Below are 72,089 nucleotides of genomic sequence, written 5' to 3'. Positions count from 1 at the left end.
TCGTCAAATCCAAAGCATGCAACAGCCATGCAAGCGACTTAGAGGAATGTTTCGAAGTCGTCCGGAGATACGGCATGAAGCTCAATCCGAAAAAATGCACCTTCGGGGTCAAGTCGGGAAAATTCCTGGGCTTCATAGTCAGCCAAAGGGGGATCGAGGCGAACCCGGAGAAAATCCAAGCTCTCCTGGATATGCCATCCCCAAGAAACATAAGGACGTGCGAGTTTGACGGAAGGTAGCCGCACTGAGTCGCTTTATCTCACGATCCACGGACAAGTGCATACCTTTCTTCAACATACTGAAGAAATGCCAAAAGTTCGAATGGACAGATGAATGCGAGGAGGCATTCAAAAGGTTAAAAGACCACATGGCCAAACCTCCTATCCTATCAAAACCCGTCCTTGGAGAAGACTTGTTCCTTTACTTGGCCGTCTCCGAGCATGCGGTCGATCTTTGCCTTTGGTCAGGGAGGAAGGAAAAATTCAGCACCCCGTGTACTATGTTAGTAAGCGCATGGTAGGGGCCGAGACAAGGTACCCGGTTATTGAAAAATTAGTATTCTGCCTCCTGATGGCATCGAGGAAGTTGAGACCATACTTCCAAGCCCATCCGATCAGAATCTTGACTAATCATCCACTCCGGCAAGTTCTCCAAAAGCCTAAAGCATCCGGAAGGCTCCTCAAGTGGGCAATGGAGCTGAGTCAGTTCGACTTACATTACGTGCCCCGGATTTCCATTAAAGGCCAAGCCTTGGCGGACTTCATCACCGAATGTAATGAAGCCGAGGCGACAGCCAATACACCGGGGCCACCAATCCCCACTTGGAGAGTATTTGTGGACGGAGCTTCTAATGAGAACGGTTCAGGCGCTGGAGTGGCTATGATATCACCTACTGGATTGCGGCTCCAGGCAGCACTCCGATTCAACTTCACAGCTTCGAATAATGAAGCCGAATATGAGGCCCTGATAGCAGGGCTAAAATTGGCTAAAGCTGTAGGAGCCAAGAGGGTGGAAGTCTACAGTGATTCTCAGCTGGTCGTAAACCAAGTTTCCGGAGAATACCAAACTCGCGGCGAAAGGATGGCCGCGTACGTAACAATAGTCTGAGAACTACTCCACGAATTCACGGACTATAAAATAGAAGGAATCCCCCGAGAAAAGAACGTTCACGCGGACTGTCTGGCTAAGTTAGCCTCGGACAGCGAAATCGAAGAGCTGGGGGTAGTACCAGTGGAGCGCTTGGCAGAGCCAAGCATCAAAATAAAAGAGACCACACAAACGGTTGGGCAGGAACCCAGCTGGATGGTCCCCATCATAAAGTACATAACCACAGGTGAGTTGCCCCAAGAGAGGGCACTATCTCGAAAGATTCAGTATCAGGCTCATTGTTATGTAATGATGGATCAAATTCTCTACCGGAGAGGACTCAGCATGCCTTATTTAAGGTGTGTATCGGACCCTGAAGCTAGACAAATCATGCTGGAGGCCCATGAAGGATTCTGCGGAGATCATACGGGAGGACCCAGCCTCTCAAATAAAATATTGAGGCAAGGGTACTTCTGGCCAACAATGAAAAAAGATTGTATAGACTATGTCCAAAAGTGTGACTCGTGCCAAAGGTACGCGAACATACCGAGAGCCCCTCCAAATGAGATCACTTTGATGACCAGCCCCTGGCCCTTCGCGGTCTGGGGAATAGATCTCATCGAGTCTTTGCCTACGGGAAAAGGAGGAGTACAGTATGCAATAGTAGCGGTGGACTACTTCACCAAGTGGACAGAGGCTGAGCCTATGAAGACAATAACTGCTAAGAAGGCATTGGACTTTGTTATTAAAAACATAGTGTGTCGATACGGCTTGCCTCATAAAATAGTCTCAGACAATGGAAAGCAATTTGATTGCGAGGAATTTACTGACTTCTGCAACCAACACGGAGTGGTAAAAAGCTTCTCCGCGGTAGCCCGGCCTCAAACAAACGGCCAGGCGGAAGCAGTCAATAAAATCCTAAAGGTCACCTTGAAAAAGAAGCTGCTGGCCTGTAAAAATAACTGGCCTGAAGAATTGCCAAGGGTATTGTGGGCCTACCGGACGACCCCCAGAACAACAACCGGTCACTCGCCGTTCTCAATGGCGTACGGTTGTGAAGCAATGGTCCCGGTGGAAACATTATTCCCATCCCACAGGAGGACGACTTATGATCCGGCCACCAATCAGGCCCTGCTCCAAGAGGCTCTGGATCATGTCGAAGAACTCCGGGATGAGTCTCAAATACGGATGGCTGCTTATCAAAAGAAGGTGACCAAGTATTTTAACTCCAAGGTTAAAAACAGAAAATTCGCTATTGGGGATATGGTCCTAAGAAGGGTTTTTCCAGCCACCCAAGAACCCGGAGTGGGGGTACTTGGACCAAATTGGGAAGGACCATATGAAATCGAGGACGAAATCGGTTCTGGCACTTACAAACTGAAAAGAATGGACGAAACTACTGTCCCAAGAGCCTGGAATGCCGATCACCTCAGAAAATATTACCAGTAGCGAATTAAACTTAGATTTTGTTCAAAGGGTTTGTACCGTCCAAATGTATGCCTCATCTATATTAAAAAAAACTGAGTGCCTTGAAAACAAAGTTTCTATGCCACTCAGGGGGGTACTAGGGTATACCGCACGGACAAACAAAAACAAGCTAAGTAAAATATCCTGACCCATAGGGCAGGTCAATCCAAGTAAAATATCCTGACCCAAAGGGCAGGTCAAAAAATATATTCGCAAAAATAAAAAGCATAAGTATAAAAACCCTGAGCCAAAGGACAGGTTAAAATATCTAAGCGTGACAAATAAAGATCGCATAGATAACAAAAAAAAATATCCTAGCCCGAAGGGTAGGTCATATACATATGAATGGCCCGGGGACAGGCCTTAAAATATAACTGTCTCCCCTTCAAATAAAAGCTGCCGCCTATATGTAAAGTGTTCTAAGGCAGCAGCAAATATGTACAAACAAAAAAAAAAAAAGAGTTATAAGAAGAAAGGCTAGAATCTGGGTCAATAATACGGCAGCTCAGTCAGCCCGCGGAGGAAGACGAGGTCCAATCCGTGCCTCAAGCGCAGCATCAAGCTTCTTCTTCTTTTCCCGGAATCTGGCAATCATGTCCTCGGGTTTGGGATAAAAAGTAAGCTTGATACTCTGATCATTGGTGGCCCAAGCCATGTAGACACCATCATCAAAGCGCTTCGGGCACCGGGCGCAGGAAACAGGAGAAAGGAGCTCGGCCCTCTTGGCCTTCCTGGTGGACTGTTCTTTGAAATCCCTAAGCTCCTTCAACTCCGCAGCTAGAGCGGCCTTGGATTCGATATCCGACTGGTGAGTCTCCTCTAGAGACCTCACCTTGGCAGCCATTTCATCCAAAGCCTCCCTGGCCTCCCGGAGATCTCGCCTGGCCTTCTCGGTAGCCTCGGTTTGAGCCCTTAGTTCCTCCTGATGATGGGCCTCCACCCTGTCTCTCCGCTGAGCCTCATCCCGGATCATGGCCTCCACCTGAGCCTCCCTCCGTTTGGCCTCCTCCTCCTTGGCCTTGGCCGCTGGCTCCTGGCACTCGGCAGCCTTCTGGTAGATCTGCCTCTCCGCTGTGAGGTCTTGGAGGACCTTCTTGACGTCGTTCATGTCCCCAAAGTCGGACAGAGCGAAGCCATGGTTTATGATGTTCCTGGAGAGGCGGCCAGCCTCAGCAGCAAGCTGAACCATAACGAAGTATAAGAAAAAATTTCTCAAAGGAAGAAAACAAAATACAAATAACAAAAAGAAAACGCAAAAAATTGCAAAGTACTTACCACTGTGAGAGAATGGCTAAGGTCCTGGACCTGGAAGATGGAGTTCAGGGAAGCACAAGTGGCAAACCGCTTGGGCGCACAACGTGTAAGCTGAGAAGCGAACTCGCCGGTCATCTCCGCGGCAAAGGGAGCCAAAGTAGGCCCTAGGAGGGGACGGAACCAGTCCGTTAAGGGGTCCAGATTGAGGTTCCACGGATCATGGTAGTCAGGGTGGTTGATGCTCGCCTCAACCTCAGCTCGCAGAATCCTCCTAAGGGCCTCCACTTCAGCATACCCCCGGGAGTACTCGTCCATAGCATAGTTGTGTTTGGCTATGCGAAGCTCCTGCCTCACCTCATCCCGGAATCGGGGTAAGATCAATGTGGGGAGGAGCGGGATTTTCCTCCATCGGGGAGACCCCGCCGTCTAGGCCATGGGCGGGGAGTGTCGGCCCTGCGAGGCCTCTTCGGCTCGTCTGGGCAATCATCTTGCCCTTACGCTTACGAATCGAGCCACTTCGGGCTCCTCCTCGTCCTCCTCTGCTACCTCCCGGAGGGGCTTGAGGCTCCCAGGTACCCTCGACGGCTTCCTCCGAGAAGTCCCACCCTTTCCCTTGGCCTTCTCCGGAAGCACCTCCTCGTCATCCACTAAGTCAATGGTTTCGGGGGAGCGCGGAAGGGACCTTCAAGGAAGGGGCCGGGGGAGAGGGGTGAAAGCCGGAGGAGCCACGGGAGTATGAACCCGACAATTTGTTCCAGGATGGCATCCATGGAGGTACCTGTTCCAAAAAATAAACAAGTGTTAGAAGTTCGTGAGGAACCGCTTATAAAAAATGCAGCAAATAAGCTACTCCTACCCGAACTTCCTAATTCGGCCCTAGCAAAGTCCTGAACTTTAATGCTGGCAGCATCATCTCCAAGATAACTGTCCGAGGGCCGAAACCAGCTGGACGCTATGTAAGCCGATGGACCTAAGGGAATAGGTTCCGGAGGGCCGGAGCCCATCCCGGACCGACCTAGGTAATGTCCTAAGTTCGTAAAATAAAATTCCTTCAAATGATCCCCCCACCGGGTCGACGGCATCTTAAACCTACGGAGACGCTCGTCGAACCCTACGGGCCTACGACTGGTATATTCATCAACGGAAGGAACATAGCGAATTATCAAGGGAGACTTACCGCCGGCACCGGAAGTGCTAGCACCGGGAGCACCCGAGTTTGGTTCGGGGGCTGAAGGCTGAGGCCGGGAAGTCTAATTCTCAGAAGAACCTTCAAGACGAAGGGGTCTCCCGGTGGAAGGACCCCCAATCTCTTCTTGAAGTATCTTGTCAAAAAATTTTGCCTCGGACTTCCCGCCAATGGCTTGGCTCCTTCGCACCACCGGACTCCCCACGCGAAGCCCTCTCCCGGAGGCAGCTTGGGCCTTAGAGTACGCTTTCTCCTGGGCCTTCCGGTAGAGATAATCTTGGTACTTCTTCTCTGCCGTAGCAATGAGCTCATCCCGGAAGGCCTTCTCCGCAACCGGCGCCCTCACATTGGGGCAGATGACCCGTGAGAGGTTGGAGTCATCCACGGATTGATGAGAAAGGATAAGTTTGGCCTTCCTACAATTCTCCGTGGTGACCAGGCCCCCGACATCAAGATCGGCGTGATCGTAGGAGGCGAAGGCTTGGGCCCTTCGAAGGAAAGCCTGAGTGGGAAGCGTCCGCTGGTAAGGTGGGATCCGCACCCACTCCGTGAGAAGCTCCGGATGGTCCACGACCCTGAACCCGGACGAGAAGAAAAAGCGATGGCGGTACTCCTTAACATGAGTCTGCCTATTGTATGGAACCAACCCCTCGTTAGCAGGGTGGACCCGGAACCCATAAAAACCGTCCTTAAGTTTGTCCCCTTTTTTGGGGACGGATACAAATTCATAAAAAAATAAAATTTCCGCCGGGCTGGGAGACCCCCAGCCACGGGCGGTGTAAAAAATGAATAAGCCTGAGAGCAGGCGGTAAGCTTGAGGAATAAGTTGGTATGGCGCAAGGCCGACAAATGCAAGAAAATTCACGAAGTAATCTTGGAGCGGGAGCATGGCACCGGCCATCAAATGGGTCTGACTCCAAGCCCCGAAACCGTCATAGTTGTGATTGGGCGTCTCCGAGTCACGAGGAGGCCGGTGGAAGGTCCCTGAGGTAGAGGGTTTGATCCCAGCCACATTAATAATGTTCTCCAGCTGGTGAGGACAAGTCAGGGTCGACCGAAGCTCGGCCGCTTCCCAACCAGTTGCACGGGACTTGTACCCCTCCTGGGCGACGGGTCCCAGAGAAACCTCCTCCAGCGTGGCCATACTTTTCCCTTTCTTCTTAGAAGATTTTGAGCCAGAAGCAGACATTTTGTGTTCTGAGAAAAACAAAAGGGAAAAAGAAAAGCCCAGCAGTTAGGTCCCATACCAAACCCTAAATCAAGAAAAAGGGAGTGGGGGTCCCCTAACCGCTGGAAAGAGGCCCCCTCTGGACACGTGTCACCTGGGAAACTCTGGAGAGAATCCCTCAACAAGTGTCGGGTGCAATGAAATCGTAGAAAGTGGTTTCGCAAAAAGAAAAAAAAAAGAGAAAAGCCATCTTATGCCCTAATCAACTGTTAAACGAAGAACACATGGCCCTCTTCAAACAGAACTGTAAAACTACAGCAGGGGCATGATAAATGGCGATTCTACAACTAATGCAGTAAACATAAAAAAGAACTCGAAGAACTTAAACACTCACGCACCCAGAAGCCTCTAAGTGCGAACCCAGAAAACGAGCGAAGTAAATATAAGCATGTTATCTAAGGATGCAAGAAACTTATAGTCGACCGTTGAACTGGAGGTACTGAAGGTGGTTGAGTGAGAGTTGAGAAGCACTGGCAAAATCAAACACTGGAAAATTGAATGAAGTGTCTGAGTATTAAGACAGCTCGTGCTACTTCGAGAAATTTTTTCTCTAGGAAGTTCGAGCAGAAATGGCAAGGAATGGAAAGTAACCGAAATGAAGGAAAGGTGGTGGCTTTTATAGGCAAAAGTGCATGAGGAACAGGCGTCTTCACCTACCAATCGCACGGTGGGGGAGACGCACGATTCGAATTCCCAAAGATCAACGGACCAGATCAATCTACCATTAAGGCGGTGGAAACGTTTGAGTATCTGTCTGACACCATCAATGCGCCGCATCAATCATGGGGCGTGAAACGAATCGTGGATCAGATAACTTGGAAAGATTTGCTAAGTCTTTGTGCGCCACCAGGAAGCGCTGTTAGCATGGGTCCCGGAGGAGACACCCGGAGTACAAGGTACTCCAGGAGACTAGTATAGCGTGAAGGCTCTCCGGGATATGTCAGGTCATTCCCGAGCAATCAAGTCGCATTTAATGCTGCATGGGAGGAGGCGTGTTGGGACTGTAACACGCAATAAAGTCTGACGGCACAACCCCCGAACAGCAGCGCTACAGTAATGATCATTTAAGTCTAGCGACGGCTACTCTGCGAAGAGTCACGTCAATCACAAGGCAAAAAGGACATTCTTCATAAAAACCCTACAGCACCTAGGGATTTGACCATGCATCACCCATGGTATATTCATCGGAAATGCCCAACTTTATGGATACTTACAGACACATGTGTAAGAATAATTCTAGGGATTACCCCACCAAAACACTATAAATACCCCCTCAAAGCTCATTTAATGGGGTCGAGAATCTTGGTAGCAAAAGAGCAAGAAGAGAAGAAAAACTCACCAAGAACATTCTCTGTATTTAAGAGAAAAACATTCTCTCAAGTGTAGAATCCGTATTAAATACATCCATTAATAGCAGTGGCTCGTGGACTAAGGCTCATTAACGCCCCAACCACGTAAAAAATCTTCATCTCACTTTCTTACAGCTCCTTATTATAATTATATTTTAATAGTTGCCGAAAACCTCGGTCAACACAAACATATAGGCTCACACAGGTCAAATGATTTGGATGAGCCCTATCATGTTACTAGGTTTACACAGATGAAACAAGTATAAAATTTACCTGTTACAAATTATTTATAAGATCTGTTGACAATTGGACTATAATTAAAATCAGATCATTGGATCTATCAACAAGTTAATCATAGAAATTTAGATCAAATAAATAGTAGGTTTGTTAAAAAAATTTTTGAATAAACAATATAAATAAATAAACAAACATTGTCCATGTAACAGATGTGAAATAAGATATTAATATAATTAAATTATTATTCTTAAACTAACCCATTAAATTTTGAAAATTTAGGATTGTTAAAAACAAACCTCAAAATCTCAAAATGAAGAAACTAATTTTAAAATATCTAGGTTTATTTGAATCAAATTAAATTAAATAGCAAATAAGATCAATGATTTGAAAGAAAGAATCTTTAATATCACTTTCAAATCTTATAATTTAATTAAAATAAACCAATTTGAAAATAGATTTGGTTAGATAATTATTATTTTAGGAATAAAATAATAAACAAATAATAATTACCATAACTATATGTCAAAATATCTCGAATTAAGCAAAATTGAAATTTCTACAAAATATCTAAGTTATTTAAATATTTCAGATATGATTTATAAATTTTCAATAAGAAAAAAAAATGATATATATAGAAAAAATATCATTTTTAAACTTATAATTTATAAATAATTAAATATTTAACAAAATAACAAATTTTGAATTTGAGAATATTATGGTAAGTATATCTATAAAAATATATATGTTAATTTCAAATTTATTAATTATTTAATTTGTCATATAAGATAATTTTAATAGAATATTTTAAATAAAAAGACAAGGTTATCTTTTAATTTAAAATATGTTAAATATCAAAATATCTAATCTTATAATTAAATAATATATAAATATTAAAGAAGCTAACAAATTTTTAAATCTTACCATAATTGGAAATATTTAAAATTGGAAATATTTCAAAAAAAAAAGGAAATATTTCAAATTGGAAAAATTTAAAATTGAAAAATTTTAAAATTAGAAAAATCGAATTTTGGGAAACAATCCCATGAACCAACATGAAACCATCCAAATCAACACAAAACATCGTTTTAATTCATACTTCATGAAGGTAAATCATTACCATGGCTCTGGTGCCAGTTGTTGGAAATATTTTACCAGGATCTAGATTTACTACCAAGTATGTTTTATTAATGTTATCCCAAATTTGGCACTCTGACGTGGCATCACGAGAATGGTGACACGTGGACTCTACTTTGAGAATATATTCGGATCAATATGCCGAGCAGGATGCCTCGCTGGTATGTCCATAATGGAATACTCAACGAGCCGTGCAGAATGAGCAACACTTAGGAATTCAACTAAACGCATCATGTGTCTCCAGCTCAATCTCTATAACTCAGGGATCAACTTACGTGGCTGTGGCATACACACGATCCCACTATCAGTGTATTCAGCCTCAATCCCACGATCCTTGCATTCAGCATTGATCACACGATCTTTCTGTTTATGCGCATTGTAACGAGAGAGGAAACTCTTCCTCCTCAAGTTTCCAGCCCTATAAATAGTGAGGAATGTTCACTGGGCAAGGGATCTGAGAAATTGTACGTCGAAACGCTATAAGTTAAGGCTATCTAAGAATTATATATTCAGAGATATTATGGTAAGAGCTATAAGAAAAGGAAACTTCTTCCTTATTCTTAAGTCAATACAACTAACGAGGATTAGGCTATTACCGAACTTCTCGGGGTTGAACCTCTATAAAATTTCTGTGTCTTATTATTGCTTTACTACATATTCTTGTTACGACATATCGTTTATCGCGTATCATAAAGACTCATTGTCGTTGGCTAAAAGCGAAGTCAACGTTTTGGTGCTTTCATTGAGAGCAGAATCACAAATCGCTCTTTTCAATACTCGACACGATGGTACAAACTTGTAGAGGCCTGTCCGACCCAGCAAACTCACAGACGATGGATCCGATATTGCAGGACCCAGGGAGTTTACGGGTTCCACCCATTGTCAATCCTAGACAGACGGGAAGCGCGGTGAATGGTGAGACGACTCCTGTTACTGAAATTGTGCCTGGTGTGCAGAGACCGGAAACAACGGTTCCGCACACAGCCAGGACGTTCATAACACGACTGTTCCACTAGGAATCAACGCCCAAACGACCATCGGAGACGCAACTGAATTGCAAAACATCCGTGATGCGCTCAAACTCATGCAGGGTCAAAACAATACCCTGCATCACGATCAGGAGGAATTACGTGTCGCAGTAAACCTCGCGTTTGACGAACAGAGGCGTATGTTCGCAGAGTGGAGGGACAAAGAGATGGAGGCATTAAGCTCACCATGAAGAAATCGAAGATCTTATTCGGCAAGCCACCGTGCTGATACGAAGAGCCCATCAGACTGTAGGCCAGCAAACGCTAAGCGTCATTCCGCTGGGAGAAACCGAGGATGACCCGACGGTGAATGCTTCCCAGACAACCAACAGTCAGCCGTCCAATCCCCGGTCACGAGTTCCACTCGTGGGCCAAGAGGTATGTAGACAGACCTTGTTCGGGAATTCATCTGGAGGGGTCATGCTCGACGGATCCACGCAAAATAATGGAGCCATTCCACCTGCCAACCAAGCGAACAAATCGCTAAGGCAGCTAGGTTCTTCTGTGTTCGATAGGTTGGGAACAACCTGAAAGTGCAACTAGTAGATTTTCATGATTCAAGTTACCAAGTTGTATATTTTTAGATTGATTGATTTCAAGATATGAATTATGAACATGAATTAAAAGTCAAGCTGTAAATCACACATCAATTTACAAGCTTCATCTGCACTGAGAACACATCTCAGCCGACTAGTGCTTGGGTTCCCCGAACCAGGGTAAATTCATCCACTAATTATCAAAGGTTCATATTACAATTTCCAATTCTCTCTAAGGGAATCAAATACAACCTTTACAGCAATTAGTAATGAATTACAAACGATAATCAAGAACACTGATTGTTAATGCACAATCCCTTGTGCAGCAACTGAGCTCGTCTTCAACATGTCTTCAATCTGAAATCCCTTCAGATCTGATGATGAAGATGACACTGAAATCCCTTCAATTTGAACTCAACAATTCCAGATTCAGATCATTCCGCCATTGATGAACACTCTCAAGCTCCAAGATCTAACCTGTAATCACAACAACAAGAAACAAGATACGACTATCTCTCCACAAACAACCGAAATAACTGTCTGAACGATTTAATGGATAACCACTTTACTAACAGAAACCAACTATATATATATATAAATCCACAAAATAAGTCCAGCTGGCACTAACTAACACTTAAATGAGACTCTCGTAAACAAACGTTAGTGCAGATATAACAGACTAAAAATCTAGATACGACTAGACATTGAACAGAACAAACACTGTCACAAAATAATAACACTAACATTCTCCCCCTTGACAGGTTATGTTCAATGACAAACACACAAAACTAAAGACCAAAAAATATTAATAAACCAGATATAAAAGTCTTTAGGAATATAAACAAAGCCACTAGAAAAGCGAAACGAATTACATATATCTCCCCCTTCATTGAATATGATCTGTGGGTTCCTGTGCTGTGCCAGACTCCCCCTGGGAAGGTGGTCTTGTCGACACAAAGGGTGTTGCAGTGACAGCTGGAGGATCTAGATCAGGTTGTGCTGAACTAGTGACAGGATCAAAGGCTGAAGGCTCCCCCTGCATATGTGCATTATTCCCAGATGTGTCTAATGATGCGCCAAACGAATCACGATGAAACTCAGGCAGAGAGATGTCAGGCAGAGAATCCCCAGGAAAATGGTGCAAAAGAGTGGACTTGATAGAGCAAACCATTTGATACCTTGAGGCCTCAAAGGCAAGCTGACGCTTTTGATCCTTCTTATAGCGTTTGGAAAAAGATTGAAACTCAGTAAACATTTGTACCTGCCAGCTGGAATCCGAAAGTCCTTTGAACATAGGAGACTTGCCTTTACTCACTGTGGTTCTTGAGGGAGTGGTTGAAGAAGGCTTCCTGTTGACCACCAAGAGAAAGCTCTTACTGAGAACCGGATTCTGAACTTGATAATCATGTGTTGTGAGTGGAGGGTGAGCATCCATAAGAACTCGTTGAACCAAACTTGGAAATGGTAGCTTGTTACGAGTGCCAGTGGTTTCTGAGGCTTCCAGTACCCGTTCAAAAATGAGCGAGGGCAGATCAATGGACACATTAGTGCCTACAACATACAAGAACTTGCCAATCTCAAGTGTAACAGCAGACAAATGAGAATTAGGAAACCAATTGTACAAGGCTACTCGATGAAGAACCCTATAGAATGGAGTCAAGTGAGTGACCAGAATTTCCTGTTTGTCCCAAATATAGTCCTCCCTGCCAGTTAGCACTCGACCCATCAAAGAATGATCTGGATTGAAGTGTTTCCCATATGTTGGTTTCCTGATGGACTCAACTTGCAATAAGGACGCAATAGTGGATGGACCAAAAGGAACTCTATGACCCCTAACAAAGGCACTCACACACCCTGGATGACCCTCAGCAATAACAGTTCTATCCAGATTGGCATAGAATTCTCGAACTAATATGGGATGGGGAGCAGACAAGTTAGTGACCGTGTTGACCCATTTCCTAAGTTTTAAAAACTCATGCAGTTCAGGAAAATCATCTAATATGACCACTTGTTCGAACCAAAGCTCACGACTGCCAAACCACCGTTGATAGACAGAGGCTTTAGAGGCATCAACAAAGCATTGTACTATTGCTGGGTCGACAGTTGATATAGGTACTTTGGGAAGTTTGGACTTTTTAGAACCTCTAGACGACCGTTTGGGAGATGACTCTGTAGAGGCAACTGGAGTGGGTTTTTTCTTGGATTTCTTTTCAGGTGGATGATACGTGGTGTCAGAAGAGGATTTTCTTTTGGGTTGAACACATTCACTGGTTGGGGTAGGAATAGAGACCTTAGATGGAGGACGAGGAGGGCCTACATGTTTCGAGGGAGACTGGTGACTCGATGAAGAACGAGTGACTCGTTTGGACACAGGTGGGGAAGGAGATGACAGTGAAGGATGAACCTTTTTAGAGATAGGAGGAGCCTTACCTAGAAACGTACGAGGTTTCTGACTGACCGGAGGTGAGGGGGGAGACGGGGTCGACTCTGAACTCAGGAAATGTGCAGAACCACCAACCTCTGACTGGTAGAGGACAATGTCACGACAGGGATTAGGCAATGCAGACGCGACTGTAGGAGGCACTGTAGGATCATCAGTCGACTCCACGGAGGGAACAACCATAGCAACAGGGGTTACTGCAATGGGTGTGATATTCTCCATGATAGAGAGGAAAATATTTGGATGATGCAGAGCTTAGGGTTTTGGAGAGGAAAGTGAAGAAGTGAGACTGATCACTTTCCGTAGGCCTTAAGTATAGGCACCCTGACACAACTGACCAGGCAAAAAAAATGATGATAATTTTTTTTTTAAAATTTGATTTTTGCCAAAGAAACCGTACGCGCCCAAATTGAATATTTACTACCACATCATACGGCTCACTAAACGAAACAAACCAACGTCATCAGGCAATGAGTGTATCAAAGAAACCAGAATTGTGACAAATATACCAACAATATTTGCATTTAGCCCACACTTAGACAAAACTGAAAAAAATAAAAAAACTTCGAGATACTCAAATTTTAAGACAAAAAAAATGATATCAGCTGATCAATGAAAAGTGTTTCTGAGGACACACGTACTGCACATCTTGAGCAACAGATCATTCCCCTTCCCCCGCAACAATGATACTTACGAGAGCACTACACCTTGAATCTCCATTCGTGTGTGAACAGTGATCTCATGTGGTCCAAGAAGAGTGAAAATTAGCTGGACCACTCTCTCAACTAAGCAACAACTGATAGTAGAAAAATGACGATTTTTGTATTGTTTTTTTTATGAAGCCTTTTTTTTTTATATCACTCTGGCTTTTGCTTTAGTACCCAGACATGGCTTTCACTCTCTTCCAGAGATGTAGCCGTCCTCTTTGAGTACCAAGAACTAATAGAGAAGGAGCATACTACTTATTAGAACAAGGTGTACGAGAGCTCTTCCCATTGCATCTGGAAGAGGTAGCCTTTTTGACTGGGGAAGATTCAAGTGTAGTATCAATCAAAGTAGTATATAGTAGATGGGGAAGGACAGAAGAACCCATTGCTGAAGAACTGTGACATACACGCATACTCATAGGCAAAATTGATTGATCAGATGACACTAAGAACAGTTTAGATTGTACAGAGACCAATACATGTTCTTAAATGAGTAAAAGTTTGAGTATCTAAAGCTTTAGTGAACAGATCTGCTAATTGATTTGTTGTGGGCACATGAGATATTGACAGCATATTTGACTCAACTAGTTCTCGGATAAAGTGGTACCTGATGTCGATGTGTTTGGTCCGAGAGTGCTGCATAGGGTTTTTAGAGATGTTTATGGCGCTTGTACTGTCACAAAAGATGGTCAGTATGTGTTGAGGATATCCATAATCAGTAAGCATTTTATTCAGCCACATCAATTGAGTGCAGCAGCTGCCCGCTACAATATATTCTGCTTCTGCAGTGGAAAGGGAGATGGACTGTTATTTTTTGCTATACCACGAGACTAGGTTATTCCCAATGTAAAAGCGACCCCCTGAAGTGATTTTCCTATCATCTATACACCCTGCCCAATCAGAGTCACTATATCCTACCAAAGAGGTAGTCGTGTCACAACTATACCAAAGACCATAGTTAACTGTCCCAGCTAGATATTAAAAAATTCTTTTGACTGCAGAGAGATGAGACTGTTTAGGATTAGCTTGATACCTGGCACACAAACCTACACTAAAGGATATATCAGGACGACTTGCTGTGAGATACAGTAAGCCACCTATCATACTTCTGTATAGAGTGGGGTCTACAGGGTCACCAGACTCATCTCGTGACAATTTGGACGTGGTGCCTATTGGTGTGTGTGCATGCTTGACCTGAGAGAATCCAAACTTATGTAACATAGACTTGACATATTTAGACTGTGAAATGAAAGTGCCATGATCTAGTTGTTTTATTTTGAGTCCTAGAAGGAAAGTAAGGTCACCTATTAAACTCATTTCAAACTCATTAGTCATTAAAGTGACAAATGTTTGGACTTCACTATCACAAGTTGAGCCAAAAACGATATCATCAACATATATTTGGGCAACCAAAATTCCTTTGTCAATATGTTTAATGAATAGAATGCTATCTGCAGTACCTCGAGTGAAACCATGAGAGATGAGAAATGAGGTGAGTCTATCATACCACGCACGTGGGGCCTATTTCAGTCCATATAAGGCTTTATTGAGCTTGTACACATGGTGTGGATGATGTGGATCTTCAAACCCCTGTGGTTGTTTGACATAGACTTCCTCTTGAATTACCCCATTGAGAAATGCACTCTTGACGTCCATTTGAAAGAGTTTGATCTTCAAAAAGCATGCAATGATAAGAAGTAGCCGAATGGATTCTAATCAAGCCACGGGTGCAAATGTTTCATCAAAGTCGATGCCTTCGACCTGACTATATCCTTGAGCCACAAGTCGTGCTTTATTTCGAGTCACTGTCCCAAATTCATCAGACTTGTTTTTAAACAACCATTTTGTCCCTATAACATTTGCACCATCTGGTCGAGGGACCATTATCCATACACCCAGTCTCTTGAAATTTCCCATTTCATCCTGCATGGCAGCCAACCAGAACTCATCTAACAACGCATCTCAAACACTTTTGGGCTCAATCTGTGATAGAGAGCAGGCAAAGGCTAACAAATTCTGCAGTTTACGTCTAGTGGCCATGGTATCATTCAAATTTCCTATGACAGTGGCCTGAGGATGAGCTTTCTCAACCCAGGATGGGGGTCCGTTTTTATGTACTTTGACTTGTTGGGGTTCTTTGGTCAGGGCACTATCAACTTCATTTCCTCTTCCTGGACCACTGGCACTGGCTTGATTGTCACCTGATACGCCTGATGCTATATTTAGAGACTCTGTAGGAGTGTCAGGGTACACTTGAGGCTGTCTAGTGAGGACTGGTCTAGAGCCTGAGAGAACAGGAGAGTCATCTTTGATCAACACTTCTTCATGTCCTTCTCAATCATCAAATTTCACATTCATTGATTCGACTACAGAGAGAGTCCGTTTGTTAAATACTCTGTAGGCCCGACTGTTGGTGGAGTACCCCAGAAATATTCCTTCATCACTCCTGGGATCAAACTTGGTCAAGTGATCCCGATCGTTCAGGACATAACACGTACATCTGAAAATGTGCATGTGGCTCACGTTAGGAGCTCTTCCTTTCCATAGCTCATAGGCAGTTTGAGAGGTACCAGTGCGAAGATGAACTCTATTGCACACATAGCAGGCAGTATTGACAGCTTCAGCCCAAAATCGTTTTGAAATATCTTTGGCCTGCATCATGACCCGAGCCATTTCTTCTAGAGTTCTGTTTTTCGTTCAACAACTCCATTCTGCTGAGGAGTTTTTGGAGCTGAAAACTCGTGATGAATTCCCATGCCATTACAGAACTGTGAGAATATGGAATTTTCGAACTCTTTTCCATGGTCACTTCTCAGTCTAAAGACTTTTCCAACTTTGGAGTCTTTCTCAGTTTGCAATCTCAGTATCAAGGCAGAGAATGATCCAAATGTGTCAGACTTGTCTCTAAGAAATTCAACCCAGGTAAACCGAGAGTAGTCATCCACCAAGACCATTACATATCTTTTCCCACTGATACTTTCATTCTGCATTGGCCCCATTAAATCAACATGCATTAGTTCCAACACACGGGAGGTGAGAAGTCTATTAATTGTGGGATGAGATGCCTTATGCTGTTTTCCAAGCTGACATGGACCACATACTCTCTCCTTGGAAACTTTCATGTCAGGAATTCCTCTTACAGCTTGAAGCTTCACCAATCTTTGGAGATCTCTGTAGTTCAAGTGTCCCAGCCTGTAGTGCCATAAGTCAGGTTTGTCCAAGAAGGTCCTGTTGCACACTATGGTATTGCATACAGCATAGCACTGGTCTACAGTTCTTTTTCCTGTTAAGACAACACACCCATCAGATGAAACTAAACATTGAGTTTTAGTGAAACTTACAGAGAGATTGTCGTCACACAATTGACCGATGCTGATGAGATTTGCTTTGAGTCCTCTCACATATAGGACATTAGTCAGTTGAGCTGCTCCATTCACATTTACATCACCTCTCCCAGCAATCTGTCCTTTGTTACCATCCCCAAAAGTGACAGATCCCCCTTTTTCATCTTTGAAGTTAACTAGCAATTTCTTATTTCCAGTCATGTGACGCGAACATCAACTGTCGAAGTACCACTGACCTTCAACAAAGGCAGACAGAGATAGCTTTGCAACCAAACCAACATCAGGATTTGGTTTGGTCTTTATTTTCCATTCTCGACGAGGTTTGGGTCCATGTGACATATTTGGTGGAGGGAAACTATTTGGTCGATTGATCATGGCTTTCAAGTAGTTCTGCAATTTGTAACACTTAGGTCGAATGTGACCTCTCCTATTACAAAAATGACATGTAGGAATGAAATTTTCATTCTGTAGGAGGTTGTCAGCATCAGTCCTCCTTCCTTCAAACTTGAGTTTGATGGGTGCAGTTGGAACCTGTCTCCTCTCAGATGAGTCAGATTCGTTAATGGTGATTGAGGTGTCAGGTGACCCATCTTCCTTCTTTGATGAATTGACATTGGAGGGTAAGGAATGCTCAACAGACAGGTCATTCCCTTGCTTATATAGCATCTTATATCGTAATGAAGTTCGATCACCATAGGGCTTTTGAAGCTGTAGGGTTTGATTGAGAGCAGCTGTGCCTGGGGGAATGAACTGTAAAGCTTGCTTGGTTCGGATTAGATCAGCTGTGAGTTTGTAGATCTCATTCTCCTTTTCATCAAGAAGTCGGTTGAGATTTTTGACTGAGTCTTCTAACTTTCCTTTTTCAGTCTCCACTTGCTTTAGGGAGTTCTTTAGGGCACGGATCTGTTTAGTCATGTACTTCCATTGTGCAAACATTTCTTCATAAGCATGTTGACGACCTGTGCTGTCTGCTTCTGATGAGGTGGAGACTGCATCATCTTCAGATTCAACTGGATTACAACTTTGGGCCATGAATGCCAATATCTGCTTTTCCTCATCTGATCCTTCACTGGCTGTGGAGTTCTTTTCCTCATCACTATCACTCCAAGTTGTTGCAAGGGCCTTTTTCTTTTTTAGTGTGTTGGCACACTCAGCCTGAATGTGACCATATCCATCACATTCTCTGCACTTAATCCCTCGCCCCTTTTGATCAGTTGAGGCTTGTCCTGGTTTGAAATTTACTCCTTTCTTTCTCTTGAGAAGATTTTCTTTGTCAGCTGGTGAATTTTTCCTGTAGTTCTTTTTCAAGAACTTTGCATAGTTTCTTGTTAACAAGGCAACTGTTTCATCTGTAATGCCATTCAAGTATTCCAGAACAGGTTTCTTGTTTTCTTGGTGAATAAGTGCAATGCCAGCATCTGACTTTTCTTTCACCACCTCCTTTTGTTTCTTGGTTTTCTTCCACCTAGACAGTGATAGCTCATAGTTTTGTAATGACCCGATGAGTTCGTCAAGATCGAGTTCCTCAATGTTTCTCATTTCTTCGATAGAGGTAACTTTGGACATGAATCTTCTGGGGAGGACACCAAGCACCTTTCGAACCAGTTTCGAGTTAGAGTAAGTTTTCCCCAGAGCACATGATTCATTAGAGATGTCACAAAGTTTTGCATGGAATTCAGCCACAGACTCATCCTCCTCCATGGTAAGATTTTCGAAAGCCTTTGCCAAGGCACGCAGCCTTGATTTCTTCACAGCATCAGTTCCCTCGTTCTTAATCTTTAGCTTCTCCCATGCTTCCTTAGCAATTTCACAATTGGCTATAACCTTCAACTGGTTAGTGGAGACAGCATTAAACAAGGCATGAAGAGCCTTTGAGTTGAAATTCGCACTTTCCATTTCAACAGTGGTCCATTGACTCATGGGTTTGGGTATGACGATTTCATTCTCCATCATCGTTGGTTTCCACCACCCTTCTTCTATGGACATCCAAACTCTTTCATCTACAGCTCTCAAGAAAGCACGCATCTTGGTTTTCTAGTATGGATAATTGGCTCCTTCCATCATCGGAGGTCTCGAGGTGGAGCCTCCTTCTCTAAACATTTCCATCCTGCACACAGAAGTGGTAAACAGACACACAAATGTTCTGTAGTTCTTTGAGAGAGAACTCAGAGGAGGTTAGTTGCGACAGAATCGATCGTTAAGGTTGATTCAAGAATCAACGATCAAGAATCATACAGTAGTAGGATCTAACACAAATTTTTATAAAATTTCAAGCTCTGATACCAATTGAAAGTGCAACTAGTAGATTTTCATGATTCAAGTTACCAAGTTGTATATTTTTAGATTGATTGATTTCAAGATATGAATTATGAACATGAATTAAAAGTCAAGCTGTAAATCACACATCAATTTACAAGCTTCATCTACACTGAGAACACATCTCAGCCGACTAGGGCTTGGGTTCCCCGTACCAGGGTAAATTCATCCACTAATTATCAAAGGTTCATATTACAATTTCTAATTCTCTCTAAAGGAATCAAATACAACCTTTACAGCAATTAGTAATGAATTACCAACGACAATCAAGAACACTGATTGTTAATGCACAATCCCTTGTGCAGCAACTGAGCTCCTCTTCAACATGTCTTCAATCTGAAATCCCTTCAGATTTGATGATGAACATGACACTGAAATCCCTTCAGTTTGAACTCAACAATTCCAGATTCAGATCATTCCGCCATTGATGAACACTCTCAAGCTCCAAGATCTAACCTGTAATCAAAACAATAAGAAAGAAGATACGACTATCTCTCCACAAACAACCGAAATAACTATCTGAACGATTTAATGGATAACCACTTTACTAACAGAAACTGACTATATATATCCACAAAATAAGTCCAGCTGGCACTAACTAACACTTAAATGAGACTCTTGTAAACAAACGTTAGTGCAGATATAACAGACTAAAAATCCAGATACGACTAGACATTGAACAGAACAAACACTGTCACAAAATAATAACACTAACACAACCCATGACCTAAGGGACGACTTAAACATAAGAAGGGGAACAGACGAGCAGAATACTACAACGAACGTGCAGTCCGGAGCCCATACTCAAATCCCCGCTCAGAAAGACGCTGACGTAATCCAACCTGACCAGAATGCCAATCAAGTCAACCCAACCGTACAGGCCCAGCTCGACGAACTGAAGAATATGTTTCATGGCATGGTCGGGCAGTGTAACAACGATCTTGAGTTAGACCGTACACGCAAAACTCCCTTCTCACCAAAAGATCAATCTCTTGCCACTACCTCACAAGTTCAAGATGCCAACCTGGAAGATGTACACTAGGAGAGAAGATCCTCTCTCCCATCTCAAGAATTTCGAAATGCAAATGGATTTACAAGGGGTACGGGAGACGTATGTTCCAGAATCTACCCCGCCACTCTGTCGGAAGTCGCACAGTAATGGTATTTCAAGTTGGCTCCTGGAAAGTTTAGTTCATGGAAAACCTTCTCTTTGGAATTCCATGCACAATTCTCTTCCTCACGCCAACTCTCATTGCATCTGGGTGATTTGGTCACAGTAAAACAGCGACCAGGCGAGACACTCCGGGCATACATCAGCAGATTCATGACGGAAGTGACTAAGGTATCACGGGTAACCGAGGATGGAAAGTAATCCGCGATATTAGGGGGCATTGAAGTCCTTGGCGAACTGTGGAAGGATATAAGGAAAAACGGACCGGTCGACTCAATGGGTAATTTCCTTGACCGGGCTGAAGGTTTCATCAAGCTCGAAGAAGCCATTGAGCGAGCAGAAGGTGAGCAAAAGTCAAACAAAACGAAGGTTCCTTCTACTAGAATGTCTACCCAGCTTCCCTAATATTCCAGCAATTCAAGTGGCAAGCGTTCATGCAACAACCACAAGCAAGGAAACGGGAAGAAGGGAAAGATCACAGAAAAACCCGGACAGACTCCCCGTGATCGCGCCAAACACACTGCATTCACTATCTTAACTGAAGATATAGAAAGTGTGTATATAGCGACTCAGTCGCTAATTTCGTACAAGAAGCCCGGGCCCATGAAGAAAGATACCAGCAAAAGGGACATGACAAAGTTTTATCGGTTCCGTGGAGACTACGGCCACAACACCAAAAAATGCTACAACTTGAAGCGGGATAGAACTTCTGATCAAGAAAAACAACCCGCACTTAAAAAAGTACATCAAGGCCAACCAAGGTCAGAATAACCAGGATCTGATGCCTCTGCCAAAAGATGGACACTTGCAAGTCATCATTGGAGGCCCGCACATCGCTGGAGACACGGGCAAAGCTCGAGAATGATATGCCCGCACAGCTCAATACGAGCAAGAAGAAGTAATCCTCGCCGTGCAAGAGAGGAAGCCCAAAGTTCCACGTGCAAGAGAGCCAACAATAATGTTCAACGACGAAGATGTTGTCCAAATAAGATTTCCGCACAACGACCCGTAAGTCGTGGAAGTCCAGATAGCAAAAAAAATGGTGTCCAAAACCATGATCGATATTGGAGCTTCTTCAAACATTTTGTTTAAGACTGCTTACGAGAAGATGGGGCTCCAGCTCAAGGATTTAACTCCATGCCTTCAGCCCGTCTATGGTTTCTCCGGACAAGGAGTTGCGCCTCTAGGACAAATCCGGCTACCCCTCACAGTTGGACAAGCTCCGACGAGCATAACTATCATGGCACAATTCCTGATATTAGATGTTCCTTCAGCCTTTAACGTAATGCTAGGCCGACCAGCCTTCTATGACTTAAAAGCTGTCACACAAATATTCCCCTCGTGCCTGAAGTTTCCAACCAAAAATGGGGTAGGGTGTCTTAGAGGGAATCAGCAATCTGCTCGGCAATGTTACAACATTGCAGTGGCCAAGGCTAAGAAGGAAGTATCCTCCAGCCAGAGCCCGGACAAGGGAATAAGTATTCCTAAGTAGGAAACTTCCCAAGGCGAGGATGAAGATGTGGATCCTCGACTTGGGGACCCAAGTAGCAATGTTGGACCTGTGAAAGAATTAAAGGAGATCGAGATCGATCCAGCTATCCCGACCAGAAAGCTAAAAATTGGAAAGGGTTTGTTGCTCGAAGTAAAATCGAAATTGATAAAATTTCTGAGAGCAAACCTAGATGTTTTCGCCTGGTCACATGCGGATATGGTTGGAATCGATCCCTCTATTATTTCTCACGTCCTGAATATCGATCCTAACATCCGGCCAGTTCAGCAAAAACGAAGATTGCTAGATAAAGAACGAGCAATAGCCCTGAAAGACGATGTTGAAAAGCTGCGCAACAACAACTTCATCATTGAAGCCTTTTACCCAGCTTGGGTTGCGAACTCCGTACTCGTGCCCAAGCCGAACAAGAAATGGCGAGTCTGTATTGACTTCACAAACCTCAACAAAGCGTGCCCTAAAGGCTGTTTCCCACTTCCAAGAATCGATATGTTCGTCGATGCAACAGCCGGGCACAAAATATTAAGCTTCATGGATGCTTATTCGGGCTACAATCAAATCAAGATGCATCCACCAGACCAAGAACATACAAGTTTCTGGACAGATATGGGTCTCTACTGCTACAAAGTGATGCCATTTGGTCTTAAAAACGCCGGAGCTACATACCAAAGATTGGTCAACAAGATGTTTAAAGATTAGATCGGTAGAAATATGGAAGTGTACGTGGATGATATGCTCGTCAAATCCAGAAAGGCTAGGGGCACATAGACGACCTGGACGAATGTTTCAAAGACCTCAGGAAATACAACATGAAACTAAATCCCCTAAAATGCTCCTTCTAAGTCAGCTCGGGAAAGTTTCTAGGCTTCATCGTCAATGCTCGAGGAATTGAAGCCAGTCCGAAAAAAATCCAAGCCCTCCTTGATATGAACTCGGCAACAAAAACCAAAGAAGTACAAAGCCTAATTGGTCGAATTGCCGCACTTAGCAGATTCGTGTCAAAATCAACGGATAAATGTGTCCCATTCTTCAACATCCTGCGAGGAAACAAAAAGTTCGAATGGACAGAAGAATGTGAAAGAGCTTTTGAAGACCTAAAGGCACAGCTGGGAAAACCTCCCGTACTAATAAGAGAAGAAGACTGCGTGCAACATCCAGTCTATTACATCAGTTAAGACTCGTTGAGGCCAAAGGCCGATATTCGTTGATAGAAAAGCTCGCCTACTGCCTCATCCTAGCAACAAGAAAGCTAAGACCTTACTTTCAAGCTCATCCTGTTCGAGTGTACACCGGCCAACCACTACGCCAAATACTGCGAAAGCCAAATGCCTCTGGACGGTTACTTAGGTGGGCAGTGGAGCTGGGGCAGTATGAAATCAACTTCCAACCCCGAACAGCTATTAAAGGTCAAGCCTTGGCCCACTTTGTGGTGGAAAGCACAGGAAAAACTAAAGCATCCCAGAAGGCGATCTCGAGTCAGCACCACAGCCGAGCAACACTAAAACACAAGCCGACCTGGAAGCTGCATGTGGATGGGTCGGACACAGATCAGCTATCCGGCGCAGGAATTGCCCTTGTCACACCTCGGGGGAAACACCTGCATGCAGCGGTCAAATTCGGATTCAAAGCCTCCAATAACGAGGCTGAATATGAAACCCTAATCGCTGGACTCAAACTAGCGAAGGAAATGAAGGCCAAGCACATCGAGATCTACAGTAACTCGCAGCTAGTGGTAAATCATGTATCTGGAAAATACGAGGCTCGGGGAGAAAAAATGATAGCATATAACTGAGCAAAATACATGATCTGCTCGCACAATTCAAAAGCTATAGCCTCAGGCAAATTCCAACAGAAGAAAATACAACAGCAGGTGCACTAGCCCGATTGGCGAGCAACAACATAAGTGAAAAGGCGAACCTGGTCCCGATCCAGTTTCTTGAAGAGCCTAGCATCACTGGCACGAAAGAAATTGAAATGATCGACACATCTCCGAACTTGATGATGCCAATAGCAGCCTATCTCAGCTCTGGGGAACTGCCAGATAACCCAAATGAAGCTCGAAAAATGAGAAGAAAGGGAGCACGGTACATCATCGTAGACGGGATCATGTACAGAAGAGGATTCTCAATACCATTACTTAGATGCGTCACACAAAATGAAGCTGCACGGCTTCTATATGAAGTTCACGACAGATTCTGAGGAAATCATGCAGCCGGACAGAGCTTATCAAAGAAAATTCTAAGGCAAGGCTACTTCTGACCGACGATGATTGAAGATTCGAAAGCTTATGTCAAGAAGTGCGACAAATGCCAGAAATTTTCAAAGATACCAAGAGCTCCGCGCAACGAGCTAACACAAATGCAAAGTCCGTGGCCCTTTGCCATCTGGGGAATTGACCTAATAGGACAGTTACCTAAAGGTAAAGGCGGAGTGCAGTACGCAGTGGTAGCAGTTGACTACTTTACCAAGTGGACTGAAGCCGAACCACTCGCAACTATCACATCAAAGAAGGTTCAAGACTTTATAGTGAAGAACATCATATGCCGGTTCGGACTACCGTACAAAAGAGTTTCGGACAATGGCAAGCAGTTCGACAGTCAATCTTTCATTGATTTCTGTGCGAACCATGGCATCATCAAAAGCTTCTCCGCAGTGGCACATCCCCAAGCAAACAGTCAAGTTGAAGCAGTCAACAAGACCTTGAAGGATACACTAAAGAGCAAACTTGAAGATGCCAAAGGAAATTGGCCGGAAGAACTCCCCGAAGTTCTATGGTCGTACCGTACAATGGAAAAAACAGCAACCGGTCAGACACCATTTTCAATGGCGTACGGTTATGAAGCTATGCTGCCCGTCGAACTCGAGCCACCATCCCACAGAAGGTTGACGTACGATCAAGGTACCAATCACATACTCCTTGCAGAATCACTTGATGAAATCGAAGAAAAACGAGCAACTGCAAACTTAAAGTTGGTAGCTCATCAACAAAAAGTAGCTCGGTATTTTAACAAACAAGTGAAAGCTCAGAAATTATTTGTGGGAGATATGGTCCTAAGAAGGGTATTCCTAAACACCAAAGATAGCACGTTAGGTGTACTAGGACCCAACTGGGAGGACCATACCAGGTGGTCGAAGTTCTCCACCCCGGAGCATACAAACTGGGTAAGTATGACAAAAAAATGCAACTCATTCTCGTACCACGATATTGGAATGGAGAACATTTAAGGAAATACTACCAATAGAGTACTCAGGTCGGTAGACCACTTCAAAATACTCAGGTCAAATAGACCATTTCAATGTACTCAGGTTGGGTAGACCACATTAAAGTACTATTGAACATTCGCTTCTAAGTGAATGGCCTCTTGGGCGGACTACGCGCAAAGGCTTCAGAAACAAAAGTACTCAGGTCGGGTAGACCACTTTAAAGTACAGTTTCTTATTTGTTTTATGTCATGTTAAGCTAAAAAGATCATATTAGATCACTAGCTTTGATGTAAGTTACTACGGTAACAAATACATTTTCGATCAATAAAAGAATAAAGATAGTATTTCCAATTCTATTGAGTCGAAAAAATCAACATGATTATAATTTACCTAAAGTGCGTAAAAAAGGTTTAGTCGAACCCAAAACACCGAATAGAAAAGCAATATATTTGCGAAAGACAAGTGACCAAGAGTCATACGTCTGCTCAGTCACTTGGGGGGCACCTATTCCTGTAAAAAGAATTTGGTAAACATAAAACAATCACAATTGCACTCCAATTATAAACAGAGAAGGAAATTCTTTAAGGATAACAAGAGCATATAGTACCGGGATGAAAAGCTGCCCGGTCAGCCCGTTGTCCAAAAAATGAAAAATAATTCCAAGTTTAAAGACCGCTTGGCAGGTCATGATGTCTTAAAGGCCTTGAGGCCATATAATATATATATATATATAAACAGGAGACAAAAACAGAAGTGTTCAAACAGCTGGAGTCCCAGGCTCTGGGTTCGGTTCTTCTGAGCCAACTGGAGCAGGAGGATCTGTTGTTCGAGCAGGAGAAGCATCAACAGCCTGGTCAGAAGCTTGGCCGGAAGTTGAAGCAGCCACCTCTTTCTCACCATAGGCAACTTGGGCCGCACAGTACTCGAGATACATGTCCTTAGCGTCGCCCAAGTAGTCGAAGTTGGCCTGGGGATTAGTCTTCCAAAAATCAAAGAAGAGCTCGAGGTCGGCAGTCTCCAAAGCATTGATCTTCTCCTTCAAACGGTCCGCCTCAGCCACCTAAGCGTCCTTATCTTCCTTTAACCGAAGAAGGACCTACCGCAGAGAACTCCTCTCATCCTGAAGATGATCAACTTCAGCAGATAAGGTCTTGATGGTTTCCTCAAAGCGATCAGCAGCCTCAAGGTCCTTCGTTAGCACGATGATCTTCTTCTCAGCGGCAAACAACTTCTTGTTGGCGTCACCCAACTCATGACGAACGGCTACAGTCTCCGCCCTGGCCTTCTCAGCTTCCTTCTTGGCCAAGTCCGCCTCCTCCCTCAAGGTGTGGGACAGAGCCACACTCTTGGAAGTAGCAGATTTAGCCCGGGAGTAGGTGTAAGCCAACTTCATACCGGCCTGCATAAAGGAAAAAGTCAGCATATGGAGCTAAGTGTGAAAAGTCAAAAGGGAAGTATCAAAAAAGACTAACCCTGGTGAGCTCCTTCAAGACTCCGCCCACCAACACATCCAGAGATGAGTTGTTGTCAGCACCAGCCAGTTGCTCGCTGACCTCAGGAACCAGCTGGTTCATGTAGTGAGCCAGCACCTCCTTGCCCTTCTTGGCCTCAGGCAGCACTGGCACGGGTGGAATTGGTGCCTGCACCCGCTCAGGGATCCTCCTGACCAGCTCGGACCCAATTGTCGGTGGCCCAGACTCCTTAGACTTGGAAGATTTGGGAGTGGAAGGATTCGCAGCAGTCAGCTCCTCCAAAAGGTCAATAACCTCTTCAGAAGGCCTCTTCTCCGAAGACCCCTCTCCGCCCTTAGACTTCTTGGCCGGAGGGGAGGCGCTAGAGCTTCCCCCCATCCTCTTCCTTAGAGCGTCAATCATCTGCCGAGACATGTCTGGACAGAACAAAAACAGTGTGGTTCGCAAAAACCATCAGAAAATACAAAGCATGAAATTCAAGGAGCTGAATAAGAAGTAAAACGCAGAGTGATCGCCCGCCCAGAAAGCCAGAAGTCCATCATCACCTGACATCGACTTTATCTCAGACATAACAGCCTTCCCTTTTCAAGCAAAGGGATGTGATGGCCGAACAGGTGAAATGGGCTCCCTTATGCGAATGGCATGTTCAACAGGCCTGGGCGTGGCCGGGAGTTTCTTCTTCCTCTTCAAAGGATTCACCTGCTCAGCATAAGCCTCGGCTTCATCTTCAGGATTCATGAGCTCCTGAGCATACTGCTTGGCCCTGGCACCTCCCTTTTACTTAGCCTCTCGCTTCAGTTGAATCAACTCATTCTCCGGATGAGTTCGTTCAGGCCGGCCAGCATCAGATTTCCCTTCTTCCCCGCCACGAACTTAGGAGAAAAGTCCTCAGGGTAAAGCCCGTACTGCGCCAGATTTTCATTGGAGGTCAACTTGATGATATTCATGTCTTCCTCCGGCAACCGGGCAAGTTTTTGAGCTCTATGCCTAAGAGCAAGAGTGAGGCGAGGACGGTGATATGTCGGGATCTGCTGAAACCGAGTTCGGGTGATGCTCGAATCCTTCACCATGAAGTACTCATCAAGAAAATGCCCGATTTTGTTGATGGCCTTCGTCCCACTCAACCACTTGAAGCCTGGCTGAGAGAAGTAAAAATACCCCGACCTGCCTTGCTTGGGAGTAGACTTCAGGTCAAAGAACCAAGCGACCTCGTGGTGAGAAGGAGCATCCCATCCCTGGGAAGCGTAGAGGACGAAGAGTGCAGACAAATACTTAATGCCCTTGGGAGTAATCTGGGCCGGGCAAAGGTCGAAGAAGTCCGCCACATCCCGGAAGTACTTATGCAAGGGCATCAGCGCCCCTTGCTAGCCGTGAGCCCCCGACCAGGCACACATCCCCTTATCAAGGTTTGTGGCACGATTGTCGTGGGCGGGAATGTAGCAGTCCAGCTCGCCCAGGTATCCGTCCTTGTCAAGAGTGCAGAGGCGTGCCTCCGAAATCTTGGACGGAGGACTTACCCACCTGGCGCCCAAGGCACCCTGCCTCCTGTGAGGAACCGCCTCAGCAAGCTCCTCACTTACGTAGTCAACGCCCTCAACCAGGACGTCCCCGTCAGCATTGACTTGTTGCCCAACCTCATTGTACTCCCCGAAGTTAGGGGGTTCAACCTCTTCCTCTCCCTCCTCAGCGGGAGGACTGCCCGGACGTGCCTCGTCCAGCTCCTCAACCTCTTGGACTTCAGCGTCCCCCTCACGGTCCTCCTCCATTGGGACCGCCAAATCCTGTTCCGCATCGGGCAGAGTGGCAAGCCGAGCCGCTTGGGGGTCAGAAGCGTCAGCCAAACGCGCAGTTTTCTTCGTACGAGCCATCATCCTATGGCTGGGTACGGAATCAGAAGAACTTCCTTCTTTAGGAGGAGAGTTAGCACGAAGACGAGGGTGGACTTCGTGTAGAAGTTGAAGCAGCTCCTGGTCGATTTGATGCTCGGGCTCCCAAGACTCACCTGGGTTCATCTACAAAAGACAACACGCAAGATGAGTGTTGGACGGAGTATCAAACGAAAAACAAGCAAATATGCCGACCAGGAGTACCTGACAGATTAAAGAACGACCATGTTTAAAGAAAAGTCTAAACTCAAGAAGTCAGAAAGTTTTTCTTGAGTTAGGGCAAAAAAGTTCATGAAGCTTGGAACAAGCAAAATGGAAAGCAGACGCAATGCAGTTCCAAAATAAGCCCTACGGCTGAAAGCTAACACAAGGACATGGAAAAGAATAGTCATAGAAGTTTCAAACCCTAGGGTTTCCTAAAGTGTTCTTTCTACAACGAAGTTACATTCAAAGCGTAAGCATGCAAAGGAAAAGCATAAAGAGGATCAGAAACTTACTCAAAGATTCGAATGTCTGGGTTCAAGCAAGCAAGCAATCGTCTGCAGGCACTTTGACAACTCTGAAGCCAGAAAATTTTCTCTTTTCGCTCTGAAAGTTTACTTAACAACGAAGGGTGATGAAATGAGGTAATGTGCCAGTACTCCAAGTATTTATAGGCAGAAGGGTAACTGCACGTAAAGGAACCTTAGATGCCTCGGCTTCCCGCCTTAAAAGCGAATATGGGAAATCAAAAGTAATCGAGTGCAACCGTCAGCCGTGGAGAGAGAAATTCTGATTTTCAAAATATTAATTGTCAGAGCATTAATTAGCCGATAACCGAATGGACGCCCAGTTAGCTTCACATCGAGTCTCGAACGGTCATGCTCGACAGGTGTCCCCATACAAAGGCAGAGCCAGCTCGGAATAAGTCTACACGCAACCTCGAAGGTCCCGTACAGACTTGGGGGCAAATGTTATCCCAAATTTGGCACTCTGACGTGGCATCACGAGAATGGCGACACGTGTACTCTACTTAGAGCATCTGTTCAGATCAACATGCCGAGCAGGATGCCTCGCTGGCATGTCCATAATGGAATACTCAACGAGCCGTGCAGAATGAGCAACCCTTAGCGAATTCAACTAAACGCATCATGAGTCTTCAACTCAATCCCTATAACTCAGGGATGAACTTACGTGGGTGTGGCATACACACGATCCCACTATCAGTGTATTCAGCCTCAATCCCACGATCCTTGCATTCAGCATTGATCACACGATCTTTCTGTTTATGCGCATTGTAACGAGAGAGGAAACTCTTCCTCCTCAAGTTTCCAGCCCTATAAATAGTGAAGAATGTTCACTGGAAAAAGGGATCCGAGAAATTGTACGCCGAAACGCTATAAGCTAAGGCTATCTAAGAATTATATATTCAGAGATATTATTATAAGAGCTATAAGAAAAGGAAACTTCTTCCTTATTCTTCAGTCAATACAACTAACGAGGATTAGGCTATTACCGAACTGCTCGGGGCTGAACCTCTGTAAAATTTATGTGTCTTATTATTGCTTTACTACATATTCTTATTACAACATATCGTATATCGCTTATCGAAAAGAATCATTGTCGTTGGCTAAAAGCGAAGTCAACAATTAACATAAAATAAAATAAACACATAAGAGTTTAAGAAAATCTTAGATTGGGTGCAGCGGAATATAACGACTCCTTCCATTCAGATCTCTAGCCCTTGATTCCTTTCTGTAGCAGAGCATAATCAAGATCTGAATCTGGATCTCTTTTTCTCCTTCTTTGATGCTGATTCTCAACAGTCTTACACACTATGATTGAGGTACCACTTGATGTGTGTGGGCACTACTCATTCACTCAAGGATTTTCAAAATTGAAGAGAGGAAAAGAGAGAGAGGGGCGGCTAGGCTTTTTATGAAAGAAACAATGTGCAAAGTCATGAGTTTCCTGAAGCCAACACTTTCTATTTATAGAATGCCCTCTAGGTTTAGGTTAGAATAGTATGGCATTAAAATAATGAAAAAATAAAATGGTAAAAGCCTATGCATAGGTGGGCGGCTAGATTAGGAAATTGGGCCTCACCTTGCAACTTTCCCATTTTGTTATTTTTCATTCCCATTTTCTCAAAAATGTCGATTTTCCACTTTAACCTTTTAAATGCCAATTCTAATTATTTAATAACTTTAAAAATAATTATCAAATAACATTGTCATTTAATATATTTATTAATTAGACTTATAAAGTCTGTTAATTAATAAATAAACCTAGAATCTCTTTCTTTACAATTTTTCCCTTGCTTAGTGAAAATTCATAAATTTGACATAGTCTAACTTTAGAATTATAATTGATTAATTAAAATCAATTAACTGAGTCTTACAAGCAGTATGGTCTCAACTAGTATGGGGACCATGGGTCTATATAACCGAGCTTCTAATAAGTCGAACAGAATTTACCAAGTAAATTCCCTAACTTATTAATTCCTTATTGAATCCACACTTAGAACTTGGAATTACACTCTCAGTCATATAGAACACTCTATATGTTCCATGATATAGATACGTCATTATTTATCCATTGTTATAATCCTAATTTGATCAATGACCCTCTAATAGATGATCTACATTGAATAGGCACTAAAATACTGTTACAGCTTCAATGTATTTTATCCTTAACACACTTAGCTCCGTATAAATGATATTTCAGCAAAGTGAAATGAGATCTCCACCATTTATCTCTATTTAGCCAAGCTCGAAGGATATCATCGTTTCACTTCTAAATTCCTATAGAAGTTATAAATTCCATATTTATGTTAGCGCTCCCACTCAATTATACTATCATGTTCCCAAAATGTACGTATCACCCTGACCCAAAAGTAGGCTTAACTAACAAATCAAAGAACATGTATAGTACTCTTGAGATCGAACCTAATCATATCAGGATTAAGATCATTTGATCTAGGATCAACAGGTGATATTGAATTGAATAGATATTACGGTAAATTTCAATATATCTAATCAAAGTTCAATATCGGTCGCTTCCGATGTATAATCCATACATTCGATACTGGTAAACTGTGCCAATGTCCTAGAAAGGACATAACACTTATCCAAGGTGTAAGAATACATATCGTTGATTATCATGTCAGTCTAAATCCAGTAAACTGACAAATCAGAGAATAAACTTTCGAACATATAATTAAGATTATATTCCACTGTGCTGACAACACTATAATCTTTAACAAATTCATATGTTCTGTACTTAAATAGAATTCATACGTTATATATATAATCATGAAATAAATCATGTGAACCATGCAACATAAAATGTTATTTCTGATCTTTATTAATAAGTAAATCTGATTATATTGAAATAAGTTTTATTTAGGGCATAAAACCCAACAACTCAGACCAGGACTCGAACTCCGACCCGAACTCGAAGTCAGAATCGCAAATGGAACTAGAACAGAACTAGGACTTGGACCTAAACCCAAACCCAAACCCATATCAAAACCCATACAGAGACCTAACCCCGAACTGAGACTAGGACTCGAACCTGAACCTAGACAGGGACCCAAACCCAAACAATAACTTGGACCTGGACCCAGAATTCGGATAGGGACCTGGGAAACTAAACTAGGACCAGGACCTAGTACCCGACCCAGACCCGAACTTGCACATCGGACCCAACTCGTGATCCGACACTAGAAATGGAACCAGACTAGGACCCAAATGTGGCATCCGGATCTGGACCCAGGTCTTGGACAAAACCCGTAGTCAGTGTGTGGATTTGGGATCCAGCCCTGGACCCGAACCCTGACAAGGACCCGAATGGACACTCGGACCTGAACCTAGTCCCAAACACAAAAGTGGACCCGAACCCATACCCTGTGACCCAATCTCGATCCCAAACCCAAACTCAGAAATAGGACCTGGGACATGAACCAGAACCAGACCGAGACATGTGACAGTGATCAAGATCTTGACTCGAGATTCGGTTAACGGGGCCTGGAATAGACTAGTAGTCGGTGTCTAGATCTGGGACTCAATTAGGACCAGAACCCTAATGAAGAACTAAAACTGAACCCAGACCTAGACCTGGGACCAAAAATTAGAACCTGAACATGAATCGCCGAACTAGGACCCTAGAACAAGACTAGGACTGTGACCAGGACCAGGACCCAGACCTAGACCTAGAACCGAAAACAAACCTAGCCTCAAACCCAAACTGAGACTAGAACTCGGGCCAAGACACGGTCGTGTACCCAGACCGGAACTGAGACCCGGACCTGGACCTAAATCTGGGACCCGATCCCAAACATAAACTTGGACCTAGATAGGGATCCAGATACGAACCTGGACTCGAAAGACTGGGATCGAAATGCTGGACATAGATTTGGACCGAGATCCTGACCCAGACCTAAACTTGGACCCGCACTCGGGACCTGAACTTGGACCTGGACCCGAACCTAGACCTAGATCGGGGTCCAGACCTGGACACAAACCCAGACACAGACTCGGACCCGAACTCAAACACCCACACCTAGAATCAGACCCAAAGCTAGACCCGGACCCGAACCTAAACTCGAACCCAGACCAGGATCAGAACCAAGGACTTAGACCCTGAACTGAATCCAGACTTAGATCAGGATTGGAACTTGGGACTCGACCCAACCTAGACCAAGACCCAGGATGCGAACCCACACCCGGAGCCTGATCTAAACCTAGACTGAAATCCAGACCCGAACCCAAACTCAGACCAGGACTCGAACTCCGACCCGAACTCAAACACAAACTTGAACTAAGAATCACAAATTGAACTACAACTGAACTAGAACTAGGACCAGGAACAGGACCTAAACCCAAACCCGAACCCAAATAAAAACCCAAAAAGAGACCTAAACTCGAACCGAGACTAGGACTCGAACCCGAACCTAGACCGGGACCCAAACCCACAAAATAACCGGGACCTGTACCCAGAATCAGGTTAGGGGCCTGGGTAACAGAACTAGGACCGAGACCAAGTACCCGACTAGGACCCGAAAGTTGGATCCGGATCTGGACCAAAGGCTTGGACAAAATCCGTTGTGAGTGTCTGGATTTAAGACCCAGCCCTGAACCCAAACCCTGACAAGGACCCGAACCCACACCCAGACCTGAACCCAGTCTTAAACCCAAAAGTGGACCCGAACCCGAACCCTGTGCCCAAAATTGGAACCAAAATCGAAAGTTGACCGGGACTGGAAGTAGGACTTGGACTTTGAATCATAACTGAAATCGAACATAGATGTAGAACCGTAACCGTGCCAGGACCCGGACTCCAAATCAGACCTAGACCGAATTGGGAGCTGGACCCGGATCCCCACCCAAGCCTGGACTCGGGACCCGAACCTGAACCTTAACTCAGACCCAAACATGGAACCAGACTAGGGACACAGAACCAGGGTCGGGACCTAGAACCGCACCCCAGTCTCGATCCCGAACCCAAACTCAGAAATGGGACATGGGATCTGAACAAGAACCAGACCGAGACCCGTGACAGTGATCCAGATCTTGACTCGAGATTCGGGTAACGGGGCCTGGAACAGACCAGTAGTCGGTGTCTAGATCTGGGAAAAAAACTAGGACCAGAACCCAGACAAAGAACCAAACCCGAATCCAAACCTAGACCTGGGACCCAAATTTAGAACTTGAACAAGAATCGCTAAACCAGGACCCTAGAACAAGACTAGTTACGTGACCCAGACCCGGACCCAAACAAGGACCTGGACCAAGACCTAAGCTCAGACCCAAACTGAGACTGGAACTCGGGCCCGGACATAGTTTTGTATCCAGACTGGAATTGAGACTCGGACCTGGACCTAAATCTGGGACCCGATCCCAAACACAGAGTTGGACTTAGATAGGGATCCAGATACAAACCTGGACTCGGACCAAGACCCAAACTGTTGGGTTTTATGCCCTAAATAAAACTCATTTCAATATAATCAGATTTACTTATTAATATAGATCAGAAATAACATTTAATGTTGCATGGTTCACATGATTTATTTCATGATTATATGTACATAATGTATAAATTCATCTGAAACCCTTTTCACATACTTGATCCTGTTTATTGTGCCGTCAACACATTGGAAAGTAAACATGACTATGTGAATAAAGTTTCCTAGATTTATCAGACACAGGGTTTTACTGATATGATAATCTACAACAAGAGTTTACTTGTATTTGGAGAAATACTATGTTCTTTCCAGAACATTGGTTAAAGTAAAGCTCAGGTTGGATGCATGGAGTATGCATCGGAAGGGACCGATATTGAACTTTGACTTAGATTTATTAAACTTACCGTAATATCTATTCAAGTCAATATCGCCTAGTTGATCCTAGATCAAATGATCTTAATCCTGATATGATTAGGCTCAATCTTGAAAGGCTATTCGTGTTCTTTGATTTGTTAGTTAAGCCTACTTTTAGGTCAGGGTGATACGTACATTTTGGGAACACGGTAGTGCAATTGAGTGGGAGCGCTATCATAAACATGGAATCTATAGCTTCTATCTGGCGAATAGTAAGCAAAGGATGATCTCCTTCGAGCTTGACCAAACGAACATAAATGGTGGAGTACTCATTTCACATTAGCTGAAATATCATTTATACGGGGTCAAGTGTTTTAAGGAATAAATACATTGTAGGGTGTAACGGTAATTTAATCCCTTTACAGTGTAGATCATTCATATAGAGGATCATTGATCACATTAGGATTATAACAATGGATAACTAATGATGTGTCTATATGGTGGAACATATAGAGCATTCTATATACTGAGAGTGCAATTCTGAGTTCTATGCGTGGATTCAACGAAGAATTAATAAGTTAGTGAATTTTAGTGCTAAATTCTTGATCTACTTATTGGAAGCTCGGTTATATAGACCCATGGTCCCCCCACTAGTTGAGATAATATTGCTTGTAAGACTCATGTAATTGGTTTTGATTAGTCAATTATAATTCACGAATTAGACTATGTCTATTTGTGAAATTTTCACTAAGTAAGGGCGAAATTGTAAAGAAAGAGTTAACAGGGGCATATTTGTTAATTATGATACTTTGTATGGTGCAATTAATAAATATGATAAATGACAATATTATTTAATAATTATTTATAGTTATTAAATAGTTAGAATTGGCATTTAAATGATTGAATTAGGAAATTGGTATTTTTGAGAAAATCAGATACAAAAGGTGTTAAAATTGCAAAATTGCAAAGCCCAAGGCCCAATCCATTAAGTGTATGGTCGGCCACCTTTGTAGCTTTTTTAAATGATTTTTTCATTATTTTAATGCCATATAATTCAAATCAAACCCTAGAGGAATGCTATAAATAGATAGTGAAGGCTTCAGGAAAATAACACACTTTCTGAATCAGAAAAACCTGAGCCTCCACTCTCTTCTCTAGCCGCCACTCTCTCTCTCTTTTCTTCCTCAATATTTCGAACCTCTCTTAGTGATTAGAGTAGTGCCCACACACATCAAGTGATACCTCAATCATAGTGAGGAAGATCGTGAAGAAAGATCATCAGCAAAGGAGATTCAGCATCAAAGATTCAGAGAAAGAGATCCAGGTTCAGATATTGATAATGCTCTGCTACAGAAAGGAATCAAGGGCTAGATATCTGAACGGAAGGAGTCATATTATTCCGCTGCACCCAATGTAAGGTTTCTTAAACTTTATATGTGTTTAATTTATCGTTTTAGAAAGTTCTTATTTAGGATGTTAATAAACATACTTGTGAGTAGATCTAAGATCCTGGTAAAATAAATATCCAATAACTGGCCTCAGAGCCATGGTAATTGATTTACTTGCAAGAAATTTGGACTTTAAAACGATTGTTTGTATGTTCTTTGGATGGTATCATGTTGTATTGAGTGTTATTTGATGATTGATTGATGTTTGTGAAATTTTCGTGAAAAATAATTGTGATTTCGTTTCTGGAATTATTTTTATTGGATAGTATGGAAAAAATTAAGCAAGTTAGCCTTTTACAGAACTCAATTTGGATTTTATTTGAATTAGTTATGATTTTTTGAAGATTTGACAAAATCGGAAATTTGTCTTGATAGTTTCCTGCGATCGCAGAACTGTCCGTACAGTTTCGGATTTTTTCCTTTTTCTTCAATTTTTCATACTTTTTCATGGAATTAACTTCCAATTTTTTGTATGGTTTTGTATATATACTATTACTATTCCTAATTCAATTCTAATTATCATTTTGAATTAATTTAATTTTTTTTTAAATTAATTCAAGATATTAGTGTAATTTGAATTCGAATAGAATTAGTATTTATCTTTTTGCTTAAAAATCTATCTTATTTTAAAATTTGATTATATCTTATCTTATTTTAAATTTAAAAATAAGATATTTATAATTATGTAATTTTTAAATGATATAAGATATTTTGCTAATTTTTTTTTAAATTTTGTTATTTTATTTATTTAAATTAAATTTAAAATTTGAAAAAGATATTTATTTATCTTTTCTAATTTTTTATTTAATTTTTATTTATAAAATAACATTTAAAATTTAAAAGTAGTTAGCAAATTTTTTTTGAAATGATATTTAGGTTGGTTGAAACCTAATTTTTCAAAAATTGTAGGTTTAATTTTAAATTTTAATTTTTTTAAAAAAAAAAAAAATTTCGAATTTTTCAAATTTTTTTTTAAATTTTTCGAAAAATTATTTTTTTTATTTAATTAATTATTTTCGAAATTAAATATTTATTTAAAATTAAATAAATCCTACATCCAACTATCCAGCTAACCTTGTTGCAGGAGTATGTGTTTTAGCTTATGTGTAAGTTTTTAAAACCTATTATTACTTGATTGCAAATAGCCATGGTTACTTTTTGCCAGATCTAATGATCTGATGGCTCCCTTGGTCAAGTTAATAATTTGTAACAGGTAAATTTTACAATCTTCTTTCATCTGTGTATGACCTAGCAACATGATAGGACCCATCCAAAGTGTGCCTGTGTGAGCCTATGTGTTTAATTTTATTATAGATGCATATAGGTTAATGTTGCTAAATAAAATGTCATAGTCATTGATAGATTTTATTTAGGCCCATTTAGTTTTGGGCTTATTCAATTAATAACAGTTGTTCTTATTAAGGTTAAATTCCTCTCTTTTGGGCCTTGTGTGAGAGTTGGGAGCCATAGAAGTGGGTACGACATACCGAACCCAAAGACTCCCCTCACACAAACCACCCCAATTGTGAAGGCCCATTTGCCTGATTTGAATGACTGTACTAGGTTAATTAAACTAGTTTAACCTAATAAAATTGATTAGCAACATAATTAATTTCATTTATTTTGAAATTAATTTAAGAAAATTATAGTTTAAAGAATTTTTTTATTCTAAGCTAAACTATATGTATTTTCTTGTATTTAATTAAATATAGAATTATAACCATCTAGATTCTTTCTGGAACTTAATTTAAATTTTTCATTAAATATTCTTATTTAAGTTGATATTTAGTTATCTACAACTAACCAACTTAAATCTGAATATCTTTTGAATTTCAAATTTCAAAATTAAGTTGAGGAATTTTAGGCATTGGTTATTAAGATTCTTTAGATATTTTTTAAGTTAATATCTTTTCGAATATTAACTTAAAATGGAATATTTTCAAATTAAGTGGTTACAACTTAATTTTTGATATTTAATTAAATTTAAATTTGAAAATATTTAAGTTCTAGATTTTTCTAGTACAACTTAAATTAGATATTTTTTCAAATTTTGTGGAAAAGATACTTAGTCAAATAAGATATTTTCTAGATAGTTATTTATAGACTACTTATTATTTCTAATATTAAATAGGAAAATATTATAAATTGTGAAATTAATTATTTATTAATTAATTTTGGTACAATTTATTTTAAATATATTTTTTCCTAGTATTAAACTAGAGATTAATAATTAAGCCTTCTCTACACTTAATTATTTATTTCTTGAATTTAATACATTTAATTAATTTGAAAATTAAATATCTAAGTTGATTTTTATCATCATACTTAAATATTTCTTTTTCATGACATTTAATTAAATAGAAAATTATTTTTAGTTGAAATTTATTTTTTTCAACTAAATTTAAATAATTTTCAAAATATATTTTTTTTTATTTTATTAATCAATTTTCGAAATTGCATTTCTTAAATGCTAGAATTTCAAATTTTATCTTGAAAAATAGATTAAGTTGTAAATTAATTATTTATTTTAATTAATTCTTGGATCAACTTAAATCAATGATTTTTTCATTTATTGATTAATTTAAAATAAATTGAATTAAATATATTATTAGAAATTGAATTAATTAGTCGAAGGAAAATCTAGATAGATGATATTTTTGCTTGAAGTATTTTTCTAGTGTATTTAATTAAATAGAAAATTAATATTTAAGTTGATTTTCATCATCTACTTAAATATTTGAAATTTTTCTTATATATTTAATTAAATAGGAAAATTATATTTTTTGTTGTAAATTAATTTTATTAATTAATTTTGGGCCAACATTAAATTAGAATAATTTTTCCAGGATTTATTTTTTATTTTAATATGCATTTTTCGAAAATTGTATTCTTATATACTTTAATTTTTCGAAATGCAATATATATTTATAGAAAATTAAATTTGAGTTGTAAATTAATTTAAATTAATTTTGTAACAACTTAAATATTTTTTCTAAATATTTATTGGAAATTATTACTAAGATGGAAATAATTCATATTATTTTCATATCCATCTAAGTAAAATTTATAAATATTAAATTAAAATTTATATTTAGAATTTTTCATTCTAAATTGGAAATTTTAATTAAATAAATATATATTTAAAATAAATAGAATAAATAAAGAGAATAAAAGAAAATACAACTCTTTTCAAATAATGAGCTTTATTATAGAGACATTCGATCTCCATTGTGGGTTTTACACCGCGTTTGTTTTAGTGAGTAATCCTCCCTAATGGAGGAACGTTCATTAGCAATTTCGCACCGTTTAACCTCGCATGATAAGTAGTTTGTAAGTGTTTTGTATGGTATGGATCACCCTAATGGTGGCGACCATACTTGACTTGCAAATTATGAAACAATGGTGGAAGCTCATAAGATAGAATTGCCTTGACTCTCGCCTAAACGGGACAACGCTGAATTCCAATCTTGATCGAATAAAAGGTTGCTAGAATGTTTAACATTTTAGACGAGCTGACAACTCTATTCAATGAATGGTAGCTTTGACTCTCGCCTAAACGGGACACTGATATCAGTTTGTTGAAAACCTTGGAAATTATTTAGGATTGTAAGTTTTAGTATTTTCACTTGTCATTCCTACTTACTATATGTTTATAATTTCTGAATTGTGTATGAATTTATATTGAACCATGTTATTTTCTGTTATTAAGTTGTAGTTTAATTTCGAATCTTCATTGTTGGTCTAACTTGGCTTGTTTATCTAATGAGATAAATCCCTAGTGGATTTTCACCATTAGACATACATAATAGTGTTAGATCTCGAAAGATAAATATTGTATATGCGACATCTAGCTGTTCATCAATTGATGACACCTTAGACTAGTATTTTTACGATATGGAACAAGAAGATTATATAAATAAGATTACTTTGACTTTCGCTAATCGAAGCATCGTTGGATTCTTATTTTAAAAGAAATTATCCTAATTCCTCTTAGCTTATTCATTTCGAATTAGCTTTCAAATATATCATTGGATGAATGGTCTATAAATCATTTCATGTCATTATATTTTCTCTTAAGAAAATGACGCATATGATTATAATCCCGAAATTCTATTCCCAATTGATATAAATCCTCAATCTTAGAAATCTCCTACTTGTATGGGAAAATCTGACTTAGAGTTTGTATTAGTAGTGCTGGTCCAAGATAGAATTACTCATTATATTTGGTATAAATTTAAGTCTTTGACTTTAATTTTAGATTCCAAATAGAAATTTTCTTATATTTCTAATTCCAGAATACAATACAGTTACACTTTTTCAAGTGTTTAATATCCATCTTCTATTAATGGATTAAAACTGTATGGAATATGAGTTAGGTATTCTGTGACCAGGATCCACTTGAAGTATTCTGAGAACTCTTTGATGTAACTAAACCTATGTCATCATAGACACTACCACATTTTCTTAATCTATGGTATTTGTATCTTGTTCATAATGGATTTGACAAGATCAATCTCTGCAAAGAGTTAATATGCCTATATCCACTGAAAGTAGTTCATCTCATTCGCAGATGGATGTACATTCAGGGGTGGATATGAGTTTTTCGTTGTATTCTTAAAACGATAACTCTAGATTATACCTTATGCAAAGAAATTTGAAATGTTTGAAAAATTTCATCAATTTCTAGCAATGGTTAAACACCATTAAGGTATGTGGTTAAAGATCTTGCGAACTGATAGGGGTGGAGAAATAGTTAGTAGATATGCAGTTCAAAGATCATTAAATTGATTTTTGAATTATATCCAAACTTACCTCCCCAGAAATTTCGGGTTGCATGTTGATGATTAGTTACTAGTCGTTGCCTAAATCCTTCTATGGTAATACAATTTCAGAATGATGTAATGGTTTTATACTTAATGTAAATCATTACTAGATTCATGGATGACCTAATCAAAATCTTAAGAAAAGCTAGAACTGTTAACCATGGTTTCTTAGCTATTCTAAGTGATTAGGGGTGGACCATCCCATTGTCAATAGATAAGAAAGTGTTTGTTCAAACATATACTACTTTTCTAAGAAAATGACTAAGTCCGGAAAAACAAGTAGCAAATAAAGGAGATACTTAATTCTTGATTCCAAAAGTGTTCTATCATCTTATATGACATATGATGATCCCACTGCCTCTGTTGTCTTGTCCCAACCGAAGAGATCAATACCATTTAGTTTTCTTAGACATAATTCACGGTACCTTGTCGTAGTGGGAGAGTTTCTAGGAACTCACCTTCTTATGACTTGGGAGACACTAGTGATTAAAATCCATTGTGAGTTTAAACAAGTAATGGATTGTCAAGATAAGAAACTAAGAAGAAAGCCAATAGAACTATGGTTTAATCCATTCACATGGAATAACCTAAAGTTTTCTATTACAAGGACATAAAAGGAAATTTTCGTTTATAAGTCCATTCAATGGACTTAACAAAACTTCCTGTTCCTAGTATTATAGGTTTGAGTTTATCTAAACCTATGGCTTGTGGTATACCTGGTAATTACTTACTCTAATGCAAGCAACTTACTTTAGTAAGATGCTGAAGCATTTTCTTTCTAATGGCAATCTATAGAAGCTTCACAACTTCTTAGGTATAGATTTTATTTATCTAAGGAAAAGTCTTAACTATTCCAGAAAAGATAAAGCCATGAAAGAATTTCTTATATCAACAGTGAGAGGTCTTAGATATGCTTTTGTATGCCTTAGACCAGACACCTGCTGTTGAGTGGGAGTAATGAGTAGGTATCAGATTAATCCAGGAGAAGAACATTGGAAGACAATCAAGTAAATCCTAAGATTAAGAAGAGGAACTATATGTTAGTCTATAAGGGTGTGTTTAAAACTCTTAGACTACACCATATCAGATTTCGAAATTTGCCTTTGTGCTAGTAAATCTTTCTGATAAGATGGTGATTACTGTGGGGGTGGAATAGTGATTTTGGAGAAGTGTAAAAACCTATCTGAAGTCTCTAGGTCTACCAGAGAGGGACTGAATGTTAAGGTTGCAGGAAAGGTACTTATTCAGTCTAAGGAAAGTTCTATACATCTTTGGCACCATTCCAAATTGCCTTAAACTACTAGTGTTAATTTCCTGATTAACCAAAAGTAGTTGCCAAAGGTATAGAATCCAGTATCCCAAGAGAGTAAACATATAGAGAGGAATTTCACATTATCAATGATTTTGTGATTAAAGGAAGAGTAATGGTGGAGAAAAGGTTGTGGTTAATTCAACCTTTCAGATCCTATTACGAGGAGTTTACTACTACTACACTTGATTTGTATATCAAGGTGTTGAGATTAATTGAAACGCACTTTTTGTTTTATATTAGTGCAAGTGGGAGTTTGTTGGGTTTTATGCCCTAAATAAAACTCATTTCAATATAATCAGATTTACTTATTAATATAGATCAGAAATAACATTTAATGTTGCATGGTTCACATGATTTATTTCATGATTATATGTACATAATGTATAAATTCATCTGAAACCCTTTTCACATACTTGATCCTGTTTATTGTGCCGTCAACACATTGGAAAGTAAACATGACTATGTGAATAAAGTTTCCTAGATTTATCAGACACAGGGTTTTACTGATATGATAATCTACAACAAGAGTTTACTTGTATTTGGAGAAATACTATGTTCTTTCCACAACATTGGTTAAAGTAAAGCTCAGGTTGGATGCATGGAGTATGCATCGGAAGGGACCGATATTGAACTTTGACTTAGATTTATTAAACTTACCGTAATATCTATTCAAGTCAATATCGCCTAGTTGATCCTAGATCAAATGATCTTAATCCTGATATGATTAGGCTCAATCTTGAAAGGCTATTCGTGTTCTTTGATTTGTTAGTTAAGCCTACTTTTAGGTCGTGGGTGATACGTACATTTTGGGAACACGGTAGTGCAATTGAGTGGGAGCGCTATCATAAACATGGAATCTATAGCTTCTATCTGGCGAATAGTAAGCAAAGGATGATCTCCTTCGAGCTTGACCAAACGAACATAAATGGTGGAGTACTCATTTCACATTAGCTGAAATATCATTTATACGGGGTCAAGTGTTTTAAGGAATAAATACATTGTAGGGTGTAACGGTAATTTAATCCCTTTACAGTGTAGATCATTCATATAGAGGATCATTGATCACATTAGGATTATAACAATGGATAACTAATGATGTGTCTATATGGTGGAACATATAGAGCATTCTATATACTGAGAGTGCAATTCTGAGTTCTATGCGTGGATTCAACGAAGAATTAATAAGTTAGTGAATTTTAGTGCTAAATTCTTGATCTACTTATTGGAAGCTCAGTTATATAGACCCATGGTCCCCCCACTAGTTGAGATAATATTGCTTGTAAGACTCATGTAATTGGTTTTGATTAGTCAATTATAATTCACGAATTAGACTATGTCTATTTGTGAAATTTTCACTAAGTAAGGGCGAAATTGTAAAGAAAGAGTTAACAGGGGCATATTTGTTAATTATGATACTTTGTATGGTGCAATTAATAAATATGATAAATGACAATATTATTTAATAATTATTTATAGTTATTAAATAGTTAGAATTGGCATTTAAATGATTGAATTAGGAAATTGGTATTTTTGAGAAAATCAGATACAAAAGGTGTTAAAATTGCAAAATTGCAAAGCCCAAGGCCCAATCCATTAAGTGTATGGTCGGCCACCTTTGTAGCTTTTTTAAATGATTTTTTCATTATTTTAATGCCATATAATTCAAATCAAACCCTAGAGGAATGCTATAAATAGATAGTGAAGGCTTCAGGAAAATAACACACTTTCTGAATCAGAAAAACCTGAGCCTCCACTCTCTTCTCTAGCCGCCACTCTCTCTCTCTTTTCTTCCTCAATATTTCGAACCTCTCTTAGTGATTAGAGTAGTGCCCACACACATCAAGTGATACCTCAATCATAGTGAGGAAGATCGTGAAGAAAGATCATCAGCAAAGGAGATTCAGCATCAAAGATTCAGAGAAAGAGATCCAGGTTCAGATATTGATAATGCTCGCGCGTAAAGGAATCAAGGGCTAGATATCTGAACGGAAGGAGTCATATTATTCCGCTGCACCCAATGTAAGGTTTCTTAAACTTTATATGTGTTTAATTTATCGTTTTAGAAAGTTCTTATTTAGGATGTTAATAAACATACTTGTGAGTAGATCTAAGATCCTGGTAAAATAAATTCCAACACAAACTTGGATCGAAATGCTGGACCTAGCTCTAGACCGAGATCCTAACCCAAACCCAAAATTGGACCCGCACTTGGGACCCGAACTGGGAATTGGACTCGAACCTAGACACAGATCGGGGTCCAGACCTAGACACAAACCCGGACACATACTCGGACCTAAACTCAAACCCACACCTAGAATCAGACCCAAAGCTAGACCCAGACCCAGACCCAAACTCGAACCCAGACCAGAATCAGAACCAAGGACTTAGACCCAGAACTGAATCCACACTCAGATGGGGTTTGAACTTGGTAGTCGAACCAAACCTAGACCATGACCCAGGACGCGAACCCACACCCGGAACTTATCAAGACACAGAATTGACTCCAAACTCCGATCAGCCTTGGAAATTGGGACTCGGACCGAACCTAGACCAAGACCCAGGAGACGAACCCACACCCGGAGCCTGATCTAGACCTAGACTGAACTCTGGACTCGAACCCAAACTCAGGTCGGGACCCGAACCCACACCTGGACCTGAACCCAGTCCCAAACCCAAAGGTGGACCCGAACCCGTACCCTGTGACCCAAAATTGCAACCAAAACTAGAAGTTAATCGGGGCTGGAACTAGGACTTGGACTTGGAATCAGAACTGAAATTGGACCTAGATCCAGAACCGTAACCGGACCAGGACCCAAACTCCAAATTCGACCTAGACCCGAATTGGGAACCAGACCCGGATCCCAACCCAAACCTGGACTCGGGACCCAAACCCGAACCTAAATTCAGATCCAAACATGGAACCAGACTAAGGACACACAACAAGGGTCGGGACCTAGAACCGTATTCCAGTCTCGATCCCTAACCCAAACTCAGAAATGGGACATGGGACCTGAACCAGAACGAGACCGAGACCCGTGACAGTGATCCAGATCTTGACTCGGTATTCGGGTAATGGGGCCTGGAACAGACTAGTAGTTGGTGTCTAGATCTGGGACTCAGACTAGGACCATAACCCAGACGAAGAACCAAACCCGAACCCAGAGCAAGACCTGGGACGCAAAATGAGAACCTGAACAAGAATCGCCAAACCATGACCTTAAGACTAGGAACGTGACCAGGACCCAGACCCAAACCAAGAACCGAACACAGACCTAGCCTCAGACCCAAACTAAGACTAGAACTCGGGCCCGGACACGGTCGTGTAACCAGACCGGAATTGAGATCTGGACCTGGACCTAAATCTAGTACCTGATCCCAAACACAAACTTGGACCAAGATAGGGATCCAGATAGGGCTGCACACGGGTCAGGTTTTTGGGTTTTTGGGTTGTCGGGTTCGGGTTTTCGGATGTCGGGCCTTGAAAATTTATAACCGAACCCGATTTTCGAATTTCAGGTTGTAGCGGGTTTCGGGTCTGGTGTATCGGGTTATTATTAGGCGGGTTCGGGTTACAATGAGCCAGATGCGATTGAAAGATTTTTTGGGTCCAAATCATATTTTATTTTTTAAAAATATTAATTTTTTTTTTTATTTTTAATATATTATTTGGGCTGCGTAAATTGTGAAATAAACTAAGTTTACATGTTAATTTTTCTTGGTAGAAGAACAGATCACGATTGGGTTTGGGACTTGGGAGGAGAAACCAAAGGTTATTAGTAATGAATATGATTATACAGGTAATCGTTGTATAATGGGATGGGATAGTGACATGGGGATGCGTATACATTAATTAGGTTTTTACTTTTTACTTTTTTTTTTGACTTTTGCATTTATTTTCAGTTAAGATTATTAAAATTAAAATAATAATTATTAAATATATACTTATATATAATACATTCTGGTCGGGTCTCGGGTGCACACCCGAATAAAATTCAATGGCCTTTTGAAACCCGAACCCGATACCTGAATTATGCTTCTTCGGTTCAGACCAGACCCGACAATACGGGTTTTGGTTTTTTTGGCTTTTTCAGCATCAGGTCGGGGCGGGTGGTCGGATTTTTGGGTTGCCGGGTCCTAATGTTCAACCCTAGATCTGGATACGAACCTAGACTCGGACCAAGACCCAAACTAGGATCGAAATGCTAGACCTAGATCTCGACCGTGATTCTGACCCAGACCCAAACTTGCACCCGCACTCGGGAGCCGAACTTGGACCTAGACCCGAACTTGGACCCAGATCGGGGTCCAGACCTGGACACAAACTCGGACACAGACTCGGACCCAAACTCAAACACTGACACCTAGAATCAGACCCAAAGCTAGTCCCGGACCCAGACCATAACTCAAACCAAGACCAGGAATAGAACCAAGGACATAGACCAAGAATTGAATCCAGAATCAGATCGGGATTGGAACTTGGGACTCGGACCCACCCTAGACCAAGACCCAGGACGCGAACCCACACCCGGAGCTTGATTTGGACCTAGATTGAAATCCGGACCCGAACCCAAACTCATACCAGGACTCGAACTGATTCGAACTAAAACCCAAACTCGAACTCAGAATCACCAATGGAACAAGAACCGAACTAGGACTAGGACCAGGACAAGGACCTAGACCCAAACCCGAACCCAAATCAAAACCAAGATAGAGAGCTAAACCCAAACCGAGACTAGGACTCGAACCTGAACCTAGACCGGGACCCAAAGCCACACAATAACAAGGACTTGGACCCAGAATCAGGATAGGGACCTAGAAAACAAAACTAAGACCGAGACTTAGTACCCGACCCAGACCAGAACTTGAACCTAGGACCCAGCTCGTGACCCGACACCAGAAATGGAACCAGACTGGGACCCGAGATTGGGATCGAGATCTGGACCCAGGGCTTGGTCAAAACCCGTAGTCGGTGTTTGGATTTGGGACCCAGCTCTGGACCCGAACCCTAACAAGGACCCGAACCCACACCCGGACCTGAACCCAGTCCCAAACCCAAAAGTGGACCCGAACCCATACCCTGTGACCCAAAATTGGAACCAAAACTAGAAGTTGAACGGGACTCGAACTAGGACTTGGACATGGAATAAATAACTGAAATTGGACCTAGATCCAGAACCGTAACCAGACAAGGACCCGGACTCTAAATCAAGACCTACACCCAAATTGGGAGCTGGACTCGGATCCCAACTCAAACCTTGAATCGGGACCCGAACATGAACCTGAACTCAAACCAAAACTTTGAACCAGACTAGGGACACAAAACTAGGGTCGGGACCTAGAACCGCAATCCAGTCTCGATCCCGAACCCAAACTCAGAAATGGAACCTAGGACCTGAACCAGAACCACACCGAGACATGTGACAATGATCCAGATCTTGACTCGGGATTCGGGTAACGGGGCCTGGAACAGACCAGTAGTCGGTGTCTAGATCTAGGACAAAAACCTAGACGAAGAACCAAACCCAAACCCAGACATAGCTCTGGGACCCAAAATTAGAACATGAACAAGAATCGCCGAACTAGGACCGTAGAATAAGACTACGACCGTGACCAGGACCAGGACCCAGACTTACAACTGCACACAGACCTAGCCTCAGACCCAAACAGAGACTGGAACTCGGGCCCGGACACGGTCATGTAACCAGACCGGAACTGAGACCAGGACCTAGACCTAAATTTGGGACCTGATCCCAAACACAGACTTGGACCTAGATAGGGATCTGGATACGAACCTGGACTCGGACCAAGACACAGAATGGGATCGAAATGCAGGACCTAGATCTGGACCGAGATCCTGACCCAGACCCAAACTTGGACTCGCACTCGTTATCTGAACATGGACCTGGAACCAAAACTAGAGCCAGATCGTGGTCCAGACCTAGGCACAAACCCGGGGATAGACTGGGACCAGAATTCAAATTCCCACACCTAGAATCAGACCCAAAGCTAGACCCGGACTCGGACCCAAACTCGAAGCTAGACAAGGATCAGAACCAAGGACTTCGACCCAAAATTTAATCTAGACTCAGAACGGGATTGGAACTTTGGACTCGAACACAACCTAGACCAGGACCCAGGACGCAAACCCACACCGGGAGCCTGAAATCCGGACCTAGACTGAAATCCGGACCCGAACCCAAACTCAGACCAGGACTCGAACTCCGACCTGAACTAAAACCCAAACTCGAACTAAGAATCGCAAATGGAACTAGAACCAAACTAGGACTAGGACAAGGACAAGGACCTAAACCCAAACCCGAACCCAGATCAAAACAGAGATAGAGACCTAAACCTGAACCGAGACTAGGACTCGAACCCGAACCTAGACCGGGACCCAAACTGTAATACCCAGAATTAAGAAATGGATTAGCAAAATCCCTAACTAGATAATTATGTATAATGGAGGAATTATATTATTATATAGTTCAATATATGTGATATTATATGAATTTTAATATATTAAAGACTCGGTTCGTGAGTCAGGGGCATTTTGGTAATTAAGACCCGAGAAGGGTAAAATGATGAAATTAATTTAATTACGTGCTTAATAGAACTATATTATTATATAGTATGCCTGTGTTGTCTTTTCAGGTTTGTTCTGACAACTTAGAGCAGTATAGTCAAAACTGGGAATTTCAGGCCGAACTGGGTTCCGGCTCAAAATGTAAATTGGATTGATTATTTGGCATTTTATTTGATGAGTGATAATCTTAAATTTATTTTGATATAATTGAGTGTGAAATGGAAAAATTACCCTTGTGTGGGTGAGTGTGTGTGGATTTAAGCCATGGGGGCATTTTGGTCATTTGACCTTTATTTTCTAAGTTTATTAAAAATGAATTTTGAGGAAAATAGTTTGATAATATTTGGTTAATTCTCTCTCTCACCCGAACCCTCTCCCTCTCTTACCCTCTTGTTTTTCAAAACTTTGATTATTGAAGAAAAAGCTTGGTTTTTGGTTTGATTGAAGCTTGATTTTGGAGGAAGATCATTGCTCTTGTTTTGTTGAGAATCAAGGTAGTTTTTATGACCTTAACCTTGTTTTAATTGCTGAAATATGGTGGGTGAAAAGCATGTTCTTTGAGTTTTGAATGTTCTTGTTGCATGATGAGTGAATTTGTGTTAATTTTGTGGAAATTGAGCTTCTATTTGTTGTATGCTTTGTGGTTGAGCTTGGGCAGAGATTGTATGCGATTTCTAGGTTGGATTTTCATGTTAAAATGGTGTTATGCTACTGGATTTTTATTAGGTTTGTGTTGGGTTGAGTTCATGTTCTTGAACTTGAGATTTTGATGAGTTAAACATGATTTTTGAGTCATTTATGTAATCTGAATTTCGGGATTTTGATGCATGTAAGATGTTACATAAGTATCTATTATGTGCTAGTAATCCTATATGTTAATTTGTGGATTGAATGAGAATTTGGTTGTGAAAAGCAAGCTTGAGTTCATGGAACTCCAGCTCGGTGCTTTAATGGCACTTTTTGATTCTTAGCGAAATTATTGTGTTTAAGTTGTGGAATATGTTAACAATGACATGTATTGATGCTCTTGAAAGTTTGGGAGTGTTTGGGGATGATTTGAGTGAGTTTTGGGGGTTTAAAGATTGAGAAATTTCGTGTTCTCTGCCCAGACAATCGGAATTCCAGTTGGAGAATTCCGGTTGGTTTAGGGCTGCTCCAACCGGAATTCCGGCTGGAGTTCATCGGGAAATGCTGAATTTTGTTTTGGTCATAACTTTTAACCCGGGACTCTGTTTGGGACGTTATTTATACCGTTCGAAAGCTCTTTTTGAGCTCTATGTGATTATCTCTATTTGAAATGCAATGAATTTATTTTATGAATGTGAAATCAGGGGTTAACCCTATTTGTGAAAATCCCAGATTGTGTGTGACTAGGATTACCGGTACCTGGTCAGGAGCACCCGGGGATTTGGAATCTCTACTATTGCGAGACATTAGGTAAGACAATGATTAGCACGTAGAGTATGCGCAGTGGCGCTTATATTGAGAATGATATGCATGAATGTTTATTAACCGGGATTAGGGTTATTACCCTAATAGGAACGGTCTAATAGCCTAGGGTTATTACCGTAGTGATATATGTGTATAAATGCCATGCCATGTTAACTGAAATGAGATTTAGGGATTATGGGCTCAAGGCATAATCAGGTTGGACTCGGTACTCATAACCGAGATGAACCACTTCTAAGGCCTTAATGTATTTACACGTGTGAGAGTAACACGTGGGTCTACGTCATGTAGATTTAATTAGATGTGTGAGCGCAACACATAGGTCTACGCCACGTAGACATAAATGGGCATGATGAGATAATGATCAGGTCTGTGCTATACAGACATATGTGAATGAGCATATTATATTTGTTATGATTTAAACTGTCTTGCTGGGCTTGGCTCATGGGTGCTCTACTGTGCAGGAAAGGGTAAGTCAGTGGTTGATCAACCATGAGTTTGAGGAGCAAGACGAAGAATGTACATGTTCAAGCCATATCAGTCCAAGCGGGTTGTGGGTCTATTAGTGTTGAACTTTTGAATTCTGTTTTGCTGCTTAGGTCGGCTAGAAAGAAAAGACTTGTAATAAGTTTGTAAATATTTTTTTATAGGATCCCAACTATTTTGGAAGTTTAAATATATTACAAGTTTATTTTCATTCTGTTTAATATAAAAGTTTAAATTCTGCGCTATTTTGGTTAGTAATCCTGATTAGGGGATTAGGGTTTCAGAAGCTTTTTTGGGTAGCGTGCCTAATTATTTAGGGCATTACAATTTGGTAACAGAGCTCCAAGTTTTTTAAACTTGCTGTAGACCGGCCGAACATGTACATTCGTCGTCAGAGATAAGCTCGACTCATGGTGCAGTAAATATTGAGAGTAAATACTTGACTGTATGTGTGATCATCTGTTTACCGCTTTCCATTTTAGGCAGTATGCAAGCATCTAGAGTATGTATGTGTTATGTGATGCCATGCTATAAATGTTATTTGCTTATGTAAATATGTATGAGGTAAATAGATGAGTTAGGGTTTAAGGCAATAAGTGCGTAAGTGTGGTATTGGTGCTTAACTCGCTGGGGTTGTTGATTATAGGGGTACTAGTAATGGACGCTCCGCAATCATCTAGACCAAAGGGCGAGCAGGTAGAGCCCAGGGTTACCCGAACCGATCCACTAGCACCGCCTCCACCTCCGCAAAATCCAGGCGATAATGCAGGGGCTTTTAATGGTAATCCTCTTGCTGACTGACAGTAGATGTTTCATGAAATGCGAAGTGTCATACTTCGTCAAGAGGAAGAGTTCCAACGTTTGAGGCAACAGGCTGCCCCAATTAATCAAGGGTTACCACCAGCTTCTGTGCCCGTAGTGGGTAACCAAGGGTATATTATGCCGCACCGGGACTCTATGTTCGAGCGGTTTGTGAAGTTGCAACCTCCGACTTTTCTGGGAGGCATTGATATTATTAAGGTCGATAAGTGGATGAGCACTATTACCCATATCCTCGATAATATGGGGGTTACGAGAACTGAGAGGGTGAATTGTGCGGCCTTTATGTTTCAAGATCATGCCCGCGTATGGTGGGATATAGTGAATCAGACTCGATATGTCAGTGTGATGACATGGGAAGAGTTCAAGAAACTTTTTGAAGAAAAGTTTTATAACGTTGCAGTGAGGACTTCACACCAAGAAGATTTTGTGAAGTTGACTCAGGGGAAAATGTCTGTGGCTGAATATACTCTGGAATTCGATCGGTTATCTAAATTTGCTAGTGATCTGGTGCCTACAGATTTCACCAGAAAACAGAAATATGTTCGAGGACTAAATGCTACAATTAGTCGGGACTTAAAGATTACCACATCACATGACAGTCTATATAAGAGAGTGGTAGACTTGGCCTTAATTGCTGAGGAGGCCGAGCAACAAGTAAAGAAGGAGCAGGCTGCAAAGGATGCCGCGGTGGCATCAAACCCTCCTGCTGGTGGTAATGTCAGTAAGGGGACCGACAGTGGTAACCCTGAGCACAAACGGAAGGTTGAGGCTTCCGGAGCTTCAGGGGGAAATAGAGGTGGCCGTCAGGGTCGCGGGTCCTCATTCCGATCATATCCAGAATGTCCTAAATGCAAGAAGCATCATCCTGGTGAGTGCCGAGCCAAGGCATGTTTCCAGTGTGGCATGGTGGGCCACTTTATCAGAGAGTGTCCCCAAGTCAAGAAAGAAGAGCTTAAGAAGAATGCTGCTCAAAACCCGGGGCGACTTTTTACTATAACTCAGGCAGACGCTGATGCTAGTCCATCAGTTGTGACAGGTCAGTTGTCTATTATTTGTTGTGCATATACTGTATTATTTGATTCGGGAGCTACTCATTCATATGTATCGAGTAGAGTGATAGAAAGTTTACATAAGCCATGTGATATTTATGTTTTGGGGTTTGGAACCCTGTTACCCTCGGGAGACCTAATAGTGTCCACAAGGTGGATTCGGTCCTTGTCTTTTTGGATTGACGGTTGTGAGTTGACCGCCAATCTAATTGAGTTGCAATTATCTGATTTCGACATAATCCTGGGAATGGATTTTCTATCTATGTATGGAGCGATGATTGACTGCAAACGGAAGATGGTGGTGTTTGAGCCCGACAGTGCTAACCCAGCGGTGTTCGTGGGTATAGTTCAAGGGGCATCCATACCGAGAATATCACTGTTGAAAGCTAAAGACCTGATGGGTAGGGGCTGTCTAGGGTTCATAGTTACTGTAGTGGACACTAGCCAACCTGTAACATCAGGGCCTGAGGATATGAGATAGGTATGCGAGTTCCTTGATGTCTTTCCAAAAGATTTGCGGGGATTGCTACCTGTTCGAGAAATTGAATTTGTTATTGAATTGGCTCCGGGAGTGGATCCAGTGTCTAAAGCACCGTACCGAATGGCTCCAGCTGAGTTGAAGGAATTGAAGATACAATTGCAAGAGTTACTGAATCTGGGATTCATCAGACCGAGCTACTCACCTTGGGGTGCTCCGGTTTTGTTTGTGAAGAAGAAAGACGGAACCCTGCGAATGTGTATTGATTACCGAGAGTTGAACAAGCTTACCATTAAGAACAAGTATCCTTTACCTCGAATTGATGATCTGTTTGATCAACTGAAGGGGAAGACGGTCTTTTCCAAGATCGATCTTCGCTCAGGCTATCATTAGCTGAGAATTCGAGAGGAAGATATCCCAAAAACTGCGTTTCGTACTCGGTATGGACACTATGAATTTCTTGTGATGTCTTTTGGACTCACTAATGCCCCGGCAACATTCATGGATTTGATGAACCGGGTGTTAAAGGATTACTTGGATAGGTTCGTGATTGTGTTTATCGATGACATTTTGGTGTACTCTGAGACAGAAGAAGAGCATGAGTTGCATCTCAGAGCGGTTTTGCAAAGATTACGGGATCACAAGCTTTATGCTAAGTTCAAAAAGTTTGAATTATGGTTATCTCGTGTCTCATTTTTGGGGCACATAGTGGATAAGGATGGGATCATGGTGGATCCGGCTAAAATTGAAGTTGTACGGGATTGGCCAGTACCGAAGTCAGCTACAGAGGTCAGAAGTTTTCTGGGTTTGGCTGGTTATTTTTGTCGGTTCGTTGAGGGTTTTTCAAAGATTGTTGTATTCTTAATGGAGCTGACCCGAAAGAACCAGAAGTTTGTTTGGACTGATCGGTGTGAGAAAAGTTTCCTGGAGTTAAAGCAACGCTTGATTACCGCTCATGTACTAACTCTTCCTTCAGATAAGGAAAAGTTTGTGGTATATTGTGATGCCTCGAGACAGGGTCTCGGCTGTGTTCTTATGCAGGTTTGGAGGGTAATAGCTTATGCTTCTCGGCAGTTAAAGGAGTACGAGCAGAGGTACCCTACTCACGATTTAGAACTTGCAGTAGTGGTATTTGCGCTAAAGATTTGGCGGCATTACCTTTATGGCGAGAAATGTGAGATATACACTAATCATAAAAGTTTGAAATACTTCTTCACCCAGAAGGACTTGAATATGAGACAAAGACGTTGGCTAGAATTGGTGAAGGATTATGATTGTGAGATCCTTTATCATCCTGGTAAGGCCAATGTGGTTGCTGACGCTTTTAGTAGAAAAGGTCAGAGTCAGTTGAGTACTATGAAGCAAATCTCCTGACAGTTAGGAAATGAAATGACTCGAGCTCAAATTGAGGTTGTTGTGGGGCAATTGGCTAATATTACTCTGCAATCCACTCTTCAAGAGAGAATTAAAGAAGCACAAAAGCAAGATTCAGAACTGATAAAAACCCGAGCTATGGTTTCGGCTGGGAAGGCTAGTGACTTCTCAGTAGATGAAACGGGAATGTTGAGATTTGAAAATCGAATTTGTGTGCCCATGGATGAGAACATCAAGAAAGAGATCATGGATGAGTCTCACACGACTTCTTATTCAGTTCATCTAGGGTCGACCAAGATGTATCAAGACCTGAAAGCCATGTTCTGGTGGCCAGGCATGAAAAAAGACATCTCTGAATATGTTGCAAAGTGCCTTACGTGTCAGCAAGTGAAAGCTGAGCACCAGCGACCTGCAGGGTTGCTGTAACCACTGAATATACCAGAATGGAAATGGGAAGATATTGCTATGGACTTCGTGGTAATTATGCCTAGAACCACGGGACAATTTGACTCTGTGTGGGTCATAGTGGACAGGTTTACAAAGTCTGCTCACTTTTTACCTGTTCGAACGAATTTCTCCATTGATCAGTATGTTGAGTTGTATGTCAGAGAAATTGTTCGTCAGCATGGTGTCCCAAAGTCCATTGTGTCGGATAAAGATCCGAAGTTTGCATCAAGATTCTGGGAAAGTCTGCATCGAGCGATGGGAACTCAGTTGAAGTTCAGCACAACATTTCATCCTCAGATGGATGGGCAATCCGAGAGGACCATTCAGATTTTAGAGGACATGCTACGGGCATTTGTGCATGACTTTGAGGGATCATGGGTAAAGTACCTTCCCCTGATCGAGTTTTCTTATAATAATAGCTATCACGCAACAATCGAGATTTAGAGCTTACAATTTAAATTTAAAAGTAAGATATTTGTTTATTTAATAATTTATCATATTATTATTGCTAATATGTTAATATTATTATTATTATTCATAAAACTAAACCTAATAAGAGTCAGAATAGTATAGGTTTCATTAACCCTAAAATTATATCGTTCTATTCTTCCCACGTATCTGAGCAAGACTAACCCTAAAAGTTTTCAAGTCATCGCCAAATCTATAGCACTCTTCACTCTCATCTTTGATCACCATCATCTCATGTCTATTAATCCAAGCAGCTTGAAGTATTTGAGGTAAGAAACTCTACATTTACTCATTTATTGATCACAATAGGAGAATATTCGTAGGTCTCCTTTTCTTATTTTTTTCAGAATAAAACATGTCTCAGTAAAACTGTCATATCTCTTAAAATACTCATTTGATTCTCATAATCTTGGTGCCTATAGAAAGCTTATTCAATTTTCCATAATTCTTATGAAGAAAGGTTTTACTGAATCGAAATTTATCTATGTAAAAAATTAGTATTTCTATGCGGTTTATTGTAAATCGTTTTTTTCATGTTTTCTATATAAGTTGTGTCAATAAAATCCAAATATCTCTCTGAATAATGATCCCATTTAGCGATCTTGGAAACGTTGAAAAGATAATTTGATTTTCTAAATTTTTTATGAAGAAACTATTCACCAATTATTGATTATTCTAAGTCGAAATTATTGTTTTATTTCTGTAGTCCAAAATCCATTTGCTTCAGGATTCCTAAAAAACGGTTTCGGTAAAATATTTATATGTCTTACGTTATAACTCCGATTTTAAAGATTTTAGTGTCATTAGAAAGGGAATTCGATTTTCTAAAACTTTTATGAAGAGAGTATTCTCTGATTTGGAATATTTCAGTATCAAAACTTTGTATTTCCGATGTCTACTGTGATTCGTTACTCCATATTCCTTCTCATAAATAGTTTCAGTAAAACTATCATAACTCCTTCAGTTTTAATCCATTTTTAGTGATCTTTATATCGTTAGAAAGATAATTTAATTTCCTATAATTTTTATGAAGGAAACTTTCACTGAATTCGTGTAGTTATTAGTCAAAAATAGTATTCTTTCTGCTGTACTGTAAGAGTGCGAATTTTAATGTTAGGGCCTTGACCCATGTGTTATTATAGGTAGTAGTGACGAGATAACATGTTTAAGCAGCGGGATTTGAGGTAAGGAAATTAGATAGTTTTGTATGTGTTTATCCGCATAAATTTAAATTCTTTATGTATTGAAATATGATTTATGATTTGTTATTATGAATATGTATATGGTACTGAGAATGTGTGGTATGGACCCAATATGAGTTTGTGAATTGATACATAGATTATGGTTGTATGACTAGTATATGTTGTATGTTGTATTTTTATGTTTTAGGATGTATGTTGTATGTTGTATGTTGTATTTGTATGTTGCATGTTGTATGTTGTATGCTAACGTCTCAAGTAAAGTAGGGGACCATGGTGGGGTATGATACGGGATAAGGCCGTTGAATGTAGAGATACCCTACCCTGCATTTTACTGAGTCCTGTATGAGATTGTTATGGTGGATATGATACAGTGATGTTACTGTTGAATACCCTATCCTATAACAATGGTAGGGTTGTATAGGCCCTTGTTATTATATGGGCAGATTAGGCCCAGGATATTGTAGGGCCAGGCTAGGCCTGTGTTATGTATGAAATGGCTATGATATGCCAATGTTATGGTAATGATATTATTATTTATAGTATTGATATGATTATGTTATGAGTATGATATTGGAGTTATAATCTATGGATATGTGTATGGTGTGAACAATTAGTATGGACCATTATGATAAAGATTTTCATGTGTACAGTTATTTGGCTATAGTTATAAAATAAGGTGTATGATATTGCTAAAACTTAATAAATATATTAATGATATGTGTGATATTATATGGTATTGTATGATAAGCATTTCCTTACTGGGCTTTTAGCTCACCCCCTTACTTTCCCCCTACAGGCAATAGACAGGGAACATTGAATGTAAGTTTGATGAGTTGGGTCAGTTCTGTTATGTAAAATGCGAGGGGCTATGGACGAGCAAATGGTCTAGAATGCTGGTGGAGCCTTGGTTTTTTTTTTTTTTAATAGTAAACTAATCTGAGCTCAGTGGGATGTTAAATTTTTTTTTTTTTTTTGCACTCAACTACTTATTTTGTTTTTAATATAAATGATCATTCACCTTTTTACATATTTATTGTAAAACCCACTGTGTATTTCCAAACAGCTTTGAATCTTTTTAATTAATGCATCAAAATTAGTATTTTGTAAAATAAGGCAAAATATTGGGGCGTTACAAAAATGCTTTGGGAGGAAGGGAAAACTTAGCCCGAGGTTCATTGGACCTTTTGAAATCCTTGAGAGGATAGGGCAAGTAGCGTACAGGTTGGCTATGGCCCCAGCGCTGGCAGCTGTACATAATGTGTTTCATGTTTTAATGCTTTGAAAGTATGTCTCAGACTCGTCTCATGTTCTGAGTTATGAAGCATTGGAACTTCATCCGGACTTGTCATACGAGGAACAACCAGTGCAGATACTCGATAGAAGAGAGAAAGTCTTGAGAAGCAAGACAGTGGCACTGGTGAAAGTACTGTGGAGGAACAGTAAAGTAGAAGAGGCAACCTGGGAACTCGAGACGGATATGCAGCTGAAATATCCGGAGTTGTTCAGGTAAATTTCGGGACGAAATTTCTATAAGGAAGGGGTAATTGTAATACCCAGAATTAAGAAATGGATTAACAAAAACCCTAACTAGATAATTATGTATAATGGAGGAATTATATTATTATATAGTTCAATATATGTGATTATATATGAATTTTAATATATTAAAGACCTCGTTGGTGAGCAAGGGGCATTTTGGTAATTATGACCCGAGAAGGGTAAAATAATGAAATTAATTTAATTACGTGCTTAATAGAACTATATTATTATATAGTATGCCTGTGTTGTCTTTTTCAGGTGTGTTCTGACAGGTTAGCGCGGTATAGTCACAACCGATTTCGGGCCGAACCGGGCTCGGGCCCGAAATGTAAATTGGATTGATTATTTGGCATTTTATTTGACGAGTTATAATCTTAAATTTATTTGGATATAATTGAGTGTGAAATGGCAAAATTACCCTTGTGTGGGTGAGTGTGTGTGGATTTAAGCCATGGGGGCATTTTGGTCATTAGACCTTTATTTTCTAAGTTTATTAAAAATGAATTTTGAGGAAAATAGATTGATAATTGGTGGTTAATTCTCTCTCTCACCCTCTCCCTCTCCCTCTCTTACCCTCTTGTTTTTCAAAACTTTGATTATTGAAGAAAAAGCTTGGTTTTTGGTTTGAATGAAGCTTGATTTTAGAGGAAGATCATTGCTCTTGTTTTGTTGAGAATCAAGGTAGTTTTTATGATCTTAACCTTGTTTTAATTGCTGAAATATGGTGGGAAAAAAGCATGTTCTTTGAGTTTTGAATGTTCTTGTTGCATGATGAGTGAATTGGTGTTAATTTTGTGGAAATTGAGCTTCTATTTGTTGTATGCTTTGTTGTTGAGCTTGGGCAGAGATTGTATGGGATTTCTAGGTTGGATTTTCATGTTAAAATGGTGTTATGCTGTTGGATTTTTATTAGGTTTGTGTTGGGTTGAGTTCATGTTCTTGAACTTGAGATTTTGATGAGTTAAGCATGATTTTTGAATCATTTATGTAATCTGAATTTTGGGATTTTGATGCATGTAATATGTTAGATAAGTATCTATTATGTGCTAGTAATCCTATATGTTAATTTGTGGATTGATTGAGAATTTGTTTGTGAAAAAGCAAGCTTGAGTTCATGGAACTCAAGCTTGGTGCTTTAATGGCACTTTTTGATTCTTAGCGAAATTATCACTACTACAAAAACCCCCTTTAGAGGCGGTTTTTAAGCCCTTTTAGCGTCGGTTTTCGCGAAATTTGCTACCGACGCTGATCAGGGCGACGCTAAAGGGTTTATATGAACCGACGCCATATGTACCCCTATGGCGTCGGTTATTAGCTGGGAACCGACGGTATGGCGTACCTATGGCGTCGGTTCCTAGCCAATAACCGACGCCATAGGTACGCGAATTTAAGTTTTTTCATTTTTTTTAATTTAATTATATAATTTTAATTATATATTTATTAATTTATATATTATTTTATTTAATTTAAATTACATATTTATTTTTTAAAATGTAAATTAAATATTATTTAAATTTGGGTAAAATACATAATTTAATTTCATAAAAGTAATTAAATATTACACAAACACTAATGTAAAATTAGTTAAAAATATTAATAAGTTAATAAATCTAACTACAAGTTAATCTATAAAAATTACATAATGAAGAAAAATTCTTCGACCTTTCAACCTCAATCGTCACCGTGAATCACCGCCATCAATTGTTCGATCCACTTTCGTTGTAGTGGTAACAATTCTGTTTTTGGATCGTATTGCTTCTTACCCCCAAACTGTTAAAAAAATTAAAAATTTATATTAGTTTATGTGCATGTATATTATATATTTGTTATTATAGAATTTATATACTATAATCAATAATTAAAACTTATAGCTTTTTGATCTTGTATGTAACGGCTGGGGTTGGCACGTGCGACGATGTCAGTGATATATTTCAAAACATAAAAACCGCATTCTTGGCTTTTAGGTTGTCTTGGACAGTTTGCTTGGTTAATTCCTTGCCACGGGCCAAGATACTCATGTGCGTTCCCTATATACATGAATGCCCTGTTTGGGAAAATTATATTAGCATTTCAATTCGTTAGTTAATTTAAATTCGTTACATAAGAAGTCATTAAATTATTACCTTCCGATCATTTGTTCTATTACTTCGGGAATTGGGCGGCCACTTATAGGGTTTAAATGGATAATTTTCCTTGGCGTAACCACCACTAGCGTCCAATTAGCACTAAAGAATTTAATAAAGTTTACCCGATATTCCAAGGAATAAAGAACATTTGGTGGTTGTTGTTCATTAATGATAACCAATTAGCCAATCGTCTTGCCGCATCGTCAAAAGACTGACTCTTTTCTTCATCGTTGATCCCATGCACTATGAGAAGCTCTGGGTCGTAAAACTTGAAAAATTTTCTTAGACCGTTGATGCTCTCCCATATGTACCTGCCAAAAAAATTGTTAGTGTCTTATAATAATTTAACTATAATTTGATATAAGGTTAATTATATTAAAGAAGAGTATACATCATTCCAAACAGCATTCCCTGGTTGCCGATGTAGTCACACGTAGCAACCTGCTGCAAATCCTCTCCAGATAACGTGATCTGGGTACGCGGTGCAATGAATCCTCGGGGGACAGGAATTGTGATTATATCACGTTTATCTTTGAGCCTCAGGAATTCATGAATCATCCATTTTAGCGAATTAGGGATCAACGCCATCTTCTCTTCCGTGAACAAGTCATCTTCCCGTGCACCACGGTCTTGTGGAGAAAGCATCGGAGCTTTCCCCTTTGACGCATCACGACCTTGTGGTTGTACCTCATCCTGAGGAGCGTATGGTTGTGGAACATACGCCTCACCAGCCACCTCTCCTTCTTCCTCTTGTTCGGCAGCGTTTCTCTGCTACTTAAGGGAGTGGACTTTAGCTTTTAATTTTTCAATCTCATTCGCTTGCCGAGCCACAACATCAGACACTTCCCTTTTCTTCCTGCCGAACAGTTGAGATGTCGTGGTCAGGAACCTACAAATCATAAAATGCAAATTAGCAACGATTTTATTTGTGTAACTAAATAAATAACATTTGAAGTAATAGCATACCCAGCAGCGCTGACACGTCCAGGATGCTCTGGTGTCCCGAGCGCCTACGTCAGGATATCGTTTTGGCCCTGGACCTGAATTTGTCCCTGACTAAGCTTCTCCTCTAATTGAGCCTAATGCACGCATATATTCAAGCAATTAGTATAAGAATTATATACACTAACTCATGAGTAGAACTCAATTAAGGATTAATACATACTTACTATCTTCTCTGCAATTTCCTTGTCGTAATCAGTGACATTTTCTACTCTTGGTGCGAGATTTAATCCAAACACGGTGGCGGGGGGGATCTGCAACTTCGAGGTCCTTTTTCTACATAACGTAGTACCAATTAAATTGTATAGCACATTATAGCACATTAAATTTTAAGCATTACTTACCACAGCTTCCCGTACGTTCACCATTCCATTCTGACCACTTCGATGTTTGGATTGAATTTTTGAGGAACGTTCACGTTGCACCTTACTCAATTCCTACAATGACAAAAAATACATTAGATACATGTACTTGTATTTAAGAGTTTATCTTAGTGTTAATATAATTAGCGTACCAGAAATTCAGGAGTTAGTCGACTTTCAACAAATTTGCACCAATCAGCAGCGTCGATCTCGGGGTGCTTTTCAGGGACTTGTGCCAGTCGTCCCAGATCGTTCTCTTTCAACGCGGGCATTATGATGTATTTTGTCATCCTATTCTTGAAGTCTTTCATTAACTTCCCAGCTAGGATGAGACAATCATGTTTGAAGGAGTCCGGCACAATGAACCCCGTCTATTTTGAAGGAAAACAAACACGGTTAGAGTCAACATTTGAAGTAATAGAAAAACAAATCAAAATTCTAACAAATAACAGCTTACCTGTATGTCTTTCCAAACTTTATTTTTCAGAGTCGGGTTGACTTCTTTCCAGTTTTTATAGGCCAACCCTATTGTCTGCCGACATCTGACTCCTAGAGTGGATACGAGCTTCGCATAGCTTTTTCCACAGTATTGACCTTTGTCATTAACCTCGAGGGCCACTCTTTTGCCCTGATCCATTAGTTTGGATATTTCATTCATTTGCGTCGGCCCTCGTGTAGGTATTGTGGTTGGACACTCATTTTCTGCGCCCGAATCAGATCCTGATTCTGAGTTCGCCATCTCTACACCATTAACAAACAAACTTTAAAGTTAGCCATATATATAACAAGTAGTGTATATGAAATATTAAAAGCATAAACAAATTGTTAAGTATTCAGGAGCATTCACAACCACAATATAAAGTAAGCTATATATCAAGTTACCAATTAGACACGTTTTCTTTTCTTTTTTTGTCTATGTTTGCCTGAATCACAATTGACCCATATTCCCTCATTGATATCGTTTCTAATGTATTCAACGTCGTCTTCCTCAATGTTACGATCAATTTCCATAAGTTGCTCATGAATTGGTTGTCCAACAATGAAGTCATCGTAACATAAGTCAGCATTCTCCTCATCCTCTTCAGTCTCTAAGAACCTCCTCTCTGGTGTCGATAAAACAATAGACCATTTATCATTATTTAAAAAACTTGAGCTGCTTGGCTAGCCATGATGAATGGATCATTCTTGCTTCCTCTCTTACTTAAATCAACCAAAGTAAAACCAAGCTCGTCAGTTTTTACTCCAACGTTGTTGTCAACCCAAGAACATTTAAAAAGTGGAATTCGGAACGCAAAATAATTGAGCTCCCATATTTCTTCAATGACCCCGTAATACGTCATAGTACCTAAAACAGGGTTTCTATCTTTTCAACTTGCAAAGTGCATAGTTTCTGCGACGATACGTATACCACTATTTTGAACCTCTCGAGCATCATCTCTTGACTTTGTATGAAAACGTTTACCCCTTACAATGTACGCTTCATGCTTTGCAACCGCAAAAGTTGGTCCAAGGGCAATACGACTCAACACATCAGATACTCCATGATTCGGTTCGTTCAACTTTGATATAATGGTATTCCTTAACCACCCAATGAAAGTTTGACGATGTTGGTCTGCAACCCATTTTTGTTTATTTTTTTGATTTCTTGGAACCATTGATTGTAACAGCTCCATATGGTCACTGTAAAACAAGTAAGGTAAATCAAGTTATTGTTCATCGTGACTTAAGTAATGTTAATCAAAAAAAAGGTACTTACGTTATATATGGTTGAACCTCTGCGTTATTGTTCATCACGACTAATTCCTATTGCCTCAACTCCAGCCATGTACTCTGAACAAAATTCCACAGCCTCTTCAGATATGTAGCACTCAACCATACATGCTTCTGGCTCATAGTGGTTACCCACATAACTTTTAAGTACCTTCATATTTCTTTCAAATGGATACATCCATCTCGCCCACACCGGCCCACACAGCCTTGCTTCTCTCACTAGATGAACCATTAAATGGATCATGATGTCGAAAAAAGATGGCGGAAAAAACTTTTCCAGGTTGCACAATGTTTTCACTACATGTTCATGTAATGCATCTAACTTATCCAATTCTAATTCCTTCCCGCAAGCCTATTAAAGAAAATGCAAACATGTGTCAAACACTCTCGAACATTTTTTGGCAAGACTGATCTAATGGCAATTGGAAGTAGATGTTGCATTAACGCATGACAATCATGTGATTTCAGACCCATTAGTTTCAATTCAGTCTCATTCACCAAGTTTTTGATGTTAGACGAGTAACCATCGGGTACTTTCATATTTTCAAGTGATTTTCAAATTGTTTGTTTCTCTTTTTTGGACAGAGTGAAACAAGCAGGAGGCAAATATAAACGTTCACCTTTCTTCTGAGGTGCCAGAGATTGTCGTATACCTATTTCAACGAGATCTAGACGACTATTTAGACCGTCCTTAGTTTTGCCGGGGATATCAAGTAAGGTACCAATAATACTCTCACACACATTTTTTTCAATATGCATGACATCCAAACAATGTCGAACTAGTAGACTTTTCCAATATGGAAGACGAAAGAAGAATGACTTTCTTTGAAAACAACCATTAGTTTTTTTATTTTTTTGCGTCTTTCCATACTTAAAATCTACAAGTTGAACTTGTTGGAGAATTTGTTCCCGCATGCTGGCAAAGGAGCCATATCACCCTCTTCAGTACCATCGAATGGTTTCTTCTTCCGTCTATCAGGATGATTTGCAGGCAAGTACTGTCTGTGACCCATATAACACATCTTGTGTCCATTTGCCAAGCGACGAGCCAATGTGTTAGTGCAACAAATCGGACAACCTTCGTAACCTTTTGTGCTTAAGCCTGATAAATTACTATAAGCAGGGAAATCACTGACAGTCCACAACAACACAGCTTTCAGATTAAAGAATTCTTTCTTAAAACCATCATAGACCTGAACCCCGTTCTCATACAATTCTATTAAATCGCCAATCAATGGTTCCAAATATACATCGATATTATGTCCAGGTTGTTGCGGGCCTGATATCATTAAAGAAAGCATGTTAAATTTCCTCTTCATCACTAACCAGGGAGGAAGATTGTACATAAGTAGGAAGACAGGCCATGAACTATGACGACTACTTAGAGACCTATGTGGATTTACTCCATCCGCAGACAGACCGAGACGAATGTGTCTTGGTTCAGATTTGAATTCTGGATTTATGTAGTTTACTTTTTTCCAGGCTTGGGAATCTGCAGGATGTCTGAGTTTTCCATCTTTCACTCTCTTGGTCTCATGCCAAATCAAATTTTCAGAATGTTTTGTACTACGATATAATCGTTTCAGTCGCGGAATCAAAGGCATGTACCACATCACTTTTTGGGGGATAAGTTTCCTATTCTCCTTACTCTTGTTTACTTTATGGCGGGATAAACCGCAAGTCGGGCAATAATTCATGTTTGCATATTCCTTACGATATAAAATGCAATCGTTCGGACATGCATGAATTTTTTCATACTTCAATCCTGTAGAATTTAAGGTTTTTTTCACTTCATAAGTAGATTCCGGGAAGCAGTTGGCAAATGGTAAGATATCTTTAAAAGCAGCTAAAAATTGAGTAATTATCGCTCACTCCATTTTCTGCTTTTATGTTGTAAAACTTTACCATTGTTGGTAATCTTAGTTTTTTACAACCATCGAACAGAGGTTTATCAGCATCACTAAGAAAATTATCGAATTTCTCAGGATCATTAAGAAATTCCTCCTGTGCTTCGTTAAGCAAGTCCAATGGATAATCATCGAAATCATTACCCTCGATATCATCTACCCCTCACTTTCCTAATGGATATGGATCATTAGGTAAATGTTCGCCATGGTAATACCAATTAGTATAACTTCTATTGAAACCTCGTAAATACACATGGTCCTTAATTATTGTAATATTCCCTTTAGATACATTACAACAATCTACACACGGACAATGAATACGATCGTGTTTTTTTGAATTCTTTAAGGCAAACTCTAAAAATGCATCGAACCCTACTTGAAATCGCAGTGTGTCTCTCTCCTCACGCATCCATGATTTATCCATAACAAAAATCCTCTCCGAAAAAATTCAGTATTTAGTAACTAATTATAGCTAGTTACTAATTACACAATGTAACTAACTAAGTTTCTCACAATTTATTCATATTAATTTATAAATTACTCAAATTCTCGTTTTAGATTAGTTCATATTATTAGGTTGTTTTGTTGATTAGAATGTTGGTAAAATGTTAAATATTTTTAATAAAAAAAGTTGAGGGGAAAAGTTTTTGGTAAAGCAATAAGGGTATTAACTAATATTTTCCCCTTTTAATTAACTTTTGCTCTTTATTTTCTTTGAAAAATAAAAATCCACATTGAACCTCTCAAATGAAAGAAAAAAAAATAAAAAAAGAAGGATTTTATATGTTTATTTTGTTAATGTATTTAGTAACTAATTATAGCTAGTTACTAATTACACAATGTAACTAACTAAGTTTCTCACACAATTTATTCATAGTAATTAATAAATTACTCAAATTTTCATTTTAGATTAGTTCATGTTATTAGGTTGTTTAGTTGATTAGAATGTTGGTAAAATTAAAAAGTTTACATAAATGTGAATATTATTATTTTTTATGTGACCTAACTTCTATCACTATGTTATAATTAACTAGTTATTTCTGTTATGTAAATATTATTAATGGCTTTAGTAAGATTTATCCTAATTCTACCGAAATTTCGGCAGCATAACGGCTGTAATTGGACATTCCCAAAAATTTTACAAGTGCCTAAAATAACAAACAAAATAGATAAACAATACAAAATTTATCCACCCATCCGACCGCAGTACATGTATTCGCAGAACCTACTTCACTACGGATGAATATTTAAGATATTCAAACTCAACTAACATGCATTCATAATTAATTATATAATAAGAAAAAGTTAGTTAAAGTATATACCTATAATTGCAAGCCCAAATACGCTACACACAAAATTATGCCGAACCCCTACAATATAAAGAAATACAACGAAATTACAAAATTAATTATTTCATTACTTATAACTAGTTATAAAAAATTGTAACAAGTTACTTAGTTACTAAATTATACATACATATATATAATCAATTATATCTCACACTATTATCTCAAAAAAATAAAATTATATCACACACTAATTCAATTTTAAAATTTTTATTTCTAAACTAATGAAATCCCTCCAATGTCATTTTATTCACAACAAATATATATTACAAAAAATATATAAAATACAATTACAAAATTTATTTCCATAAAAAAATATACACACACTATATACACACAATATATACACACATTATATACAAATATTCAATAAAATATACACATACATATATATACTATACATTGAGGTACAAATTATTACCTAATAACCGCAATCCGACGACCACCGTAAAAAATCCCGGCACTATACACATAAAACACAATAATATTACTAATAAAATAAAAAAAACTCAAATAATAATTTACAAAAACAAAAAATAAAACAATATACATAATACAAAAAGAATAGAAGCAATATTTATACCTTAAACAAGGTTGAGATTCAACAATTTCTCAAGAAAAATGGGTGGCCGGATTTCAAACCCAAACTTTACTATTGGGATTCGGATGACACTCAGAGAGGGTAAAAAATCAAAACTTTTTAGGTGTATGTTATTAAGTATCGAAAATGGAGGATTTTAAAAAAAAATGGGCTAAAAAGGTTAAGAAATGGGGGAGATATGGTGGTGAGGAGGGGGCTGCGGCGAGGGTTTTGCTTGGTATATGCTCTCTGGTTTGCTGGGTTGCTGAGTGAAGTGGGAAGGAAGAAGAAGATCGAAGAACATATACTTTGAACGACCCTATGGCGTCGGTTCCTGCATAGGAACCGACGGCATAGGGTACACGTGTCAGCAAACCGTGTACCCTATGCCGTCGGTTCCTATGCAGGAACCGACGCCATAGGGTCGTTCAGAAAAAAAAATATTTAATTTCCAACCGCCTCTAAATGGTATAATGCAATTTTATACCTACGGTTTTTATCAAAAAACCGCCTCTAAATGTCAATTTCGAACATAGCGGGTATTTTCACACCCTTTAGCTTCCCTTTTTATAAATGGGGTTGAAAAAACTGCCTCTAAAGGTTAACATTGTAGTAGTGTATTGTGTTAAGTTGTGGAATATGTTTACTATGACATATATTGATGCTCTGGAAAGTTTGGGAGTGTTTGGGGATGATTTGAGTGAGTTTTGGGGGTCTAAAGATTGAGAAATTTTGTGTTCTCTGCCAAGATAACCGGAATTCTGGTTGGTTCAGGGCTGCTTCAACTGGAATTCCTTCAACCGGAATTCTGGTTGGAGTTCATCGGGAAATGCTGAATTTTGTTTTGGTCATAACTTTTGACTTGGGACTCCGTTTGGGACGTTCTTTATACCGTTGGAAAGCTCTTTTCAAGCTCTATGTGATTATCTGTATTTGAAATGCCATGAATTTATTTTATGAATGTGAAATCAGGGGTTAACCCTATTTGTGAAAATCCCGGATTGTGTGTGACTAGGATTACCGGCACCTGGTCAGGAGCACCCAGGGATTTGGAATCTCTACTATTGCGGGACATCAGGTAAGACACTGATTAGCACGTAGAGTATGTGCAGTGGCGCTTATATTGAGAATGATATGCATGAATGTTTAGTAACCGGGATTAGGGTTATTACCCTAATAGGAACGGTCTAGTATCCTAGGGTTATTACCGTAGTGATATATGTGTATAAATGCCATGCCATGTTAATTGAAATGAGATTTAGGGATTATGCGCTCAAGGCATAATCAGGTTGGACTCGGTACTCATAACCGAGATGAACCACTTCTAAGGCCTTAATGTATTTAGACGTGTGTGAGTAACACGTGGGTCTACGTCATGTAGATTTAATTAGATGTGTGAGCGCAACACATAGGTCTACGCCACGTAGACATAAATGGGCATGATGAGATAATGATCAGGTCTGTGATATACAGACATATGTGAATGAGCATATTATATTTGTTATGATTTATACTGTCTTGTTGGGCTTGGCTCACGACTGCTCTACTGTGCAGGAAAGGGTAAGTCAGTGGTTGATCAACCACGAGTTTGAGGAGCAAGACGAAGAATGTACATGTTCAAGCCATATCAGACCAAGCGGGTTGTGGGTCTATTAGTGTTGAACTTTTGAATTCTGTTTTGCCGCTTAGGTCGGCTAGAAAGAAAAGACTTGTAATAAGTTTGTAAATATTTTTTTTTTGGATCCCAACTATTTTTGAAGTTTAAATATATTACAAGTTTATTTTCATTCTGTTTAATATAAAAGTTTAAATTCTGCGCTATTTTGGTTAGTAATCCCGATTAGGGGATTAGGGTTTCATAAACATTTTTGGGTAGCGTGCCTAATTATTTAGGGCGTTACACAAACCCACACAATAACTGGGACCTGGACCAAGAATCAGGATAGGGACATAGGAAACAGAACTAGGATTGGGACCTAGTACCCGACCCTGACCCGAACTTGAACCTAGGACCCAGCTCGTGACCCGGCACCAGAAATGGAACCAGACTGGGACCCGAGATTGGGATTTGGATTTTGACCCAGGGCTTGGACAAAACCCGTAGTCAGTGTCTGGACTTGGGATCCAGCCATGGACCGGAACCGTGACAAGGACCCGAACCCACACCCGCACTTGAACCCAGTCCCAAACCCAAAAGTGGACCCAAACCCGTACCCTGTGACCCAAAATTGGAACGAAAACCGGAAGTTGACCGGGACTGGAACAAGGACATCGACTTGGAATCATAACTGAAATTGGACCTAGATCCAAAACCGTAACCGGACCAGGACCCGAACTCCAAATCAGACCTAGAACCGAATTGGGAGCCGGACCAGGATCTCGAACGAAACCTGGACTCGAGACCCGAACCTAAACTCAAACCCAAACATGGAACCAGACTAAGGACACAAAACCAGGGTCGGGACCTAGAACCGCACCCCAATCTGGATCCTGAACCCAAACTCAGAAATGGGACCTCGGACCTGAACGAGAGCCAGACCGAGACCCATGACAGTGATCTGGATCTTGACTCGGGATCCACGTAACGGGGTCTGGAACAGACCAGTAGTCAGTATCTAGATCTGGGATTCAGAGTAGGACCAGAACCTAGATGAAGAACCAAAACCCGAACACAGACCTAGACATGTGACCCAAAATTAGAACCTGGACAAGAATCGCCGAACTAGGACCCTAGAACAAGACTAGGACCGTGACCAGGACTCGGAAGCAGACCTAGAACCGAACACAGACCTGGCCTCAGACCCAAACTGAGACTGAAACTCGGGCCTGGACACGTTCGTGTACCCAGACCGAAACTGAGACACGGACCTGGACCTAAATCTGGGAGCCGATCCCAAACACAGACTTGGAGCTAGATAGGGATCCGGATACGAACTGGGACTCGGACCAAGACCCAGACTGGGATCGAAATGCTGGACCTAGATCTGGACCAAGATCCTGACCTAGATACAAACCTAGACCCAGATTGTGATCCAGAACAGGACACAAACTCGGACACAGACTCGAACTCGAACTCAAACACCCACACCTAGAATCAGACCCAAAGCTAGACCTGCAGACACGAGTACCCAAACTCGAACCCACACCTGGATCAGAACAAAGGACTTAGACCCAGAACTGAATCCTGACTAAGATTGGGATTGGAACTTGGGACTCGGACCCAACCTAAACAAAAACCCAGGACGCGTACCCACACCCGGAGCCTGATCTGGACTTAGACCAAAATCCGGACCTGAACCAAAACTCAGACAAGGACTCGAACTCCGACCCAAACTAAAACCGAAACAAGAACACAGAATTACAAATGGAACTAGAACCGAACTAGGACTAGGACCAGGACAAGGACCTAAACCCAAACCCGAACCCAGATCAAAACCCAGACAGAGACCTAAACTCGATCCGAGACTAGGACTCGAACTTGAACTTAGACCAGGACCCAAACGAACACAATAATCGGGACCTGGACCCGGAATCAGGATAGGGACCTAGGAAACAGAACAAGGACCAGGACCTAGTACCCGACCTAGACCTGAACTTGAACCTATGACCCAACTCGTGACCCGTCAACAAAAATGGAACCAGACTGGGCATTGAGATTGGGATCCAGATCTTGACCCAGGGATTCGACAAAACCCGTAGTCGGTGTCTGGATTTGGGACCCAGCCATGGACTAGAAACCTGACAAGGACCCGAATCCACACCCGGACATGAACCTAGTCCAAAACCCAAAAGTGGACCCGAACCCGAACCCTGTGACCCAAAATTGGAACCAAAACCGGAAGTTGACCGGGACTGGAACTAGGACATCGACTTGGAATCATAACTGAAATTGGACCTAGATCCAAAACCGTAACCGGACCAGGACCCGAACTCTAAATCAAACCTAGACCCGAATTGGGAGCCGGACCCGGATCTCAAACGAAACCTTGACTCGGGACCCGAACCCGAACCTGAACTCAGACCCAAACATGGAACCAGACTAGGGACACAGAACTAGGGTCGGGACCTAGAACCGCACCCCGATCTCGATCCCGAACCCAAACTCAGAAATGGGACCTGGGACCTGAACAAGAACCAGACCGAGACCCATGACAGTGATCTGGATCTTGACTCGGGATCCACGTAACGGGGTCTGGAACAGACCAGTAGTCAGTATCTAGATCTGGGATTCAGAGTAGGACCAGAACCTAGATGAAGAACCAAAACCCGAACACAGACCTAGACATGTGACCCAAAATTAGAACCTGGACAAGAATCGCCGAACTAGGACCCTAGAACAAGACTAGGACCGTGACCAGGACTCGGAAGCAGACCTAGAACCGAACACAGACCTGGCCTCAGACCCAAACTGAGACTGAAACTCGGGCCCGGACACGTTCGTGTACCCAGACCGAAACTGAGACACGGACCTGGACCTAAATCTGGGAGCCGATCCCAAACACAGACTTGGAGCTAGATAGGGATCCGGATACGAACTGGGACTCGGACCAAGACCCAGACTGGGATCGAAATGCTGGACCTAGATCTGGACCAAGATCCTGACCTAGATACAAACCTAGACCCAGATTGTGATCCAGAACAGGACACAAACTCGGACACAGACTCG

Source organism: Cannabis sativa, chromosome 2, assembly GCF_029168945.1.
Source record: "Cannabis sativa cultivar Pink pepper isolate KNU-18-1 chromosome 2, ASM2916894v1, whole genome shotgun sequence".
Taxonomy (NCBI): Eukaryota; Viridiplantae; Streptophyta; class Magnoliopsida; order Rosales; family Cannabaceae; genus Cannabis; species Cannabis sativa.
Note: the sequence above shows the minus strand (reverse complement) of the source record.